The sequence below is a fragment of the Mesocricetus auratus genome, unplaced genomic scaffold, assembly GCF_017639785.1.
Source record: "Mesocricetus auratus isolate SY011 unplaced genomic scaffold, BCM_Maur_2.0 Super-Scaffold_100004, whole genome shotgun sequence".
Lineage (NCBI taxonomy): Eukaryota > Metazoa > Chordata > Mammalia > Rodentia > Cricetidae > Mesocricetus > Mesocricetus auratus.
The window spans coordinates 104,722,366-104,794,454 of record NW_024429189.1 but is presented as its reverse complement, the minus strand read 5'-3'; the positions used below and the strand labels follow the sequence as shown (position 1 = coordinate 104,794,454).

At 41.0% G+C, this 72,089-nt stretch overlaps 1 protein-coding gene across 3 annotated transcripts; it reads right to left on the bottom strand.

Annotated features, from left to right (window-relative positions):
• Window positions 1-37,110: 37,110 nt before the first annotated feature.
• On the bottom strand, window positions 37,111-66,007 carry Btbd3 (BTB domain containing 3). Of its 3 annotated transcripts, XM_021226383.2 has the most exons (5): window positions 65,850-66,007; window positions 45,179-45,479; window positions 44,592-44,682; window positions 43,936-44,054; window positions 37,111-41,073 (listed from the first exon to the last, which is right to left on the bottom strand). In XM_021226383.2, exons 2-5 carry the CDS (start codon window positions 45,319-45,321, stop codon window positions 40,041-40,043), a joined length of 1,386 nt encoding a protein of 461 aa, XP_021082042.1. In that variant the 5' UTR covers window positions 45,322-45,479; window positions 65,850-66,007; the 3' UTR covers window positions 37,111-40,040. The 3 variants fall into 3 exon arrangements, with proteins under 3 accessions (XP_021082042.1, XP_005068747.1, XP_012967837.1); XM_005068690.4 differs by lacking the exon at window positions 65,850-66,007 and having other exon boundaries at window positions 45,179-46,001; XM_013112383.3 differs by lacking the exons at window positions 44,592-44,682; window positions 65,850-66,007 and having other exon boundaries at window positions 45,179-45,318.
• Window positions 66,008-72,089: the final 6,082 nt, after the last annotated feature.

The window sequence follows — 72,089 nt, the reverse complement described above, 5'->3', positions numbered from 1 at the left end:
CCAACTGGGGAATTAGAGAAAGAATGTCTCCCTCAGATGATCTATTGCCACATGGGGTCTTGATCAGCAAATATATTGGACATTCCAATTACCCAGGGCCTTTAAAACACAATGTCAGGCCCTAATTGATTCAATTTCATCATTTAAAAAATACATGAAAGTAGGAGGAATGCTTATTGCAAAAAGAGAATTAAAGGAAGTAAGTGGGCAAGGTTAAGCAAGGGTACTGAGGGGGAATTGTGATCAAAATATACTTTATACATGTATGAAACTATCAAAGAATAAATTCTAGAAATCAAAAGTTACAGTGCCCCTCTTTGACCCAAACCAACTATATCTCTATGGATGGGGAAGGAAGCCAGGAATGAGGGTTTCTGTTTTTTTGCAAAGACTACTGGAAACCCACAAGGCAGTGTTTGCTGATCATTGGCAAAATGCTTATGAACATGATTTTTCACATCAGACTTGAGTAGGTATCCTAGCTCCACCTCTTGTGTGACCTTGGACAATCTACTTACCATGTTTTGTGCCTCAGCTTTCTCATTTAAAAACTGTAGTGTGAACAAAAACAATAATGTATACCTCCCACAGTTTTTACTAGGATTCAATGAAGCAGTTTTGCCAAGTATCCACATCAGCTCCTGGCACCTGAGAAGTGCTACCAAAGTTTGTTGCAAAGAAAAATAAACAAACCAAATTCATTCCTTCCTTGGGGTCTTTGCTCTTGTAGGTCTTTCTTTTCAGACTTCACTGTCCCTGGCTGTCATGGACAATGAGAAATACATATGTTCTATGTATGCTTCACTTTAGCATCCCATTTAGTCCCATGTGTTCAGGTATATTAAATGCAATCACTTATTTTAGTTGTCTTCTCGCAGGTAAGTCATGTGAGTACAAGGTTTGCCATACTCTAGATCAGCAGCCAGAAATGGAAGAAAATAAAGGAATGTAAAGTGGGGAGGTGAATTTCATTCCTGGGGAACACTCTGTGGTGCATTAAAGGAGAGGGACTCAAGCTTCTGACAGGGACCCCTTCATGAGCTCCCAAAGTTCATGGCACACATTACAGTCCTGGTGTTTGTTGTGGGTGCAACGTCATGGCTGGGAAGAAATGCATGTGTTGGCATCCTCAATTAAACCTTGAGCAATATGAACCTCACATGTAAACAAGCAAAGTAGCCTCTCCCTAAAAATTTAGACTTGTTGAGAGTCCATACAAGATAATTGCCTTATTTCAGTTCCCTCATTTCATTTAATTAAATAGTTCATATCTATCATATTTAGTTTAAAGCTCAATTAGCTCTTTTAATTTTTCCAAATTATAACCCAGCCCATATCAGGGTCCCAGTTTTCATGCACTATATGGGTATAATAGAATGATCTTCAAAATTTTTAAGATAATGACATACATGAGGACTATTATCAGAGGTGGGGAAGAGATTTATACCCTATATGGATAACAATAATTCCATAGGAACAAGATCAAGCTCTGTGCATCACAACGGGATTTGAGTTTCAGTTTCTACTGATCATTGGTAAGCTATCAAACTTCAGTGTTTCAATTGATAAAAGATAATATACCCTACTCTGGAATCCAAAGTTATTCTGAGTGTGATTTGAATTGTACTGTCATTCCCCTTCCAAAAGATCTGCTATGGATTCCAGTAGATGAGAGCTGTCCTTTATGAGCATTTCAGGTTACATATAAGAAAAGTATCATATTGGTGCTGGCTGAATATCTAAATATATTCTGAAAAGATGCCACCATGACTGAGAATTTGGGAAAGTGTGATAGTGGAAATTTTCTGCTGACTGTGGAAGAATGCCTAGCAGATGACAGCCAGGCAAGGCCATTCTTGTTTTGTTATTGTCCACCGTGAGTCTGAAATTCTCACCCATGGTCAGGCAACAGCCTTGTTCTTGAAGTACATTCTGCTCTGCGTGCACATTAGAGTCTGTCCTTGCATTGCCAGAATATCTTTTTCCCTTCCTTGACATGGGGGCTTGGCAGCTCCAGTTCAGACTCAGACATCAAGTAGATTAGTGCTTCTCAAACTTTAATATACACATAGGTCCACTGGGAATGTTCTAGCATGCAGATTCAGAGGTAGTCAGTCAGAGACACACCCTGAACAGCAAATATCCAGCACTTCCACATTTCTTCTCTCCAAACCCATCAAAATCTAGGAATGGAAAAGTGACCGTTTGGCGTTTGGCCACAGTGATTCAAATGAGAGTGGAGGCATTTTTTTTTAACTCGAGGTTATTTGCCATTTTACAAAACTAAGAATGCTTTGCCAATGGAGATCTAGTATTCTGATATCCAGAAATTCCGGTGCTGGAAGCAGTTTCAATTGGGTCCAGGGGATATCTTCCTCAAATTATATGACACCCTCACCATTGTTCATATCCTAAGGGCACGCTTGCTTTGAGAAATGCCCAAGCATGGGGCCAAGTTTACAGACATACAGCCCTGTGGCTGAGACAAAGGAAAAGGGGAAATAAATACCCGAGGGTGGAACCCAGGGTCTTTTTCCCTTTCTCCACACAACACAGTATTTGAATATGTGCTGTTGGTTCTGTGTTAGAAGCACAGAGCAAGTAAATATAAGTAATCAACCTTGTTAAGGCTTACCTGACCATAACCTGTCGCCTGTTACAGACACCAGCTGCTAGAAAGGCCTCCTTGCTAGGGTAGGTGGTGATTAAGACCAATCCTACCCCTGACTCTTTTATTCAAAACCACTGATGGAACACACCCTGTGAGGTTCCCCTCCCTTCACCAAACTGTATTTTCTCTCTTGTTGTTCTTAAGGATCTTTTTATTTATTTATAGCTAGGAACAAATAATTACCTACAGCTGTGTTGCTCAACGGCAGGCAACTTAAGGCAGTTCTTCCTCCTACCCAGTCCCCAGACTGTTTCCTCATCCCCGGACCTCCTGGCATAGTTCAGTTGTAAGAGGGCTTAGTTTATCAGCCAATGTCCAGAGAAGCCCTCTGCAGGATTTTTCAAACAGCAGATTGATTTCATTATTGGATCACACTACCTCCTGGATGAACAGAAGAGACATAAGACTCCCCCTCGACTCTTTCTTGTGATGATGGAGGCTCAAGAAGGATTAGTTTAACAAGAGTACTCAGTGGCTAGAGCTGGAATCCAAGTCTGCAGGTTTCTTCATCTCTCAGTTTCCTTTTGTGTTCAGTGTGGATGAGAACGGTGCTAACCAAACTGTCAGAAAAATTAAACAGATGCAGGCAAAGAATGTACTTCCATGTTAAAGCTGAAGAGGTATTCAATGGCTGAGAGCAATTACTGAGAAAGGGTGGCTAACTCAGAACTACAGAATTAACGGGGGACTCCTTGAGGATCAACCAGACCAGAGAGAGATTCATTGCAAAGGTCAGAGAACATGAGATTCAGTGCAAAGATCAGGTTTTTCAGCTCTTCCCCAAGATGACAGGAAGAAGCAGATCATAGGTACAGTCATGAACCTAAATCTTTAATAAGCTCCCTATGTGGTATTCTTAGTACAAACTGGCCACATCACCTCTTTTCCTGATATGGCAATCATTTTAACCCTTTCATTCTGTGAGATCACTGGGAAGCACTAGTGGGAAGCTGCTAAGATGAGGAAGGAAGGGAATGATTCTTTGCTAGTGACCCATAGTGAGTCAGATGTAAACTTACTGATGTTACTTCATCCTCACAACAACTTGTGAGGTCACTGGCAGTTGTTCCTGGTGTGGATATGTTGTTTGTTTGGTTTAAGATGGTGAAACTGAACCCAAAGGCCACATAGATACTATCACAGAACAATGTTGAAGGACTCAGGTTTGATCCTGATCTGAGGCCCATGATCTAAGACTCGAGATGTTATCATTGAGGTAACTGGGAGCCCCTACTATATGCCACTTTTGATTGTTGGTTAATTCTAAAAAGTTAAAATAGGAATTTATATTTATGCTCAAGTACAGTCTATACTGTATCCACAAATTCACTGGCATTAGTGATGTCTTCTAAAATTTGATTAGAGTAATAATGTACTTTCTTCTAAGACTGTACATAATGGTTATGCAAGTTCAGTCGAGACTGTGTGTGTAGTTATAGGACTTTGAGCAGGTTTCTAACTTCACCGTGCTTTTATTTTTGTAACCTGTAATGAGGGCTAGCATTATACCTTTAGCGGGAGAAAACATGTTAGTGCATGTACAGAATGACACAGCAACTTTAGCTTGGTCACAGGATCTCCATAAAATCCTTTGTAACTACAGGTCTAAACAACCAAACCAGTCCCCCCCCCCAATGATATCAGACAGTGCAACCAACAATTTCTTTGTTTTTCCAAAAGGGTCTTTTCTAACATCATTACTGATGATTTAGAGGAGATGGGTGAAAGGAATATCAAGGGCATCTATGAAAAATGTTAATGCAAGATGCCTTAGAGTTTCTTTGTTTGCTTGCCAAGGTGATTATACTTTGATTATTTTAAGGTAGAAACATGGAGTTATTCAAGGTTCTGAATCTGTCCTTGCATGTCCTAGCCTGTGTTCTCCTAAAACTCCAGAAGAGTCAAAAGATGAGGAGATAAGAATTAGCTCATCATGAAAGGGCAGGTGGCTTTTTATTATTTGTCAAAAAAACACCTTCAGGGGCTGGGGTAGAGTTCAATAGTAGAGTGCATGCTTAATAAGCCAACTTCAGCACACGCTTGGTCACATCACTGAAAATAAGAGAAATGTTTCCAAACTTAAAGAACTAATGCAAATAGTGGGACTAGGGAATACAAAATGAAGTATATACTTCTTGCTTTAGCTTGTGTTACAAGAGAAAAGGCTTCATTTCTCCTCTGCTCCTGTATCTTTATTCTTGGCAATGTGACATTTCAGCCCTCCATATCAAGAATGGAGTGTTTTCTTAGCTCTTGGATTTGGGGTTCCCTGTGTGACTTGCTTTAGCCAATATTGGGTGTGAGGCTGAGAGACTCACATTCTCCTTGGAATTTTGCCATGACCTCATGAATAAGCTCAGTTCTTTTGCTGTAAAGCAGAACACACACTTTAAGACAAGCCACAGAGGCATCCAATGGCATCAAGCCTCTGTGCAGTTTACTAGATCAATATAGACTCAAGACCTGTATCCAAACAATGGAACTAGGTAGCTGGCCCATAGTCTCAAGTTAATTCTTTTGTTTTGTTTTGTTTTGTTTTTGTCTATGAGGCTGGAGGATGTTTCACAGCAGGAATTAACTGATATACCCACACAGTTGATAAAAATAAAACAGTAATAACATTAAAAAATAAGTAAGAGCCAGCTATATAGTACATACTTGTGGATCCATCACTAAGGAAGCTGTAACAAAAGGATAACACATTCAAGACCAATCTGGGTAGCACAGAAAGACACTGTGTCAGAAAAAATTGGACACTAAAAAAAGGTAACATTTGGACATCTATTATGATTTGCCAAAGTTGAAGTTTCATGTAACTAACCAAATATTATTAAGCATTTCCCAAACACTGGCACTATATTTAATGTAAGCATTTCATTTAATTTCTTACAACTCTACTAGGTATATTAGAATATATATTACAATATATATATGCATACACACATATAGGTATGTATATACTATCCCCATTTTACAAGTGATCAGATACTTAGTGAATAAACATCTATTGAAGGAATGAACAAAAGGAAAAGGCAGCATGGTATTTAGATTAGATTGGATTGATCATTCTGGTAAGGACAAGTGAGAGAGGCCATCCAAATGTAGCCTTCCCCTGTTTAGTCCCTGCACTCATTGACTAGAGTAAGATAATAATGACAATGACCAACATTGGACAAACATTCACTGGGTATCATGCTGCTTAAGGACCTTAACATACCTTATATCAGTGGATGAACTGACCCCTATAAGCCTATGAAGAAGGTATGATTTATATACTCAGAAGCCAAAGCCCTCCAAAGCTCAGGAAACAGAGTACAGTATCACAGAAATCCAATTGCTAGGTCAGAATTTGAATTACATTCAACTACACATGTGTCTTAGGGAAAGGAAAAAGGGACAACAGAAAAAGAAAATGGAATTTTACTAAGCATAACTCCAGTGAACTTCTTGCATCCTTTACCATCTTTTTAAACATTTTTCTGATGCAATTGTTCCGATATATGTGTACCAGTGCTTTGCCTGGATATATGTATATACACCATGTGCATGCCTAGTGCCTATAGAGCTCAGAATAGACTGCTGAATCCACTAAAACCGCAGTTAGGGACATTTTTGATCCATCAGGTGGATGCTGTGATCTGAACCTCAAAATGCTCCTAACCATTGAGTTATCTCTCCAGCCCCTCTTTTAACATCTCCACAGACTGCTCTAGGTTGCTAAACTAAAAGGTCCTAGTTTTATGAGACCTCTTTACTACCAAAAGGATACTTACCAGCTTTTGTTAACTATTTTCACATTATCATATCACCTTTTGAGAAGCAAAGTTAAATTCCTCATGGAGACTTAGCAGATGTCCTTCTGTGTGGTCTCGAGAATCTCTATCATTCTCTACAGAGGCTGCCACTAAGACTTGCATTTTCTACTGTCAGTATCACATGTCTGAATTAAGACATAATCTCTGTAAAGCTTAATGTTAATTAAATCACACTAACAAATTAGGGGACAGCAGACACCTTGAGGAAGCAATGGGTGTGACTTAACAGAGTACAGATGGTGTGGGAGAAATTGGCAGACTAAGTGCATGACCTCTTTAAATATGGGTGCTACTGCTAACCACTACACAACCTGTGCCATAGCTGTGACAGGTGTTTTATTATACCAATGAAGACAAACACCTAGACACTTGTGGGCAAGGAAAGAAACTATTGGGCAGGCTAGAACTGGATACAGGAAGCAGGTTTGGAGTCCTGAATCCTTTGTCATTTTCTTGGTGTAGGATTACAACAAGGGAGGCCCCTACCTTATGGAATCATCATCACCAGGGAGCTGGCCAGGTAGCAGGATCTGAGTCACTGGGAGTGTGAGCCAGGTATCTGGATTATCAAGCCCTTCAGGTGATTCTTATCCATACCAAGATAAGGACTTCCCCAAAAGGAAAAAGGAGTAGATGCACAAAGTCCAAAAATGAGGATCTGGAATGTGGCTGTGGCTAATAGACAGGAAGTTCACTCTCTAGTCCTTAGGGTTAGGAAGAAGGTAGGTAAAGGTATAGATACAATATGGGAAGACCTTTGGGAGCAATGCATTCTGAGGATCCTGGTCATCATATTTGCCCCTGTCCTAATGCCAAGACACCAGACTCTCCAGCCTGTGGCCTCCTCCCATCCCAGCCCTCTACAGAGTAACACTGTGTCCCTGTATTTGCAGAGCATTGTCACAGCTAAGTCTGTTCGGAAGAATATCTCCAAGTTGTCACCATTCACAGATAATTAGTCGTCAAAGACCTCCATCTGCCTAGAGGTTCACCATATTTTTCATACCAAATTTTTATGCAAATATGGTGATTCTGGGAAGGAATGATGTCAAGTAAGGGGGTAGGCAACTCAAGTCAGCATAGAATGCATCCTTAACGGGCCATCTATAAAATCTCCAGAAAGATCACATTGAACTGAGTCTTTGTGTGTGTGCTCCCAGAAGCTTAAAAATAACTTCACTCAAAATCATGAGCTATATCATATTTGTGTGTATGTGTGTGTGTCTGTGTGTGTGTGTGTGTGTGTGTGTGTGCGCGCGCGCGCACGCACGCGCCCTACTGTTGTCTAAGTTAGATAAGAAACTGCCCAGAAAGCCCATCTCCAAAGTACAGTTAGATTAATTTAATCACTCTTTCTTCTAATATTCCTTCTCAGGTTTCCCTTATTTAACTCTAATTTTATCATTTCCCATTTTAGGATATTTACTGCCTTGTTTAGAAAGAAGCAAGTTATCTTCCAGGAACAAATCCCATTGAAGCAGAGACCTCAAGGACAAAAGATAGAAGATTAAAGCCTAGAAGCAGCTTGAAATACTGATTATGACTTGAAAGCAGGGTCGATTGCCCAGTATTAATTCAGTAATAACTGAAAAGACATTATTCTTGTTGTTTCTTTCCAAGCAGAAATATCTGGAATCTCATGAAGATCATTGCCATGACAAGGGAAAATAAAATAAAATTTGAAGGAAGCCATTCCTTAGGCCAGTGACAAACCTGCACTGAGACTATGCCTGGAGATATTTTTAGACTAAAATTAGACCCAGGGTTCATATAACCTCCGTTCTACTGTATGAAATAACTACTGCTGTGCACAGAGCACCCGGCACACAGTGATTGCCACCACTGCTAACAATGGGCTCTACTGTGTGTCTGTTGTGAGGTGCACATGCTATCCTGTGAATGGCTAGTCTTTAACCAGTCTGGAATGACTTCTCTTTCTGTGGGCCAGTTATCTACCTAGACCCTAAGTTTAAGAGTTCCCTGTTAAAGTGTGGTAGGCACTGTCTGCACCCCAGACTATTTAACTTCCCTTCTGCTGCCCTCCAATTTTAGGGGATTTGCTTTCCAGTATTTAGAGGTAGAAATGTGACTTACCTCTAGGCAAGATTATGTAAAGCTAGGTCTTTTACTTTTGTGGCTATAATTTTGGGTGTATAATTAATGCCCCAGATTTTCTCAAATTGGTGTCATGCTTACCCTTAAGCTCTCAGCATCCTGTCTTCCCCACTCCTTCCCAGAGTTTGTTTCTAATAGACCATTTGCTCACAAGCCCTCATCTCAGAACCTGATTTCAGCCATTCTAAGTTAAGGAAGATTGTCTGTCCAAGATGTTTCAAATACTACAGATCAGATTTGATAATCTGTGATAAACATAGTGTTTTGTTTAAGAACAAAAATTTATGCAAAGCTGGGCATATAAACAAACACCAGTAATCCCAGCTCCTAGGAGGCAAGAGTTTCATGAGTTCCAGATCAGCCTGGATGCTGTAGCAAGAAGTCTCAAAAACAAAAACAAAGCAAGAAATCACATAAAGAAGAACTTCCTATCAACAAAAGGTGCACCTTAAGAATGAGCAACGGTTTTGTATTTTGAAAAGACAAATAAATATGCAGAGATGTGCAGTCTCCTGGGTCAGCAGTTTCAGCTTAGGAGGCCAGAACAAATGCAAGAATTCTTCCATTTGACTCCCATTCAGTTCAGTTACTAAAAGCAGCTGAGCTTCTTTCCCTAAGAATCCACTGTCAGGAAAGCTCCTGCGGAGGAAAGAGGAGTGACCAGAGTTCACAAAGACTGGCTGTGTACTGAGTCTGACTCCCACAGATCTTCTTTTCCCCATCATTCACTCTGTCTCTCCTACCCCCTGCCACCACTCGCTTTTGCTCCTCTCCATGCCCTTCCTCCCTGTCTCACCCACTCCACTTGCCTGTAGCCCTTCTCTTCTCCTTCCCTCCCCATCCTAGTTCCCTCCCTTTGCTCTCTCTTGGGCTTCTACTATCGTCTGCCATTCTCCTTCCCTCCCCTGCTTTCTCCTTCCTCTTCTCATCTTTATCATCATTTCATGAGTATCACCCACAGCCTCTTTCTCCTGGATCTTTTCTCCTTGTACTCATTTCTGTTTATTTCACAAGTGAAGACTTGTGAGCCAGCAATTTGGCAAAATACAGAAATCTGAACTGACAGTCATGAGTTGGCTGCTCGAAGGCGTTTCCATCAGCAAGAACTCCATCCCGGAGATTCATGGCCTGTGAAACGGGAAACAGAAACAGCAGCCCTCTTTTAGCAGAGGAATTTTATTGGCAATGCTGCTCACAGATCTGCAAGGGTTGATTTAGCGGATGGGAGATCAATGTGAAAATACTGTCAAGCTTCTGAGCCTGGGAGGATATTTAGATTACTCCATTCATGGACATCATAGTTATGAAAGGAAAAGGAAGTGGTTACATTATAAATTAGAAAAGCCTACAAGAAAAACTCCATCCTTTCCAAATTCAATCTTTTACGAACCTTCTTCCAAAAAGCTGAGTACTACTGTAAAGACTTGCCATCTTTTTTTATTTTCTTCCTTTCTTTTTTTTTCCTTTGAGTAATTTCTTCTGGTATTTCAAGAGCCCTTAGCCAAAGAGGCAGCTTTCAGGTACTTGACAGGGCTCACAGAGATATGTCCACCATTTCTCCTTTGCTGATTCCCTATCTGAGAATAGCCAAGAAGTGCAACATTAAACACCAACTGGGAGCTGGTGGAAGAAGAGGAAGTTACTTCATCCTTGCCCTTCTGTAGATTAGGAAACTGAGGATTAAGAAAGCTTATTTTATACAGAGAATCCAGGAAACAACCCAAAAGCCAGGATTCCAGGATGGGGGTTGGGTTGTCTTAAAAGTTTGTTCATTTTCCTCAGGTAAAAAAGAGTTTATTTACACTCTTGACACTCAGAGTTACTGAGGATAAGAAATGTTCACAATTGTTCATGCCTCCCTGTATCCACACTCTGCAGTGAACTCTACTGCCTGCCCCATCAAAAGTTGGGCTCTGTTTTCTGTCACTGTCCTCTTAGCCAGTCATTTAACTTGCTCTGATCAACAGCAGGTAGTAAACGCAACAGTGCCTGTCCTTGAAGATGGCCTGTGGGGCTTGTACAGGTGAGATGCCTTCGTTGAAACCTGCTTAGTCATCCTGGGCTGGGCTAGTCTTTCAGAGGTAGGTTCCACATACTGGGAGGATAAATCATGGTCCTGAGATTACCCTATGCTAGCCAGTCTCAACTGACCAGGATCTGCCCACAAATGCACAGATTTAGAACAGAGAAGCAAAGCTGTCCGGCTACACCCACCCTAAATTTGTTAGCCACAGTATCATGGGCTAAGTAAATCACAGTTATTTCAAGTCAGTGTCATGGGGTGGTTTGTTATGGAGCCAAATTTAGCTGACATACTTGATTTCTTCATCTATTTGAAAGACGTTGGAACATAGGTTTCTGATCTTAAGGACTATGTGAAAGAACCTCATTCACAGAAGGTTAAAAGCTTTCTGAGTGTCTATTGGGCAGCCACTCGTGGCATATGGCTGCTGGAATATAAATTAATAAAATAATGTAAAGCCAGAGTTGAGTTCTTGGGGCTGGGGAAATAAGAGGTCCTGAGTTGGATCCCAGCAATTATGTAAAAATGTTCACTGTGGGAGTGCATGTCTGTATCCCCTGTACTGGGAAGGCAGAAATGGGCAAATATCTGGGGTGTACTAGCCAGGCAGCCTAGCTGAACCAGTGAGCTCAAGGTTCAGTGAGAGATTCGGTTTCAAAAACTAAGCTGAAAAGAATTTAAAGAAAAAACTTAAAATCTGACTTCTATCATCCACCCACCTGCATATACACATGGACACACTCATACAAACACATATATAAACATACATCAAACATGTACACACATATATAAATACACACACACACACATACACACACAGGCAAAATATGAACTTTAGTCAGACTAATGATGATTCAAGTCCACCACCTGTCACACATGACCACTGGCAACTGCAAGGACTAGCACAGTCACAAGGGCAATCAATCCTTGTGCAGACAAAGTCGTTGTCCTACAGCCACTATGAGAACCATCCTCAGAGGCTGCAGTCCAAACCTGCAGACTTATTACCTCATCATGCTTCCTCCTTGGAAACTTTCAAATCTATATGGAATCTTCTATTTTACCTAAAATAGCTAAATCACTCAGGAGTGTTTGGACTGGCTGTAAACTCTATTAGTGTTGCAGGGAGATAGTAGAAGTGTGACTTTTAACGAGTTGGGCAAGTCTTCTTCATGCTGAAGATTTCCCCCCTTCAGGGGTTTGCCCTACATTTTATTTTAAGCATTTTTATGTCGATAAAGTTGATAACTAATTTTATTTGAATTCAACCCTCTAAAAGGACCAGTGGAATTTTTTAAGTATGTAGGCTGCTTCTTCCCAATTCTCTTTCCACTATTTCCCCTCTCCCACTCCAGTGTGTCCTTTGACTTCAAAGAACTAGAAAAGACTCAGAGGAAAATGGGTATCTGACCTAATTAAGCACACGGATTGAAATTATCTCTTAGCTGATGAAATATTCCCTTTTCTTCCCCAACCTCATTCTGATTTCCTGAAACAGGGGACCTAGAATACTGTCCCCTTGCTGTGCCATAAAAACTTACAGTCCTTGGAAAGAGCAATCGGGCAAGCAGACAGCAAGCAGGGAACAGCCCATGAGCCAGTAGAAGGGGAACTACAGTGTCCAGATCCCAGCCCAGCCCAGCCACCTCACTGCTTGGTCTAATGACTTCACTTTCCTGTGGCCATGCCTTGGAGTTTGCATTTATTGCATGATAAATTTCAATGCCAAAAAGGGTTTGATGAGTGGAAACAAGGGAAGCATCAGAAACACTGCCTGCACAGGGTAGAACAAGCATTCTACTGTGTGAAGAGTTCCAAACGGCAAGCTAATGCCTCATCCAGGCCTATAGGGTCCAATTTTTTACATTCATCCTCAGTTCCTCTGACCTGTTGGTAAAAGATGTATCTACAGCCTCCAAGCTTCTCCCATTTCACCTACAGGAACAGGGGTCCAGGATGTTATCCATGCATCTAGCTACTGATAGTACAAAAGCCCAAAATCCTGGCATTCCTACAGTCAGGAAGTTTAAGAAGGAAATCAACACACTCTAGAGGGCTCTGTGTATAAGGCTCAGGATGAGTTTGCCACTGCTCCCTTGCATAGTCTCTTCTTTTCATCTCACAGCTTTCCCCATCTAATTCACTTCATGCTAATTCACTCCTGGTTTTGCCTTTCTTGGCATTGCTTATGCATTTGGCTGCATGTTGTTCAAAGCAAAGACCACAAAACCTTCTTTGTCTTCTCTCCAACTCAACATAGGCACATTGCTGACAAACACCCATACACTGATTGAGAAAGTTATTACACTTGATCTTAATCAAAAGACTTGAGAAGTGATACGGATGTTATTGGACGAGCGCTAGGTTTTCAGGTAGCTTGCGGTACCCACTATATGATACACTGACTACAAAACCATGCCTCTGTTCTCTCTTGCTATGCAATATGCTTTTCAGATTCTCACACGAAGAGGCACAATCTCTTTCCACTGTCTCTCGACTCTGGGTCCAGCTTATGACTTGTTTCTGTTAATAGAACATTGCAGAAGTGATGTCTAGCCATTAGCCTCAAAGGCCAAGCATGCTTCCTATCCCTGTCTCCATCATCCAGTCGACATTTGGCAAACCCTGAGCTAGCTAGTTTCCTGGAGGAGGAGCCTCCACATAGAGCAGTATGAGCCTCCACCCAAGCTACCTCTAGAGCAGGCAGCTCCCACACAGCCTTTAAGATGACCACCAGTACTGCTGGGAGGCCAAGACAGACATATGAGACATAACATACTTATTTTTCTAAACAGCTATATTTTGAGGTGATTTATTAGACACAAGAGATAGCAGATTACCTGAGTAAAGGGAGGACTGGGCAGCAGGTGACCTTATACCAGGTTTTGATTTATGTTATGTCATTGTCTTTGGGTCAGATAGATCAGGAGCTCTGTTATTCAACATGGGGGTGGGTTGCATGGAAGGAGAAAGACAGAGAGAGTGGGCAGGTCATGGGAGGAGAGACTCACTTGCTTCTAGGTATGACCATATGATCAAGTTTCTCCTGTAGAAAGTTATTGTTAGAATAGGTGGCTCTTGTCTTCTGGGTCTGCAGTGCAGAAACAATTGCTGTTGCTGTTGATATACAAAGATACCAGGGTCCTAGGAGTGCTGGCTAGACAGAGCCTGATTAGAGAAATTGCTATGTAGTGGAGGAAAGCCATCTGCTTGCAGGAAGACCCAAATGTGAATCCTAGGTGGTAAATCAATAGTATCCTATTTGAAAAAGTTGCTGAAATATATTTGGTTTTACTGGTAGCTTTACAGTGATTAATAGGCTTTCACCCTATGGTTATTCATCCATCCATGCATTTGATAAATATTTATGAAGTTCTCATCTGAAAGGCACTGTGCCAGATTTCTGCCTTCAAGGATCGTACCCGATGGCTTAAATATAAGGACAGACAAGTAAGGTTTATTTGCCTACTTATGTGGCAAGCCATGTGTAAGTTACTTCGCATAGAGCATATCAGTTATCCAACAATTCTACAGTATAGATGGTACAGCCTGTATGACAAATGAGAAACCTGAAGCTTGTGATAACTATGAGACAAAGACTTAAGCATCTTTGACTTTTCAACACATTATAATGCTTCCTACAGAGGAGGTTACATAAATACACAAGAACTCTCAAACTAGTGAAGAATACATAAGGCAAGAGAGAAATCTTTCCTTGTTGAGAAAGATGGTTATTTCGATATGACTTTCACACTTTACCCAGGCCATTGTCTGCACAGAATCATCTGTTTTTGTGTGTGGTCTGATGGACCTCATCTTCCCCTTCTTCTGCATTAAACAAATCATCATCATTTGTGTGTTTGTGGTATATGACAGAGGGGGGCACTGTGCATGCCATGACATGCATGTATAGGTAAGAAAGCCACTTTGTGGATTGGTTCTGTCCTTCCGTCTAACTTACATGGATTCTGGGAAGCTAACCTAGGTCACTGGGCTTACTCGGCAAATGTTTCCACCCACTGAACCATCTTACCAGTCCCAACTTTACTTCTCTGCTGGTGATGTTTGGGGGCTCAGAAAGGTCCAAAGTTCACTGTTGCATAAAGCATTATAAATAAGGAACTGCATATACTTGCTTCTCTATTCTATTTGTTGCTTTTTAAAACTCAGTTTCTCACTCTACAAAGAAACACTGGCAGAGCTACCTAACTGCCCCCACCTCACCCCAGAGAATGGGGGCAGGGAGAGAATGTGTTCAAAATTCGTAACACCTTAAAGAGCACGCATCAATCTCTTAGTTGTTCTCATTCATTTAATAAACACTAATGCAATGTATCCTGTTTCCTTGATCATACACATAAACTTTCTATCTTAATTAATATCAGACACACTCTATATAAGAACATTCTCAGCATCCTAACTTGGCTGTAAAACCCAAGGCTTTTCATTTGCCTGAGATGTAAATGCCAGGGGAAAAATCACATGCAGTTAACAGCCCACAAAATCTTCAGATCTGACATGTTTCTCAGCAATTGGATGGGAGTCTGAGGGAAGTGGATGACCCATAGACTTCAAGGCTTCCTGTCTTAGTTAAAAGAGATACAAATTGCTTCCCCAGTGTACCTTCTCAGGGGAGCGTCAAGGATAAAATGCTGAGATTGCATGGATCCACCTTCAAGCAGAAACCTGAGGGAGATGCCATTATTTTTTCATGTCGTTTCAATGGGCCTGCTTTCGAAAGACAGTGACATGTCGAAAGACACTTTATACTGGGCCCTGTGATGGCTCTTCGTGATTACACAGTAAGCAGACTGGGACACCATGCCTCTTCGCTATTTAATAGGAGCCCTTCCCCGCTTCTGCATAGTTACTTACCCTTCTCATATACTCTTTTGCTTTCTGTCTGACTGAAAAAAAATATTTGCTTGCTTACAGGCCAATACATATTTATGGTGTACCTGTTTATTCTGGGGCTATGAGAAGAACTCTTAAAAAATGAAAATCCATATTATGCAGACATTGTCTCTGTCTCTGCCTTTTAAGGGGCTCACTTCTGTGGCCACATTATACCTATGATGCTCTGTATTTTAGTTATCAGTGCACCTCCCAGACAGGGCTCCTAGTGAGAACTACAGAGGCTGGCTTGTGATGTGGGACAGATGTTTCGTGCATATTTATTGAATGAGCAACTGAATGTTTGACAGGAAAGTTTACACACACATTATTTCACACAAACAGGTCCCAGTTTTGTTGCCCAAGGCCAAAAGATGAAAAGAAAAGAAAGAAACGCTCATCAGAAACTCTTATAAACACCCATTCTATTATGAACACCCATTCTTTCATTCATTCAACAAATACTTATTGACCACCAGGTATGTGCTAGTCCTGTCTTGGTCAATATAGGTAAGTACCTGCGGTAGCAGAGCTTGCCTAATTTTTAACATGGAGAAAAAGATACAAGAAAAATCAATCAATCAATAAGCAAAGCAATTTGGCAGTACTAAGTAACAGAAAAGAGTTAAACAGCATGTCTATTGCTACCTCATCAAAACAAACCATCCCATAATGATATTTAGAAAACACCATTTGTTACAGATTCCATAGCTGAAGAATTTGAATAAGGTACACTAGTGGAAGACTGTCCCCAGAGTAGTATACAGGACATCAGCTTTAGGCTGCAGGGCTTGATTGTCAGGGCTGGAGCCACCTGAAGGCATCCGCTGGTAATGTTTTCCGTTACCTGTGATATACATTGAGTGCTGGCTGGAATACCTCTATGCATCTTCCTCCCAGCATGGTGGCCGCATGCCTCCTACCTTCATGCCTGTCAACTCAAGAGTTCCAGAAGCAAGAGTCCCAACAGGAAATGTGAAAGCTGTATTACTCGAATATCATAGTTTTTCCAAGTGAACCTGGAGGCCGTGAAACTTAAGATCTAGGCACTGGAAAATCCAGAAGACTTCATGCAGCTTTGAAAAAAGGTTCTGGTTGCTGCATTCTCCATAGAGGAGTGATGGCATTTGTTCTCATGGCAGAAGGACAAGAGGGCCAAAGGCTAAGTAATACATCTTTAATGAGAACCAAAATTCTACTAATGAGGAAGGAGCCCTCATGACCTACTAAGTTTTAAATAGGCCCCTTTTAAATATTATCACATTGGAACACAGGAATTTTGAAAGGGACACATTAAAACCATAGCATACAGCCCTTAGCTATGAGCAGGCTCAGTAATGGCATGAGCTCTGTGGGTGGCCTTAGTCAATCTGAAGGTCATATGGTGCCAGTTGCTACATCTGCTTCTCAAAGAACATCTGTGCTGCCATCAGCATGAATCCAAGGGCCACTTGGCAATGGAGGCTTCACTGGCTGTGGTCCAGAAACAAGCACGGTCACTGTACAGGTTATGTGTTGTTATATAACAAACATAGAAGCTTCATGGCTTCAAATAACTGCTTACTGTTTTCTATGAATCTGTGGGCTGAATGAATGGTTCTGTGTTTGGAGTCAGGCCAGCTTCCAGATGTTAATACAACAACTAGAAAGGCCTTAGCTGGGTGATTTGTCTTCTAACTTCATGTCGGTCAGATCCCTCCATCAAGGTGGCCTGGGCTTATTTTCATAACAGGCATTACAGAGCAGAAGTAGAAGTTGACAAGTTCATTTCAAGTTTCAGCTTGTGTTCTGTTAAAGTTTGGATATGAAATGCCCTATGTAAATTCATATTTCAAAGAACTGATCCCCAAGTTGGCACTATTTTAAGAAACTATGGAAACCTTAGGAGGTGGGTTCCATCTGGGAGAAGTCAGTCACCAGTGGTGGGTCACTGGTTCCTTTCACACTCTCTGCTTCCTGGTATTCCATAATGGGACAGACTCTGCCACAAGTCTCCCACCATGATTGCTGCCATGTCTTCCGACCACAGCACACTAATACCTCTAAAACTATAAACTAGAATAAAGCTTTATTCCTCTTTTCAGCTATGTCCATGGATCAGATATTTTGTTTATTGACACAAAAGTAACAAATATATGTGCCATTTGTTACTGCTTTATTTGACAATGTAGATCATGTGGCCAAGTATAGACTCAATATGAACATTTGATGTAATTTAGTTACCATTGCCACTCACTTGTCTTACAGGGTTGTAGGGTTGTGATTTTATTAAATAATGGGCTGGCTGGGTGTTGTGAACTAATTTGAGACAGCCAATAAGAGATAGAGTCACTGCACCACTGGACTCTCTCTCTGTCCTTTCTCTGTAACACAGTCGGCAATCTCCTTTAGTCATTGTAGACTCCACAGTTAAAGAATATGTTATGGAGTAAGACACTGAGAGACTACTCCAATGCTTACATATCCTAATACCCTAGTCCAGAGCTGGCTCTGCTAAAATCCCCTGTGATATAGCTGAGAGGTTTGTTTGTTTGTTTGTTTGTTTTGCGGAAGACAATGTGGCTTAGTTTCTAGTCCAGTTCTGACCTAACACATTCAATGCTTTCAGGTTCAATGTCTTTAACAATGTGGAAGTCAGGGAAGTTATACCTACCTTGAAAAGATACTGAATATAGTAGGGTCTTTAGCAAAGTGTGAAATAGAGAGCAAAATATTAAGTTAAAGTATTATCATTCTATTTATCAGAGAGCAACACAGATGCTCCCGAAGAGTTGACAGTGTGAGGAAAATATCAGTGGAAACTCCATTACAGTGACAGGTATTCGTAGAGCCTCTACATGGACAGTAGAAAGGCTGTTTCTGTGATGAAGAGGGAAGCATTTCTTGGGAAGAAGAAGCATCAAGTTTGACTGACAATAGCTCCTGAGAAACAACTGATTGGCTGATCTGAGCTGATTGCCAGCTCTTTCCTTTCCAGCCCTAGTCATTCCCCTAGGAGAGGGCTTGGTGAAAAGTGAGCAGTGGGACTATTTGTCACTAAGTGAAGCTGGGCCCCACCTTTTTTCTTAGGAGGAAACACTTTGTATTAATGACTTTTCTGTTGCCCTGATTTAAAAGAATGACCAAAAACAATTATTGTGAAAAAAGAGTTTCTTTGGCTCAGTTTTCCAGACAGAGAATCCATATTGAGAAGGGAGGTATGGCAGCAGGAAGCTAGAGCAGGAAGTGGAGAGATCACATCTCCAACCACGAAGACAAAACAGAGAAAAGAGAACAGGAAATGGGGTGAGGCTATGGACTCTCAAAGTCTTCCTCAAAGATGTATGTCTTCCAGTAAGGCCATAAAACCTCCCCAAACAGCACTACCAACAGAGGACCAAGTGTTCAAATATTTGAGCAGATGGGGGACATTTCTCATCCAAACTATCACAAGCTCTGAACAAAGGATTGAAGAGTAAAATACACAGAGAGATTATAAAATTGGACAGCATTTGTAACAAATCATTTAACAAATAACACTAGGGATTTTAATGTACAGCTATCATACAAGGCAGATTGTATATTGTGCCTATACCACTGCAGGGAGATTCGTTTATATCACAGTTTACATGACCAGTGCTTTTGATATTGTGTAGTGTATATACAACACCAATGCACAATACAGGGAGGTACATGGTTGCTCTGCTTAAGCCAAACTTTTTACATCATTGAGCTGAGATGGCAATTCGCAGACATCCATTGATATTAGCCTTTATATTCAAAATATTTACAACTTTCCCTAGACTAGGCTTAATTCAAACTTGATGAAAACTTGTGTATGCTTTTTCCAACTCAGTTTTCTTCCTGATGCTCAGGGGCTGATTTGAATTAGTGTATGACTTTCCACGTTCTGTCATTATATTTCCATCCATGTCTGACTTCTCATTACAGTAGAGTGAGAAGGATTCCCTCATCCTCATACCTGAACCATATGGTATTATTGCTACTACTGACGATATTGTTAGATGGTGAAGCTTGGTACATTATCTTATTGTTAAAATCAGTAGAGTGGCTAACGGAAGTCATGAACACTTCACAAAGATGTGTTTCATTGTTCTTTGTGAATCTACAGCATTTGAAATTTGACTGCCAGAGATGGATATAGTGGCAATTCCAGCACTCAAGAGGCAGATGCAGACAGATCCCAGTGTGTGTGAAGCCAGCTTATTCTACATAGCAAATTCCAAGCTACCCAGGGATGTCTCAAAATAAATGAGAAATCTAACTACTAAAATTATGATGGCTTGTGTGTGAGTTTAATTCTGATTAAAAAGTGTTTTAGAATCTTAAAGGTTCCATACGTTCAAGGAAAGCACACTCAGGATACCAACAACATGGGTGGATGTAAATACATATTCAATAAAATCCTGACTGGTAGACATATGGAGAAAATAAATAAGGGAACATTTCAGAAGCCATAAATTAAAAAGACCTTGAGTAACTGTCTACTAAAACATGTAATTTCTCCCAGAAGAGACAGAAAATTATATCTGAAAATTTAAGTGACCCTTGCAGACTGTTAAATAGTTCATAAATGCAAGACTAGAGGCACAGGCATGAACTTCTTTGGAGTAAGCTCTCCTGCTCTTTAGTCCTGAGGCTGACTGACTCACTGCTCACTGCCTTCTGCAGTTCCCCAGACTCTCTTCACACCTACAGGAGATCCTGGTTTTCTTGGATGAGGAGGCACTACTTTAAAAGGAACTATTACTTCAGTGAATTACAGGTCCATTTGTGGGTCTACGTTGCAAAGGTAAAATGCCAGTCACACAGACTTGGATAATGTTACAATTTACGGGTATATCTGGAAGATCCAAGGAGAAATACTGATTGTTGGCCAACACTCAGGGGTCCATGGTCTACAATATCAGGAGAGCTATGATACTTTCCTCTTGGAATTCTTGTTCTATTCCTCACTGTGTGTTGGCTTGGTCCTTGGGTTGGCTTCCCTCAGAGTAGTAAAGAAGCTGCCAGCATCTCAAAGGGTTCCTATCTACTTTCTTTGTGTCCAGCAGCGAGACAAATAAAGTCAGTCTTCATCCTGACATTTATCTTGACTTTGGTAGACTGTTTACAAAAAAGGCTCCAATTTCCAACCCCTCTATGAAATCATAACCTTTATAATATGAACTTCTGGTTTCTCTCAGAATGAAGTGCAGCATCTTCCCTTGCCTCTTGAAGTTTTGGGGTCTCACAGCTTACTTTAGCCAACAGAATGTGGCAGAAGGGATAAAATGCTTGCTCTGAGCTTAGGCTTCAAGAGAACTTCATAGCCACTGTCTTGAAGTTCAGTCTTACACATGAGGACAACCCTTCGGTACCCTGATGGGAAGTGAGAGATGACATGGAACAGAGGTAAGTCTAATCAACCTGGCCCAACCCAGACCAACCTACAGATAGCCAAGCCTTAAACACAAGAGTCCGTCCTGGACTGATGGCCACATGTGCACAGGCAAGCTGAGCTGAGAAGAGCTGCATACCCCACTATGTAGCTATGATAAACTCTTACTGTTTTAAAACACGTTCGTCACCTGTGGGACATGACCCCTTTGAGGGGCACATACCAGTTATTCTGTATATCAGATATTTACGTTCATAAGTAGTAATGAAATAAGTCTATGGTTAGGGGGGGTTCACCACAACATGAGGAACTGTATTAAAGGATCACAACATTAGGAAGGTTGAGAATCACTGGTTTAAAACATTTGAGGACTACAGTAATTTGTTACAGAGTAACAGGTAACTGATTCATAGATGTCCTTAGGCAGTATTGACTGCATGTTAAATCATGGGCTCTCCTGAAACTTTTACATCAGTGGACCTCATCCATTTAATGTCTACCTGGAGGTATAACATGGAAGCAAAAATGGAAACCTTAAATATTAGCAAGGAACAATAAGCAGGGTATGGGAGTAATGTGGGGAGAGATTATGCATTCTTTGAAGACTTACAATCTGCCCTCCATCATTGCTTCACCAGAGTTTCCAAGGGTATGAGGACTGAATGAGATGAATATGCCTGAAGACCTCCACAGGACTGCGGAATTCTAACCTCAAACAGCACCCAAAAATCTCAGAGGAAATGCTTGCTTCAACAAAAGTGTCAATCACTGGCTGTTCTGAAGGTTCAAGGTACTGAAAATTCTTGGTTAATCTACTGGAATCATTTTGTTAAGTACTGACAGTTTATATAATCCATGTGGAAACAGGCCAAGTCCCATGCCTTTTCAGTTCATAAAGCCTTCAAAGAATGAAGGTTCTGTTTCCTAGACTCTCTGGCAATGGGATTGTAGGCTGGGTACTCCCCTGATTCATGTCTAAAATCCATAAATGAGTGAGTACATACCATGTTTCTCTTTTTGTGACTGGGTTACCTCACTCAGGATGGTTTCTTCTAGTGCCTTCCATTTGCCTGCAAATTTCAAGATTCCATTGTTTTTTTTCCACTGAATAGTACTCCATTGTGTAAATGTCCCACATTTTCTCTATCCACTCTTCAGTTAAGGGGCATCTGCGACTGATGAAAGCAGAGGCTGATACCCACAGACAAACACTGAACTGAACTCCTGAATCCAGTGTTAGAATGAGAGAACTGATGGGCAAAGGAGTTAAGAGTGGGCTGGTTTAACCCACAGAAACAGCTGACCTGAACAAGGGGGAGCTCTTGGACTCCAGATTGATGGCTGTGTGGAAAGCATGGGACTGACCCAGACCCTCCGAATGTGGGTGTCAGTGAGGAGGCCTAGGTAATCTATGGGGCCTTGGGTAGTATTTATCCCTAGTGTACAAATAGACTTTGAGTGCTCATGCCACAATGTGGGAGGCTCTCTCAGCTGGGATTCTTGTGGGAGGGCCTAGGCCCTGCCCTGGATGAAATAAAAGTTGCTGGAGATCCACCATGGAGTGCCTCACCCTCCTTGGGGATCGGACTGGAGATTGGGTGGGGAACTGGGGGACGTGGTAGGGAGGGAGGGGGAGGAGGAGAGGGAGAGAGAGCCGGGATTGACATGTGAAACAAGATTGTTTCTAACCTAAATAAAAAACAAAATAAAAAAAAAGCCTTCAAAGAAGAAAGCTGCCATATTTCCTATGAGTTTACAACAGCACATAAGGCCAGTAACACCCATAGTACTTTGCTCTGGAAGGTTCTGTAGCAGAGAATCCTCCTGAAATGCCTAGCAACACAAAGAAATCTCTAGCCAACTTTAAATGTTGTTTCAGTCTGTTTCCTCACATCTATGCACTATTATTTTTTTTAAATACACTGCAAATGGATTAAAATAGTTTTAAAACAATTAGAAATAAATGGGAAAGACAAGAATATGCATTCAATTCATGCTATCCTAGTGAGTGTAAAGTGTTGTAAAAGCACAACTCAATACAAAATCACTACTGGATGCTCTACTTCAAAGGACAGACATTGACCCGCTGGGAAACAGTGCACCTTCTAGTACAGGGAGAGACAATCATGGGTTTCTGGTAACAAGTAGTTTTCTTTTTTGTTTCTTAGTGCTGCTCTTAGAAGCAAAGCAGCAAGGAATGTGTGTGTTGGAAAAATTGACTACATTCTACAATTTAATGGAATTTTTAAAAAAAATCATGTGGGAAAGATTTTATTGCCAGATAGTCCATCAAGATGTATGGAAAGCTTAGGAAGAAAATAACATCAAGGAATTTTGATATGAACACTGACCTGATACAATGTAAAAAGACTTAACTTTAAAATTATATCTATGTTCACAGACTTATTCATTAAAAATTAAGGAAAAGTGAAGGTGGAAATATGATTCAGCAGTTAAGAGCACTGGTTCCATTTCCAGAGGACCTGAGTTCAATTCCCAGTACCCATATGGTGGTTCACAACTATCTGTAACTCCAGTTCCAAGGGCCCCAATGCCTTCTTCGAGCCTCTGCATGTATAGACATGGATGCAGACAGAGAAAAAACAAATACACATAAAAACAAGTGAATTTTAAAAATTAAAAATAAGAGAATAAGGAGTATTGGATTAAACAGCTGTGGAAATCAAACAAATGTTTTGCCATTCTAAACATTTCTCTATGGCCCCACAGTGTCATAACTATCCACACCATACCCTTGCATGTCTTTACCTTACAAGGCTATGTTTGGTCTATTCCTTCCTTTGGACAATAGAACAATACATTTGATACAAGTAGAGGCTTGAAATGTGTGCACATGTTTTCTCTTTCTGTCTTGGATTCCAGTCTCCATATTTATGTGCATAGGGTAGCCTACTACAGCTACATGAAGCAGAACTCAGTCATCTTAGCCAGTAGGATTTAAACCAATAAAAATATAGAGCCCATAGATGTGGGAAATGAAACATCATATCTGAGTTTATTTTGGGTACAAAAGTTGGTTGTCCCCAAGTGCACAGATTTTCTTAATGCAGACGGGCTTAAAATCTACAAATTTATTAACCCATATAATTTATATGGGTCACAGATCTGGATCAGATTTAAGAGGGAGATTCTTTTGGGGTTTCTCACTGAGATGTACTTGGGGTGTCAGCTGAAGGTATGACTATGGTAGAAGGAACTGTTTCTAAGATGATTCACCTAAAGGCTGGTACCAAACCTTGTGACCTGATAACCAGAAAGTCACCTTGATCCTCCAGTGAGATGCCCTAAGGTTATGGCTACTTCCTCCAGAGCACCTTTTCAGATAAAGAATCACAGATAGAGACTAGAAGAAAGGTTAAGTAGGCTTTCATTAGAGTACAGTAAGAGGTTAGACTACTGTACAGAGGTCAAGGCAGTTTAGAACATGAAACGAAAATAAAGCAAACTGCAACAAGTCTTCATGGCCAGAACCTCTTATTGAAATGGACATAAAGACTGTATACTTCCCTTGAGCCTTGGGCATGGAAACTGCTTCACTCCTCTGGCCATCATGGGAGAAATAGCTGAATTTATCCTATTACTGTTGGCCTAAACTTAACCATCAATTATGAGTTCTATGTGGCTAAAAACTCAAAATGAATGTCTGAAATATATTTATCACCATTAGTTTAGCTTTCAGCTTTATTCAGCTTTGAGTTAGGATGGCACAGCTAGTTTGATTTACTGAAGTTGATTTACTCTTCATCTCTGAGGTTTGTTTAGGAACCTGACTTATTGATTTGGTTTAATTTTAACCAAGAGTAACAAGCAGTTTAAGGATTTTTTGCCAAAATATTAGTATTTCAAAGTTTTACACTGTGTCTTTGAGAATCTGTCTTCTCTCCCAGTTCCTTGATGCCATGCCTGGTTAACACTCTCATGTGGGCAGAGGTCTCAATTCTACACTATTTGCATCTTGTTCCAGGAAAATTACCTTAGTCCTTTTGTGAGGATGGCTGCTGGCTTTCCATAAGTGTGAATGACCCAAAAATGCAAATCACAAGTTATGTATCTTTTCAGACAAATGTTAAAGTAACACACAATTACCATACGATATCCTACTAATTTCACAAGTCAGAACATTCATTGTGCAGGAAATCACATAGCAGTATGAATATAATGACACAGGAATCATCCCCTGCAGACCACCTAGGGAGGGGGCTGCTGAACTGGTAGATTTAGACCTGCAAGTAAAACATAAGAACTCTGTATTTTCTTCGACATCAGTCTCTAACATAACCTGAATATGTGCCAGCCCTTACTAGGTCTTATTTCTCAGGTACTCCCACTTTAATGCCTTGTTCTGAAGTCTCCCAACTCAGTGACTACCACAAGCAGATGACAGGATTCAGACCTTCCTTTTCTCTCATCTCTCTGGTACCCACTAGTTCTGTCAGAGACTAGTGTTTCATTGTTAAGGTCTTGGTAATTTCTCTGTCAGCTACAGCCTCTCTTGCCTCACTGGCTCTCATGGCTATTTCTGGATAGCCCTTCCCTGGGCTATCCAGGGCTATTATTCTTTTTGATAATATTGCTCTGTTGGTAGCTGCACTTCCACACCCAAAAGCCCTCAAATGGCCAAGGGAGGTATTCTGTCAGTGCCCAATTTCTTCTTTGGGCTCTAACACCATCTATGTAGCCAAATGGAAGGAATATTTCCTCGTGTGTGTGTGTGTGTGTGTGTGTGTGTGTGTGTGTGTGTGTGTGTGTTCGTGTGTGCTGTTATGGCTGATTTTGAAGTCCTGAGTGTGTTTGTACCGTTGATAGGAGCTGGCCATGGCAAAACCTTCCTCCAGCCGGAGTGCCAATGCTGAAAATGTTCACGGTTATTTCCTCAACCCCTCGACCCAGCAGATATTTACTGTCTGAAGACTACTCCCCTACAGAGACTGCTTCCACTGAGATTTGCTAAACCTCCCGTGTTGATTCAGCTCTCTACTATAAATTCTTCCTCCTTCTCCAGATTTCTGGAATAACCCCACCTACCTGCTCAACTATATAATACACAGACTGAGTTTCTGGGGGTTTTGTGACGTCTCCACCAGAGAATCCAGTCCACTTGGCCCCAGCTTCTCTGTGTCCATGTTTCTGAATACCTGTACTTTATTCTCTCACTGCCCTGCATCAGGGTTCCAGGACCCTTGCAGTTATGAAAGACTCACCTCAACTAGAGAAGGAACTGGAAGATCCAAGTATTCCATCAAGTTCAACTTGGTAAATACAGGGGCTTCCTGGGCTCCTCACAGAAACATGGGTGACTCCCAAGCATGAATGACAGATCCCAAACTCAGCCAAATTTCACTCTTGTGTGCTCCTACATTTTTAAGACTATGCCTGGCTGACCAGAAAAAAGTGGTAACTAGAATCTCCAGGTGATGGCCTTAGTCTCCCTTCTCTCCATCCACAAGGGAATGCCAATTGTGTCATATCCATTGTCATGTAGAGGTTTACCTGCTATATATTGCTTATTTTGCTGTCATAATTGCAGACCACAATTTCCTGGAAGTCATTACAGCATCAAAATGGCAACATAATATTAAGCCTAGAGGAAACACACATTAAATGAAGTGTATGTGTGTGACATGCATCCATGTATGTGCATTTAAATATCCATGTGCATTTGTGTGCATGTCTGTGTGTGCATGTGTGTCCATGCATGTGTATGTGCACTTGCCTGTGTGTGTTTCCTTTTCCTGGAAATATATATTTTGTATTTGTTCACAGGTTTGCCCTTTTAATTTCTCTAGTTCCATGCATATCATTTGCTACTACTAGAGAACTGGGAGGAATGAAGCAACTACATGCACACCCACTCACTGCACTGTATTGTCCAGACCTGATGGTCCTGGTGTACATTTCTCGGGTGCTGTATGAAAAGCATATCTGAATACGAGGAGAGTTGTTTCAGCTGAGAGATAAATGCAGGGAGGGCTTTCACACAGGGAGGGGAGAGGTGCAGAAATGCACAGATTGCAGATCTATTTTCAATACGGAAACAGAAGGATTTACTAATAGATTAGATATGGGCAGTGATGAAAAACAAAGAATCTTGCAGCTAGATTGGGAGTCATGACATTTACTTTAGAGTCTACACAGAAGCAGATACATTCTGTTATTGCTAGTGGTTTCTTTTGTTTGGTCAGGAGTAGAAGTAATCAGTAATTCCCTTGGAAATAGATTTTAAGATGACCACTTGGACACTCAAACAAAGCACACAACAGGCATCTGAACACACAAACTTGAATGACACAAATTTGAATCACAGGGCTGAGCTCAGCAGAAAAGTAGGGGTTACTACTCACTATGTCAAAAAACTGTCATGAATGGCGATGTCTTCATTCTGCTCACCATTCTGTGAATTAGTTTTGGACAAAGATACGTGATGATTTCTGTTTACTGATATCTGATAACACAGCTTGGAAATAACTTGAATGGCTGGGGAAGGGTCATCTGAGCCTAGACAATCCACTGTCAATCTGTCTTCCTATTCCATGTCATGTTACTACACTAAAGGCTAGATTGACGTTGGTATGCTGACCAGAATACAACATGTGACCACCAGCATATGCAATGTTCTCATGGTAGCTGTCATTATCACTAGTAGCTCTAGGAGTGTCTGAAGTCAAGAGGGATCATGACCTTTTTTATAGCCTTCAAAGTCACACTGTATCACCATCACTTCTGGACACTATAAATCAGCAAAGTTCAAAGGAGTAGACATTGATCCTGCTTCATATTGACAGAGAAGCAAATAATTCAGGATCATGTTTAAAACTGTCAGACCTCATTCATCATCCTCTCTTTCACTGGAAAGTAAGTTCTGTGAAACACAAATTTTGGTTTGTCTTTCCCACTATCGTATCTCCATGTATTAGACACTGTTTTTTAGATAGATAGGACAGGGAGAGGTTAATACTGGAATTGAACCATGTAATATCAGAGGTCAAAAAGTCTTATAATGTCTCCTGGGGAAGCTGAAGAGCAAGAAAGCCATCAGCACAATTGAGTCCAGGTCTTAAGACTGAGAAGATGAGGACTTGATATAAATACCACATATGTACAATGTGAAAGACTGAGGGGCGTGGAGGTGGGGATGACCATGGCTCCAGTATTCAAGAGTAGAATTTGAGCATCTTAGCTCAAGAAGAGAGAGAGATTTTGTCCTTCTTCACCTCTTTTTCCTTTTAGAACTTTCAGTATATTAAATGAGCCACATTAGTGAGGGTGGATGGATAGAGGTTTGCTTTCTTTGTAATACTTTGATCTATTATTTCAATGATAAGACCTCCCAGAAATACTCTCACAGACATACCTAGCAGGTGTCTGGGTGATATGGGAAATCCTTCTGTGTATATGTAAATAAAGCACCGTTGGCCAAGAGGGAAGCAAGATAGATGGGACTAAGAGTCTAGGAGGACTCTAGGAAATGTAGTGAAGAGAGCTGTCATGATGTGATCCCTAGAGAAGAGAACACAAGTTTGGCATTCTCGGAAAGATAAGTCCTTTTAAAAATATATATTAGTAATTATGGGTCAATAATTAAGTCAGAGCTAGGCGATTAAAAATCATAGCAAACGGCCAACAGCTTCATAAATAATATAGTGTCTTATGTGTTATTTGGAGGCTAAAGCTGCAACAGGACCCAGGCGGGATCCCACAACATCTGGGTATTCCTTAGTCTCATCAAATTGATACATGAAATTATCTGTCTTACCTTGGTACCAAGAAAGATGTGTATTTATTGAATGAGAAATACACAAGGACTATAAAACCATGAGAAATGAATAGGCATTATCATAAGGTTACAGGGCTCAATTACAATCTTGATATACACTCCAATATTTAGGGCAGCAGTTCTCAACTTGTGGGTTGTGACACCTTTGGAGGTCACATATATCACATATTTATGTTACAAATCATAAAACTAGCAAAATTACTGTTATAGAGTAACAATGAAATACTTCTATGGATAGGGCTCACAACACAAGAGGCTGTATTGATGGGTCACAACATTAAGAAGGTTGAAAACCACTGATTTAGGATAGCAAAAAGAAGATAACAAAATTTTCCTCGTGGTGCCTCTGAGCCCCTTAATCAGGGGAACATGATCACCTTGAACCCTTCAACCTCTGCATCATGTAGTATGTGGACCAAGCTTTCTTGGTCCTAATGGACCTTCCTTTTAAGCACAGGCCATGTCACCAGGATGTTCTCACATAGATACCAAAGACAATTCTTGGGTATTGGGCTATAGTGGATCAATTTGAATGTATGGGTACTGGAAACCATCCATAAGTAAAGAGACATCTTGTTCTTCTAGATGAAGTCAGGGGTGGAAACTGAAGGTCTGTAAGCTTAGCACATGGGTACACAGTTCTGTAGGGCCAAGAATTTGAAACCTGGACCTGGATTCTATTCTGTCTCACAGAATTATCAAAGCAGAATTGTAGGGCATATTTTGCTCAGCAGTTTTATCAACTTGACTAAGACAGCAGAGCATATCTGATGGAGTAGTTTGTAAGCTTAATTTAGAACTCATAATATTTACACATATAGCATACAGACAGGCATTCATATGGCTGTCGTGAGCACTGTAACTGTGAGGTATGGCTAGACAAAGACTTGCTGAAAGGCACAGAGCACTGCAAACAAAAGCCAGAGCTTCTGAGACTCATCTCCAATGCTCATAAACCCTTGCAGCACTTGCAATTAAAATTTGCTAAAATTAGATTATGTTGCCACCAGGGGAACTGTGTGAATGCCCTAATGAAGTCATGATCTAAACTTCCAGGCTTCTCCAAAATATGATTAACAAGGATCAAAAATTTAGAAAGCTTCTCTACTTAATTAGGAATTTTATGAACTGGGAACCCTCATTTAAGCAGCTGAACATAAGTATGAATCCATGCATTTAGGAGGATATATTATTTAAGCTTTAAAATTCAGGAGCATGAAAACCTAGTCTATGTCACAGTAGAGTTGACTACAGAGGTCCCTTTTTTGCACACAAACCAGCTTCACTTTGCAATTGTGTCTTCAGCTTAGGTGTTTGGAGTGGGTCCTTTTAGAATCACAAATTAAATGTAAGGGTTAAGCTACTTCTGTCCAGGAGCTGCATCTTAATTAGCTCTGAGGTACTATACCTACTCAGTTTTAACTAACCTTTGAATGGAAATTTCCAAACACACAAAGATAGATTTTACAGTGAAGCCCACATCCCCTTCAGGAAGTTCAACCTATAAACCTTTGCTTCCATTTGTTTTGTTTGGTGGTAAATCATCGGGCTTGAGAAGAAGCTCCCTCTGCACTGGAAGAAAACCAGGGAGTGCATTTCTTAGTCTGAATTTGTGCTGCATGTCCTCTGTTTTGCTACCTGGGTGAGATTCGTGGTTCTTTCATCCTGAATGATGGAAATGCGCTCTATTGATGGACATCTCTATGCAATAAAAGGATCCAACCCCTTTATAGGCTTCACAGTTCATGATGGGTTACTCTTGTCCATCAACAACTGCAAAAATGTTTCCATTGTTAACCAGAAAGGAAAGTGCTTGGAGAGAAATGGCAACAGAGACATCAATTTAGCATACACTTTTGGGCTTAGCACAAAATGACAGGTCAGCAGGAAATGGTCAAATGCCTTTCCTTTTCTACATGATTCTGAGAGTTGTTCACAATCAGGCATGATGTTGACAAGACAAGATAACTTCTAGCCAATGAGGGACTGCTCTAGCTGTACACAGTGATAGGTGTGCCTACCCAGGACACAGAGGCAGGAGCCTGGGAAACTACCTGCCCCTCATGTAAATGGAAATCATATGACAAAACCCAAATATTAACCCAATCTATTTATTGATGCTCTGAGAAGCCATTTGGTAGGGATTTGTTGGCATCAGATGCCAAAGAAATTTGCTTATATGGATGATTTGAATATATGGGTATAGTCATTGTTTACCTGGAAAAATGGACATTTCTTCTGAGCTCTTTGGAAGAGCTTAGTTCATTTGTATTGTTCTTGTGTACCCTGCCTCCAAAATGAAACATTAGACATTAAAGAATGGTGAGAAAACCTACTACAAATGGAAAAACAAATAAATCACACTTAAGTAGTTTTCTTGCATATCTAATTAGTTTGAATATTGGAATATTAGAATATCCATTAAAATATACCCATGGTGTAGAGGTACATGTCTCTAATCCCAGCACTGAGGATGCAGAGGCAGGCTAATCTACATAGTTAACTCCAGGATAGCCAGAGTTACATAGTGTGACTGTCTTATAATAAATTAGTAAATAATATCTTTGAGAATAGATGTATGTAGCTTCCTCTGCTTGGTTAGGTATCCCTGGGACATTGTCGTTATAGGGAGATATTTTTTCCTGTGTAGAGTACAAAAAGGGAGAAAAAGAGATGAGAGCTTTAAAATTCTACAACTAGGAAGAGGTTCAATCAGGATGCTGTTCAACTGCAGCCCCAGGTCCTCTGCCACCAGTGAATAACTTTAGGAAGCCATTGGTTATGGAGCCTCATTCAGAGCAAATGCTATCACCAATCTAAATATCACCTATAACCATGGACTTCTAATAAAGAGCAACAGCACTAATTAAATGTGAACAAATCTTAACTACATCATCATTGTTCTATTTTATGTTGAATATGACCCTAAACACCTACCCACTTGGCTTTCCATGTTGCACACCGTGGGTCAGGCAGGGTACCCTGAAGAAATCAAAAAATGAGTACAAGAAACCCGAGAAGTAGCTATCCAAGGTTTCTTGGCAACTAGAATACCTAAGTTCTCCCTCCCCAAGCCAACCTTTACCCAGTTCCTCTTACAGCAATGACTGGGTGGGCTATTAGACTGAAGAGCATGACACCTTTCCTTCTGACTCTGAGTCAGAAAGCAGTGTGTCACCATCAACCTGCACCTGGAGGTCTTCAGGGAACAATGCTATAAATAAAGATGGGCAGAGATCTGGCTTCTTGAATAAGACTGAATGGTGAGGTCAATGGGCCACAGTTGAGAGTGAAGTTGTGACTAGGAAAAAAATACCACTAAGGTGTGCACTGACTCCAGGTAAAACAGGGATCTGCCTGTGATGCCATATTTATATTTGGCAAACTGATGCTATGAGTAGAAAGTTTACCTCTCTTCTATTGGTTCTTTATAATGACTACTGAAAAGTTTAGAGCAAATAATGTCTGTGTAGTTAATTCTATGTGGCTCTTAGTTCTGGGATCAGAAGGACCATAAATTCATTGATAGGCTCCTTTAAGAAGGTTCCATGTTGTGTCCCGGTGACTATCCCCATGGCCCAACAAGTCAGCCTATTCTTAATCTACAACCCTGGTCTGATAACCCTATAAAGGGTAGGGCACTTAATTGAATGGCCTTATGACCAGCTTTGACCAATGGAATACTGTGGAAGTGATGACATACAAGTTATGAGCCCACGTCTTGAGAGATCTGGTATGTTTCTTGCTGTTGTGGGTCATTTTCTTGAACCATTAGAATGAGCCTGGTAGACTGCAGGAGGATGAGAAACAAAACAGTCTCAGCAGAAACAGGCCACATCGGCAGCGATGGGGGTGCGAGGGGCATGGGGGCTCTCAACTTGTCAGGAGCGTCTCTCTGTACCCTATAAATCAGATACCCTCTTTACACCACCTACATGCAAATCTGTGCAGAATGAATTCCTTAGAGAATTTTTCTACAAAAGAGCTGAGAATCTAATCCTCGAGGAACAAAAAGGGGAGAGGGATTCACTTCCAGATGTTAGTAGCCCTAGGAAAGATGTCCTGGCACTGGCTGGAGAGCCAGGTAAGATGTAGAGGGCTGCAGGCACTTCCAGGCAGCGCAGAGATGATTGCCAACAACTGTGAAGCCAGGGCAGATGCACCAGTACTACCAGGACACCAGTCTTGACTGAAATAAATGTATCCCACCCTTCAAACATTCCCCACACAATTCAGATTCACACCACTCACAGTAAAGGTAAAGCTTGCTGCCAACAAACAACTTCAATCTAAAGCTAGTTCTAATCACAAAATATTTGCAAGAGTTAAATCCTAAATCACCTAAGACCACCAGACAATAAGACATCATTTTAACATTGAAATTAATAAAACAGAATGTTTAACACCTTCAAAATAGACTTCTCTTTGAAAAATGTCTGAAGAATCATTTATTGCACCCTCCTCAAGCTTTTACAGTCATCTGAAAAATCCTAGCAGAGAAGGCATCTGATGTGCCAGAAACATCCACACCATAATAAATCATTTCTGCATCTCATTAACATGATAAAATTAAAGCTCTTATTAGAAATCTAATTAAAGTATGAGAATTCTTCAACAATACAGGCCTTTGTAGCTTTTACAAACCTTGTGGCTATTGAGTGTGAGGATTTAAAAGAACAGCACCAAGGTCTTTTCCAACTATCTATGGTGACAACTTGCTAACAGAATGTGTAAACTGAAAGTACATATGCACAGGTGAGGAATGTTTATGGTTTACTTTGTGACTCTCCATCTCTGCTTTCACTTACCACTTAGAGGTGTACTTTCTGTTAACCAAGCACTGTCACAAGTGCTTTGGAATACTAATGGTCATCACCTAATTCTCCCAGAAAGGCATTTTCACCACTTTCCTGCATAGGTTCAGAGGCAGAGCAACTTGCGTCAAGTCACATGCAAACTGAGCTGAGTTATGAGAGCAGATGGTGGTCCAGCTCCAGGCTGAGTCATTAGCCACTGCACCACGTCAAAATTTGATTTTAGCTTATTCTTTACAGAATGTAAGGGGATAATCTTGAAGGGTTTCTATAACACAACTACTTAGTTCAGACAAAAATCCATAGGAACAAACAATAATGTGAGAGATGTCACCATTTTCGGTAAGTCCCTTTACATTGGGATATTTCAAAATGCAACTATACACTAGGGATCTCCTCTCTATATTCCCCAGATCTGCACTGTTTTAAACCATCTCCAAGCTGCTTTAATTTTCATGTACATTATTCTCCCAACCTAATGTTCTCCTGGCCTCTGGCCGGATCCAGTCTATCCTGCCCAGAGTTCAGTGCCTAAAATACAAATTTGTCTTGTCTATTCTGAAACCTCGTAGGTGTTAACTGCCTTATTTTGTGTCTAAAGGTCAGATAAATGAGCCAGATACATGGTATGCTTGCTTTCTATTCCTGCTAAGTCAGTATCCTATTCCAAACCCAGCACACAGGATGTGGCTTCGTTCTACATAGATGGCCACATTGGGATGTCTTAATATAGTTGTTTTGGAATTTTCTTCTGGGCTCCACATTAGTTTGCCATTTATGGCAGCAATCATTTTCTCTTCCATCTTGAAGCTGATCTATGTGTTGCTAATGATCTACCAGAAGCTCCAGTCTTCCTGCCCTACTTCCTTTCAGCTCTGCTGATTGGTACTCGCAAAGCCCGTCTTGCACTCTTTCTGGGTCAGTGATACTTGATGTGATCTGTAGACAGCAACACTGACATCAGGAGGAAGTTCCCGCAGAACTTCTGGGGAATGGGGCTCAGTCACCTATGATTCTTCTGTATTTAACATCAGCGCATCCTTGACTTCCACCACAATCTCCCCACACTATGGCATGCATCTTCCTGGCCTGCCTCCCTACACCTCCGACTGCTTATGATGAAGCAAAGCTCCAATTAAAAAAAAAATCAATGAATGAATAAGCAGTGAGTTAATCCTCTGAATGACTCATTAAACCTTCTATGTCATGTTGAAGCCAGAAAGACATTGATCTCCAGTCCACTACTGTCTATAAATATTCTTAGAAATGAAATTTTTCTTTAAGAGTAAAGATCAATGACAACTTTCAGTTTTGAATTAGTTAAGGATTCATGTAGTTTCAACACTGTAATAAAAGATGCTGAAGTAATTTAAAGTTTACAGTTTGGGAAGCACTAAAATGAGGATTCCCTAAGATGCAGAGAATGTCTCAAAAGAACATTTCTATACATTCTACAGTATAACAGAAGGTGATACTCTCTACTTCAAGCTCTGAAATATTATTCATGTGCTTTTAAATAGTCATTACCATTCTCTTGATAGGAAAGAAAATGCAAATTGTATAGGCCCAGTGATGACTGCCACATACCAAAACATCTTGTCATTCAAGTTTCACAGAAAATGTCTTCATGTTAAAATCAACAAGGTCATTCATAAGACTTTGTTTTTAATCAGATTTTTTTTTCAGGCATGCCATTCTTCCACAGTAACAAATGAAATAATGGGCATAAAAGAAACAGTCTATTAGTTATAAAACTGCTCCCAAAGTAATAAAAACTGAAGTATGTCCTTATTTAAGTAACTTTTTATACCACTATGGCCTTAGTGAAGAAAGACTGCCTCACAGAAACCTTAACATACAACCACTCCGCCTGTTACCAGCAGCTTACGAGGAGTGTAATGAGTAGCTAACTGTCACACAGAGGGACCTATAAGGCAGATGTGGCTTGCAGTGCTGTTTAGCTTATCTTGACGTTAGGGGCTTTTTAGATATTAAGAGTATAAAATAGTATCTACTAGCAAAGATGTTTTCCACTGGATATTACAACACACAGGCAACTAAACAGTAATTATAAGGTCAGAGCATGCATCATGGGAACCACCTCTACTCACCCAGAAAGGGTTAGAAAAGACAACAGAAGGGAAAGGTTGTTGTGAAGAAAACGTGGCCAAACATTCCTCAGAAGCAAGTTGATGACAGCCACGTCATATGCTTAGCAGCACTTCAATATCCTTGGTGGCATCTACCCATTTTTACAAACCTTTTCTTCTCACCCGACGCTGGCAATTCTCAACTGGGACTTTCCACCACCAACCAATATTATGGAAATAAATTCATAAACTCTATTTTGGAAACAAATTCTCCAGAAGTGGTTTTGGTAGAGCATATATTCTAAAAAGTAGACAGCAACGTTTACAACAAGAAAAGCAATTGGTCTGTCAGTGGAAGGCACTTCCTGTGGAAAGAACATTGGAATACATCTCCTGGAAATTCCACTGAAGCTTCTCCAAGGCTCCACAGATGCTTTCAGCTCACTTACTTCTTTGGGTCCCTACATTTTATACCAGTTAGTTTCTACTTTCCAGTTTTCTCTCAAGGATTGGCCTACAGCCTTCCCAGGCAAGCTAGTCAACCAGGAAGGTATAATTTCAGTGACATGTTAATCTTTGGTCCCAACAATGGAGTTGGATCATTCCCAACTGTCTTGGGATAATGAAAACAAACATGTGGATTAACTTTAAATAGAAACAAAGAAGAGATAAAAGCTGAGACTTGGGTGGATTAAAGATCTTTGCAATTCAGGTTGCAACTGTGGTTGAGCTCATGGGGATAGGGGTGGAGGATTTCAGTTTTCATGCTTAGGAGTAATTCCAAAATTCCTTTGAGTAAGTTAAACCGTAGAGTCTGAACCTGGATATGTGAAGTAGTTACACAAATGTAGAGAATTCACAAGAAAGGCCAGTAGAAAAGTACTGGAGAGGTGCACAGAAGAAAATATGTAATATGCATAACTATGTATACATAACTACAAATGAGTGCATGGGTATTTTGTGTGCAATATGTATGTGACACAGAGAGATACACCTTACTGCTATCCAAGAGGCCAAGAAGCAGTCACACTGGGGAGCAGAATGGGAAACGAAATGATTATATAACAACTACACTAAAATTCTTCTTTGACAGTTTATTTCTGGATCCAATTAAGACCTTGGGAAATAGCAATACAGGTCCCATCAGAACCCAGATGCTGTTCAGCACAACACCCCCTTAGCACAGGGAGACCGAGACATTTAAGCAACTATGGCAACTATAGCTTGGAATGCCAGCCAACCACAAATTCCATAACAGGACTATAAATGCATCCATTCGCTCACTCTTATTAAGTGAACAGTCAGGCTTTGAACAATGCAAATGATTAACATATTCATTGTTCTCTTATGCTTTTACCTCAAGTTTCACCTTCTTTAGGAATCAAAGATACTGTATACTTCACAAATAAATGCTCCTGTGAAATCATCATTGTAAAATACAGTGGCACCAATAGGGGACAGAATTAATTTTTTACTATTTCAAGGGAGCAACAAAAATGCTAAGAAAGCAAATCTATGAACCAGTTTTATTTTATTTGCATTTAACATGATTATACACATTCATGTGTCTAACAAGATCTGCACTGTTACATTAAAAATACAGTACAATAACATTCAACATGAGGTACTTCATATTTATGTATTTTCCTTCATAAATAATGCTGTAAGCTGCTAAAGTCAAGCACACTGATGCAGTTGCCTACAGTGTACTGAATTAGCTGAGCTTATTTAAACACCTTGAAAAAAAGACAGTTCAGTGCAATAATTATGCAGAAATGAGACCATTTACTTAAATACTATCTTACGATATGATTAAAGAATGTTGCATTAGAACTGCTAGCCTAGTTACCCTTATCCCCAGTATGAACAATGATAAAGACTGCAAGGTATGCTGGGAAAAGCATCTACAGCATTTTCTGCTTAATAAAGTTGTGTTTATACACTACAGCTGCCAGCCCTGTCAGAACAATGGTTTCTATTCTTACAAACTACAAAGTTCAAAATTATCAAAGAAAACCAAAGCAAGCGCATTATCTTTCATTTTGCTGAAAATGCAGATAAAAGAACAGGTTCAGAACATAAAATTTCTTGTTTTAGGTACAGCTTTCCAATCTTATCCACAGTTCTTGGCAGAGGCCAATCAGTAAGTAGATGTGTCTTTTTTGAAAACATAATAATGATTAATATAAAGTCATGTTCTCCCATCCTCAGTGAACTATACTTGCCTAGCCACAGGGAAGGCAGCTAAGTCACAGTAAGAGTGAGGTTGGGGGTGGATGCTGCCCCTTGAAGGTTATCACACCCAGCCCAACTATCTGACAGGACTCAAACAGTGCTAAACAAAATTCCTTCTCCTCTGGCTTTAAAGTAAGTGCCTTCTGGTCAAGCTTACCAATCTGTATGGTAGCTATGAGTTACTGAAATGTTTAACCATAATTTTAAAACAAAAGCCTTTGTAGAAGTAATTTCAATTGACAATGTACCTTTATTTTATTGATGTTTTGCCAAAACTACAACCTGTCATCTCCTTTATTAGGAAGCTATTAAGAGATCATTTTGTAATGTTGTCCTAGGAATACTCATCTAGTCATGGATAACAGCTTTTGGTCACCTATGCAAACAGAAGTAAGTAATGGCAAAATGATTAAAACATTTCCCATAATCCAGTGCTCTCCTCCACCAGGGATGCAGGCCAAAGGCCGCAAGCCCTTATCTGTAGGGGAAGAAGTGGCCCAGAAGCACAGTGAGTGGAAGCAGTCACTCACTGGGTCTTGCCGGCACCAGCAGGGGGTGGGAGGCATTTCTAGCCAGGCAGGGAGGAGGCAGTTCCTGAGATGGCAAGCACACTTTCATGCGCACATTGCGCAGACAGACACACACCCCAGGACTAGCCCCTGCTCTAGGGAAGCCAGCTTTACTTTGGCTTATAGAGCAGGAGAAGGAGGTGGCCAGGGACCACACTCTGGGTGGCGGGGAGCCATCTCAGGACCACGCTGAGCAGAAAAGCTGCCCAGAAACACATGGATATTTCAGTTTCAAGTGACCACACTGGACACTACCAGGGTCACAGGCACGAGCCATCATGGGAGGAGAAGTTGTCTGTGAGCTTTTCCCTCTTTGCTTATGGTACCATGGAAAAGGAAGAGCCGCATGTGATGCTGATGAGGTGAATACTCGGTATAACCCAGTGTCACTCCGAACCATTTTTCAAAAACCCTGCAGGCATATATTGGCACTTTAAGATGGCCAGAGGCCAGGTTCTAGCAGTCCAGAAACTTGCTCATAATCAACAAATAAGATCGTCTATGGTCACAGAGCAGATAAAGAATGTTTCAATTACAAAGGAAAGTATAAAAGTACTTTATCACATTGACAAGTAGTGCTACCATTACTCCATACCTCCACTATTTGGTCCTCTTCTAACAGGGAAGAAAGGGAGAAACTTGAATCCTATACAGTAAGACTTAAGAACAAGCCAATAGAGACAGAGAGAGGCAGAGGCAGAGAGATACAGAGAGAGACAGACAGAGAGAAAGAGACGGGGGTGTCCAAAATTACCAGGCAAGAGTGGCTTTTCCAAACTGTGTAAGCTTCTCACTGATAAACTGGACTATTCATTTTATAGGACATTTCCAGGCTTCCTTCTTACCTGTTGTAGTATGAATTAACAGGTTTGCAACTTTTTTTTTCTACTGACAATAACATTTTCTAATTTTATCCGTCCCAAAATAAGACTCTTGCTCAGGAACTTGTCTGCTAAACTGATAGAATCTAAGTTTGCTTTGTAGCAGAAGTCTTGGCCTAAGCAAACATCCAATTCCTTACACCAACAGTGTCAACTGTTCAGTATGAAACACATAGATGAACTTAAGATACAAAGAACACAGAAGCAAGGTACAGAAGCAACAGATGGAAATAAACAGAGTCAAACATGACCACTGGCCTACTGTTTACTTTCTAAGTTTACTTGTTACAAAGCAAATATTCCTTCAAAATTGTACACTGAGGGTTACCTGTTTTTTGTTTTTATTTATTCATTTTCAGAGGAAGGGGGGATTCCGTTTAAAAATAACTTGATGATATTACTTTAGAATACATATTTCTATTCAGCAAAGGAAATTCAAGTCGATCTAAAAATCTTCTTCAGAGGTACAAAAGTGGGAGGTTGGTGGGCACTTGAAAAAGCACATGATCTCCCTAGGCATACAGACGCAACTCTAAAACCACGAAGCCTGAGTAAGAACTTGGCTCTTCTAAGCATATAGTTAAAAGCGGAATGTTGCATTTTAGCCTGTACATAATTAAAAGGTTCAAAGACATTAGAAACTGCCTACTGCTTCATTCATTACAAATTACCTGTGCTGACCACATATCTGGAGACGAGCTAAGCGTCAGGCAAGGAGGGCCCATGTGGATGCCTCATGATGTATAAGGAAAGGAAGGTTCAAGCATAGAATATGAGTTCGGGGATCTGCCCCCCCTGTACCCCAGTGCCGTTGGTGCTGTCTGAGGAGCACTGAAACTGGACAGTCACCTTGCCACACTGAACTTCCGTCATGCCTTCCTGTCCAAAGTAGCTGAGTTCATTGCCATCCAGCACGACACTAGCTGTGTAGAAGGTGTCTGGCTCAATCTGCACCGGGTATTCAAACCACACAGGGAAGGTATTGCTGGATCCATCTGAGAAGTACTTGCTCAAGTTCTGGCCCAGGACAACGCCCTGCCGTTTGAGTTCAATCTTGGCGCTGTACTCCGCAGAGCCACAGCTGGAGCCATACAGCCCAAAGCCTGCGATGAATACTCTCTTATCAACTGCAAACTGGATGCTGTCACAGCGACCCCGATAGCGCCACTGGTTGCTCCGATAGGCACATGACTGGAATCGGTGACAACGCTGGGGGACCAGGCCCTTTCGAGCTTTACTCACAAACTGCAGCTCTGGTTTTTTGGATGCAGTGTACCAGAGGAAGATGTCATTGGTCTCGTTGAGAGTTAATACGCCAGACTGTGCAGCACCATTTGCAAAGTCATCCAGAGCCATGGTGGGGATGCGGATCAAGTATAGGGCTTTTCCTAGGACCTTGCGTTTATTTTCAATGCTCAAGGCCAGATCCTGCCGCTGGCATTCTACTTCAGCCCAGTTTAGGGCTGCCTCAAAAACCACTATTTCTTTGGCATTCAGCGTTTCCCTGCGGAGGATACTTTCGAGGGTCTGGAAGTCGATGTCACAGAATCCCTCAGACTTGAGTGCTAACTCAGCTTGAGCATCAATCACCTCCCAGCAACGCTGTGTCAGGTCTGGCTCCTCAAACAGGCAGCTCTGAGACAGGAGTACACAGGCATTCTTGGCGCTCAGGCTCGTCTCCAGGAAATTAACACAGGCTCTGGCAAGGTGAGGAACTATGTACTTTTTGGCAGCATACAGTGTGGCCAGCACTGTGTCCGCAGCCAAGTCAATTTCATCACAATAGATGTATCTGAAAGAAAGCATCCAACATGTAAGCGGATTTCCAAAAAATGAGCATGTGCAGCAAGGAAGGAAGCCACTGCCTTCAAGTTGGTCCAAGATTATAAAGTCATGTGACAGTTACTACAAACACGTTAGAAAAACATCTGAAATACATTCACAAGGCACTGACATTTCGGCTCAGCAGCAAGCTTATATAATTAAAGAGATTAACTTTGTGTTATTATTCATCCTCTATCCTATCTGTTTTTAACAAAACAGGAGATACTGCAATTATCTAAAAGATGACTGTGTATCAGAGATAAGATTATGAAAACACAGCAAAATTCTATTATACTTTGCTAAGTTAAAGCACTGTCATTCCCAATTCCACAGTTTAAAAGAATATTTATTATATACTTATGTGTGTGCATGCGTGTATGTTTGTGAATCTGGATACGCCTGGAGACCAGAAGAGGGCACTGGATTCCCTGGAACTGGAGTTGCAGGCAGTTTTTGAGCTGTCTGATAGGGGTCTAGGACCTGAACTCTGGTACTCTCAACCTCTGTGCTCTCTCTTCAGTTCCACCAAAGTTTAAGGTACAACAATTATTTTCTACACATTCAAACAAAAATAAATGTCTTTTGACACTAAGGTAAAAAATTGTATTTTAATGATTTTGGACTTTTGTAAAATGCAAAATAAAAATAAAACCTGATATTAAATATTTCTGAAGTGGCTCCAAGTTCAATAAATTGTCAAATTCAAACTTCAATATTACCTTTTTAGTTAACGTCAGAGAATCTTTTGAGTTCTAAATTTCTAAACTCATGTGTCCCCCACATATTCCTCCTACTCTCAGCACTGAGGAATACATTATTTCCACATGCATCTATTAAAAGACAAAGCAGAGAGCTTAAATGCACATTGATTCTGTGCTTCAGTGAGTTGTACCTATCTTAAGAGATGAAATACCTCTTGGTGTTTGGGGGCTGCTGGCAATTTCTCAAAACAGTATATAAGGTTGGAAACCACTTGCTATCTTATACTCCAGGACAAAAGAACAGTCAGTAAGAACTCTACCAATGAACAACAAAGAAAATTTACCATGTCAAGTGTTCCAGCTAACTCACAGAATACTTTATCTGTTTTTTTTAAGAGATATTTTGTTTCCTGTTTGTAAGACATTAACTAAGTTAAGAAATCAAGCTTTTTACAAGAAAAATATATACATATACATACATACATACATACATACATACACACACATACACGAATACATACATAAGCCAAAGTTTCCATAGTCACACACAGAAGGGCCTTTTGCTTCCAGGAAACTCTTCTCTAATTGGCAAAGCCAGTTACACTGGCAAGACCACTCAACAACACAGCTGTAGTACAGTTGCACTTTGCCCAGAGGCTAGGGAAGCATCCAGAACATGGGCTGGATTCATAGACTTCCCTGGAACTCATGGGAGCTACCACTCCTTTTCTAAAGGTACAGCTAGTCACCCAGAATGCAGGAGGAGGAAACTCAGTTACTGTCTCAACTACAGCACACCAGCAAGGCGGATGGAACCTCACTGCAGTTCTATTCTTACTATTTCACCTGACTCCATAGATAATTTCTAAAAACTGTACTAGTATGAACTGGACAATACATATCTAAGATACTTGGCAAATGATAAATCAAATGACTTGGGGAAGATGTCACTTTCTGTCATTCTTGCTCATGCTTACTGACTGTGTACACATCTAGGATACAACAGCTCACTTGACTTCAGCAAGGCCCAAATGCTAGCCAGGGGGGCATTCCACTCAACAACAGATGGCACCGTCACATCCAAAGCTGACTTCACATGCAGTGATGAAGGAAGGGTAAGCATCCAAGCAGGTGAAAGTGGTTTCTGGATGATTGTGTCTAATGGACTCTGAAGGCTAAAAAGTAAGGAAGCAGTTAACATTATGATGCTTCACAAGCTCACTTGCCTTTAATCTCCCTGCTTTCCACTGTCAGGGTTCTAGTTCAATCAGATTTCAAGGCTATAACAGGAACAAGGAGATAAATACTTACAAACTGTATACCTAACTATAGCTTCTTTTTCAGTAAGCAGTGAATAGTAAATAATAATCATTTTTAACAGTTTGCGAGAATAGTGTCGAACTGGTTGACCCACTGGGCAATTTTTTTTCAAACTTTTTCTAAAAATGTATTCCAGGGAACTTAAATCCCCAGAGCAGCAGATAACCTTGAACTCATATATGTAAGCATGCAACTAGCCTAATGTCTTTTACACGTCTATACTGCTAAGTGAAGAATGCTTGCACAAATCTGTAGGAAACTACTTTACCATTCAAAAATCTCTTCATCACCATAAATAAGCATGTCCAATTTTGTATGTGAAAAATGTGTGGGCAAAGATCAGATAATGAGCTCCACTTCTGGCAGCATGAGGCAACTCAGAAAACACGTGTCTCCCCAGTGTTGCTAACAACAAAGTACATAATTTCTACAATTGAGAAGTGAAGGTGTATTTCCCTGAAGCCTTAACACACACTGCTCTCAGGAGGAGAACACGCCTATATTGAAGGACATCTACAGCAGAGAGCTATTTCTCTTCTAAAATGTGGGTAAAAAGCAGCTCACTGCATAAGCTGTATGCCCGTAGGCTCTAGGCTAAGACAAGACTCTAAGTCCCTGCAACATTCCATATGACTTCCACGGAAAGATGTAGAGCAGTTTCCTCCAAAGCCATTTACAAGGCAAGCAGCACCCTCTCTCTTTAGAATCTCCTCTTACACAGAACTCACACCCGACTCGGAAGCCAGCAGAGCACAAACGCAGTCAGCACAGGCAAAGTCTTTCCAAACAAACGCACAAATAATGCTTACTTCAGCATGGCGAGGAAAGCAGCAGGTTCGACGTCTGGTATTCGGATTTCATCTTTGTCCTCAGCAAGTTCTCCATAAAACATTGCATGGAACACTGAGCTCCCAACAGCTAACACATACTGCGGAGAAAGGGAAATCTCATTTCACGCACTAAACTGAAAGCATTTCAGCAAGTCAATCCCGAAAAACAACTAGCAAGTCAGGGGTAGGGGAATGCAAAGGACCTAGCCTGTGTCTTTGAAACAACCAGGGTACAGTGTATCCTGACAGGGAAGCATAAGACTGTCACACAAGACATGATCTCTATCAGTGTCTGAAGCTTTGACATTAATGTACACTGCCATGTGAAATAAGTAAAACCAGAGTTTATTTATTTGATTTCTATAGGAACAGAGGACCTTCCAAACCTGTTAAAACAACATCTGCAATCATTGGAGAGTGAAGAGGGCATGTTTGTGTGTAATATATACAAGTGTGTAGACGGGAACAAAGACAAAATTACGTGTGGCCAAAGCCCTTGGAAAGGGTCTGCTTTCTCTGCAATCTGGTGAAACATGCACTGCCTGCCATCGGCAAGCTGGCCACACCAAGCTCTGGGCTGAGAGGGTCCCTCTGCATAAATCTCAAGGCTAACCGGTAATGCAGCTGTTGCTTACTTTGTGTCCTGGCAACCGCTGAGTCCCACCTGGCGGCCCAACCACAAAATGTACATCTGCCATCAAGTCATTATTGAACATCACCGCATTTCTACAAACAGAGGCAATTCATTAATTCACAGCAGCCTGCATTCTTACCATCCCTTTCCCCAGCATGCAAAACTTAAAGAAGCTACTCAAGCTAAGCAGCAACAGTTCAGTGACTTCACAGCAAAAGAGCAAATAAAGGGTCCAACTGCACAACTGCAGTCTGAAATCACTGCAGACACATGGGAAGAAACTGAAGTTTTAAAAGTTATCCAAACTTTCACACAGCTTAGGACAAATAAAGGGTTTCTCTTCTGTGCTCCACAGACACAACCCTGCTGGTAAACGTTACAGCTTGCAAAAATATTTTTGTTTTAATCTGAGAGGAAAACAGCTGTACTGTTTTGGAAAAGATACAAGGTGGCTTTCCATTACCAGTAAAGCTTCTGGGAAAAGGGGAGGCGGAGATTCATGCTGAAATGCAGTACAGGTCATGCAAAAGCAGAAAGTTCAGCACTGGCAAACTTTGAAAGTAAATATGCTGGCCGGCACTCTCTTACCTTTCTCTGATGGTGGGATAAAGACCCTGCCAGTTGGGGGCCGGAATGAGGTTGTTGTTACACAGATTGTGCTGGTGGTGCTGCTGGACAGTGGTGCTGCTGGAGCTGGCTGGTTTCTTCCGGGGGAATATATCAGCAGCCATCTTCTTCTTCTTTTTAGTCTTCAAGGTAATTATTTCATAACAAACTGGGGACAACTTGCTGCCGCTGCTGCCACCACTGCTGCTACTGCCACCGCCGCTGCCGCTGCTGCTGCTGCTTGCTTTCTTTGAACCTTTCTTGGACCTGTTCTTTACTGTCTCTGGAAGCATCAAGAAGAAGGTGAGACATTTCATGTTCTTTTCTTTATCATCTACCATGAGTACAGGATGTCTCTCTTTAGAGCTAGATATCCCAAATTTGCTGGAACATCTAGGCAAAGAGGCTAGCCAGAGCTAGCATGTTAACCAAAAACGACAAGCTGGTATTTTGCTGCTTTTCTCAGCCAGGCAAGGTGACCTTTTCACTATGTTGAAGAGGAACTGGCTTTAAGTTTTATCCAGGACCGGATCTGTTAAATACATTCCCATCATGATTCCTGCTTTTCTTATTTGCTCATAAAAATAGCCGTTTTCTGGATCACCTGAAAAGGCTATGCTGAGCAAAGACGGCAGGCAGAGAGCTGTGGCGCTTGCTTTCTGAATTAGGTTAGCAGGATGTGCCGAGCGAGCCCAGCGAGGAGTCTGTTCGGCTACGAAGTTGTGTGGTGAATGGATCGGAGAGAGGAGAGTAGGTATTACAGCCCTGCAGCCGGAGTCAGACAGCGCTCTGAGCCAATAGCTGAAGCCACCAATCAGGATTGGACCAAGCCAAACAGTGACACCTATTGTAGCATGCACAGCTCTGATATTAAAGGAACAGCAGTTACATTCTCTTTTCTACTGTATATTTAAATTAAGATAAACAGCAAATGAAATACATTTGCAAACAGGAAGGACAGGGTTTATTTCTCTTTAGCACAGGAGCATTTTCATTTCAACCCAAACAAGCAAAACCCATTAACAAAGCATGGGAACGCATATGTCTAATCTCTCTTTCTGGCAAAATCTTCCTCCTATCCGCATTTACTTGCAACTATTTTGAGCAGAATCCTGTAGTCTCTGAAGCCAAAGGGAATCAATGTACTAAAAGCAAACCAAACACATTACAGTTTCATAGGCGAGGGGAGGTTGTTTCCCAGTCTTTCTGAATGTTTTACTAAGGTCATGCATTCAGCTTACTTTTCAAGGTTTTCTAGCTCTGCAATGATCTTGGTCATGAGTCCCAGGTCACAAAACACTGTTAATTATATTAATTATACCAGCACGCTTAGCTGAGCTGAAACATAGGACAAATTCTAGACATGAAAATAGCATTCAAATGAGACAAATCTGGTAATCAGTGTTTAGACACTGTAATTCACTAAAAATATGTCAGAGTAGGCCCTGCTCAGATCTCAAAAACCACTCAACTCTTACAGCTAAACTTAATCTTATCATACACATTTTAAGTAAAATAATCCATAAGCTCTAACGCAGCACCAGTAACAGGTCTATTTAAATGATCAAAGTCTGTATTACCTAGTTAAAGGCAAAAGGGCTCTTTCTTTAGATGGGAATAAAGCTGCCCTAGCAGCTACCCATGCTTTCTTATTTGTAGAGAAGGACTAGTGACTTGAGTGACTCTCACTCCTAGCTACAGAATTACCCTCATTTTCTCAGAGCACGGAGGCTATCTGCTGCCCCTCAATAAAGTGCGCTTCGGGGTCACAGCTCTGCACACCATGGAACGTTCACCTGCATAGTGACTACTAAGCAAATGAGAACTAGTTGTTACTGTTACCAATAGTATTATATACCAGGAATTGGCCTTTCAGTCCCCAGCATCCTAATCACTAAGTCAGCCCAAAGACACCCTCCTCATTGTCATTATTATTGAACCTCATTTGCAAATGCACGGCAGGCACAGCGTATAAGACAAAGTACCTATCTCCATTCTAGGTGGAGTCTAAGCGCTGCTTATTCATTACAACTGTTATCAATTGCAGGGTTAAGACAACATGCATCCGTACCTTATAGAAAGCCTTCATCTGTACTTTGAGCACAATGTTAGAGATATAATAATCTGTTGTAGAAGTATCTAGAAGAGCTGGTGAAGATGGCTTGGTGAGTAAAGTACTTGCCATGCAAAAACAGACCTGAGTTTGGATCCCCAGCACAGAGGAGGAAGTGTGGGGGAGAAATGCAAAGCTATGCACAACAGCATGCACCTGGAACACTAACTCAAGCAGTGAGTGAGGGGTTAAGTACAGCCTCACCAGCCAGGAGCCCGGTCAACTGATGAGCTACAGCTAAATGAATAGACTCTCTCTCAAAACAGAAAAAAAGAAAAGGCAGAGAGAGATGGGAGACACGCTGTGTCAACCTCTGGACTATATACACTTAAAACACACAAACAATGCACCCGCCACACCACACACACACACACACACACATATCATTGGACACACAAGCATACACCATACACAGGCACACAAACACCCACACCCACTATACATACACACAAACACCCACATCCACTACACAATTACATCACACCACACACAAACACCTTATATATCATACCTACCACAACACAACAGACACACAAAACACCTCATACATTATACACATTCACAGCCCACATACCACAAAACATACATACACATACCACACAAACAGCACACACACAAATACCCTTCCCCACCACACATACACTACACCAGACACACAAACATCCCACACCATACACACTCACACACACATTCACAGACAGACGCACTCACACTCACAGACACCAAGGAAAAGGCACAAAGCAAACAAACAAGCAGCTCCTGTGGGAGCCGCCTATCAGGAGAGGGCTGGAACAGAGGGTCTCTCCACTGGCGGCTTCTCGTCTGCCTGAAAGCCCTCTGAGGGGCAGGTCCTTCTGAGCATAAACCCTCATCATATTTCTAACAAACCCAGTATCTGGCTTCTCAGGTCAGAACTAATCAATTAAAATGGAAAGGGAAACCACTGCTGTGAGACAGTCCTTATCATCGGTCAACTGAAAATGACAAAACAGAAGAAATGTAAGACCAACACGGGAGGCTTTGTGGTCATTACAACTAGTTCAATACCACCCCAAAGAAAGCCTCCAAGGCTATAGCTTCTCCCTCAAGGAGGAGAGGAAAAGTGCATAACAGCCGTAGTTTAAGAAAGCGAATTATGTAATGCTTTAGAAAATACTCATTCTGAAACTAAAGATCACAGGTATTTGCGAAATCAAGCTCTGTAAGAAAGCTCGAAAAGTGCAAGTAAAACTGAGTGAAGGAGGCCCGAGTGAGTGCTGACTTGCTGCAGAAGGCCACTCTGTCACTCAGGCCCAGAGGGCAGAGAGGTGGCAGTTAGAAGGCAGACAATGGGAAAGGCACACACAGCTGCCTTTCCTGCTCTGGTGACAAACAAAGCAGGCCAACACTGCGGCTAAACCTGAAGCCCCAGGGCCAGCAGCAGAATGAGGAATGAGCCAGGAGCCTTTAGGGAAAGCAGAATCTTAACTGGATCAAACCAGAATTATTTTAACAAGGGCTTTCCGTGTGTGTGTGTGTGTGTGTGTGTGTGTGTGTGTGTGTGTGTGTGTGTGTGTGTGTGTGTGATTGAAGTTTGAGAAAGACTTCCCCAAAGATCCAGATTCTGTGACACCCAGCACCCAGCAGCACATTTTGCCTTCAATTCAAATGAATCAGCAAACAACTCAAGACAATTTAACTTAGTTTGGGCTAAGAACTTAACTCTTCTATCTTATTCTGCAATTCTTCTCTGGTTAAGGGCGTGATTCTAGGATAAAGGTGAGGAGCCAGGCAAATGAGCATGCCTGAGATGTGTTGTTCTCCGGAAAAGCAGCTCTAGGCCTGATTCTTGGAGGTCAACCAACAGACACGATTCAAAAATACCAAGCAGAAGAACCTTAACCAATCAACTCCACAACTCTGTCTCAGAAAGCAACCCAGCACCCTTTCAGCTAAGCCACCTAACTAGATAGGGGTGGGGGTGGGGTGGGGGTAGGGCTCTGAAATCAAGTTAGTCTTTAAGGAACTCACTTTTCTCAGCACAGCAGTGAGGTTGTTTGGAAGGGCATTTCTCCAACCGAGGCTTAATGCAGTTACCTCATATTTTACAGTCTGACTTTGAACAGAGAACATATTTCTGAAGAGCTCAAGTAGTATAAAGCTCAAGCCAATTTTTTCTATGTTATTCTTTATATTTTGATGTAGTTCTTGATACAGTCAATCTTACTAATGACTAGTTTAAGGACAACTGATTATTCTGTGAGGCACCTAAACGTTAACATTCAAGGCTCTTTTCTATCAACAACTTTGACTAGGGACAATCAGGAGAAAGCAAAAGTAAGACCCCCACAGAGTACATTTGAAACCCCTCAAACTGCACATACAACTTGCAGTGTGCAACAATATTTCTGGAAACAGTAACAGTGGCTTTCATCTGTCTTTGAGTAAGACATGATCCAGAACACAGTAAGGCAGTGATTCTCAAATTCCTAATGCTGCTACTCTAGCACAGTTCTTCATGCTGTGGTGACCCCCAGTCATAAATGGTTTTTGTTGCTACTTAATAATTGTCATTTTGCTACTGCTAAGAATTGTAATGTAAATATCTGTGTTTTCTCATGGTCTTAGGTGAGTGACCCTTGTGAAAAGGTCATTTGACCCCCAAAGGGTTCTTGCCCCACAGATTGAAAACTGCTACTGTTAAATATTATGGAAAGCAAACAAACCTAGTATTAATTTGAGTATCTTTATTCTCTGTTTTTGTTGCTACTGTAGCACATTAAATATGGTATGTGCCTCCCCTTATTTAAATATAAACAGAGTCTCATCTACTCTCTTCAATCATGACACAGCACCTGTTAGGAAGGAATCATCTAGAACCTCCTCCCAAATAGAATTTTCCCACTTTAGACTTCCTCAATTTCAGAGCTTTTTGAGACAATGTTAATCTGCCTTAATGAGGCAACTGGGCCAGGATGCCCTTCAACCTTTAAAGAAAGCATTCTCCAAATACAAGGAGCAGAGCAGACCCTGCAGTGCATTAGGCACTCAACAGGGAGGAGCAGAAACCAGGTCCAAAGGTTAGCTAATAACAGTGGGTTTCTATTGATTATTGTCAGAAAGTTGGATCACAACTTGCATAGGCAGTTTGGGGAAGGGAATCTTAGAAGCCTGAAAAACAGCAGTCTCACTGAGAAGCCTCCTGCTGGAAGTGTGAGGGATTTGTAAAGAAAAGTCCACAGTAGAAGAGAGTAGGGCAACCCATGAACTGGGAGGCAGGTCTGCTTGCCATGCTCTGTTTGCCCCACTCAGTCTGGTGTATCACTCACACATGCCTCTATTTATACACCTATTCTGCTGTAAAAGAAAAATATATGTGCAGAGTTCACAAAGACAAAAGCTACAGACGTACTGGACCACACCCCTGCTGGGGCAGTTCAGGAAGGAGTGCTCAAAGGACAGGATCCAGAAAGTCCTCCACTGGGCAGGAACAGCCATGGAGAGCTAGCTGAAACCCAAGAGGCTATCAATAAGTCTAAAGTCAGAAAACCAGCTATTCCTGGTTAACATGGAGTTCTGTGACTGCAACAACAATGCTGGCAACTCTGGTTTAGCTTGTTCTAACTCTAGTCTCCTTGTCTAGACTTGTATATGGCTTACTATAAGACACCTAAAACCCAAGATGGACTGGAAGAGTCACTTTCAACCCAAGTCACAGGAAAACCGTTCAGCCTGATGACTTGTGATACAATGCTGTTTGGGTTTTGCTTATTTTTTCCTTTCAGCACCAAGCAAATGTTATGCTTGTGATCTGGGAGGTAGAGAGATAAGTGACAAAACTCTGGCAGTCCCTAAAGATAGCAGCAGCTGCTGGAAAACATGCTACATGCTTTCTAAATTTGGAGATAAATGAAGAGGCAAACACCACAGCATGTATAGTGAAAAAGGCAAGAGCCAGTAAAGTTGGTTTCTTAGCATCTGAGAGTCTCATTTTCCTCATCTGCCAAATAGAATAATTGCACACAGCTCAGCCCTCTCACGTTTAACGTGATGTCAAAATTATATGTTTGTGAAAGCACTCTGATAAATGTTTAAAGTGGTCTACAAAGGTAAGTTCGCACTACCAGCAGCAATTGGACTCAAGCAGAAAACATCATTTATGATGAACACAAAGGCAACCGGCATTCTGCCTTCCCAACCCTGCACCGTCTCCAAGCAGCACAGCTACTGACGCAGCATCTCTCCAGGCATGTTCTGGTCCCACCTGTGGACCACACAAGACCCAAGTTCCTTGTAGCCTGCTCAGATTCTTCAAGTCTCTGAACTATGTATGCATTTTGAGCAGAGCCACAGCAATGTCAGAATCCTGCACTGTTATTGCCAAATCTACACCTGGAACCAACACTGCAGGCTGCATGTCTGCTGGACTTAAGCAATCAGGAGGCAAGTGTGGGATACTGCCCCACTGAACCTGTAACAAAACCGGAAGCTGCAAGCAGCCATCCAGCCACCTGACAATGCTCACACTAACCAACTCAAACTGGACACTCTCAATGAGCCACTTTGAACTCTAGCACCAAGGGCGACCATACCTAATACAAGCCTTTAGGGAAAGCATGCCTTAGTTGTCTACAAGGGTGAAGCAGGCATATGGTCAGTTTACTAAGTCACATCCTTTACCAGGAAGAACTCTAGTTAACCTTGAAATCTGAGGGGGAAGCATACAAAGTCAGAATGCATCAATTCTCAAAAAACAATTCTTTTAAAAATCCTATACATCATTTAACATACCTGAATCCTAAACAGCATTTAACATACCTGATAATTACAGCCCTGAAACACACTGTATCTCAGGACATACACTGTATAGATTAAACAATTCATTTAAATCTGAAATTATTCAATCATATATTAAATGAAATAATCTTGAAAATGAGTATCTAAGATGTATCATGTGACACTCTCGAGACGTCTATTTAAAGGAATATATCATATATTATTTTGTAAAGGATGGTATTTTGATAGAAAGGTAACTCAATCACAAAGGTTTACATAGTGTAAATGACCTTATAGATAATTTTCTCAAATCTACTTATTGGCTTAGTGGCTAAGAGAACTTGCTACTCTTGAAGAGGACGACAATTTGCTTCCTAATCCACACTTCAAGTGGTTACAGGGGATCTGATGCCACTTTCTGGCATCTACAGGCACCTACAAAGACATGAATATATATATATATATATAGATAGATAGATAGATAGATACATATGCAAAAATAAGTAAAAAGTTTATACATAACCAAAATAATTACTCATTAAATATAGCTTCTTATTTATTTATTACAATAAAATTTTTTGTAAATGCACATGCAATGTTTTATTAAGTTTTCCTACACACATATACTTTAATCTGGATTCTAATGCTTATAAGACAGCATCTAATGAATGTAACCACTATACCTTTTTTCCTATACTATATCAAAAATAACATATCTTATAGTTCATGGCACCCTAAAGTCAGTGAAATAATGTCACATTCACATAACTCAACAGAACGAAGTAATCTTTTCTCTAGGTTGCTTAACTATGCCCTTAAGCAGACAAGATGAATGCTGAGAATTCTGGCTGACCTGCATTAGAATAATTGAATTTGCATCATGCAGGCATTTGATAAGTATATAATCACAATTCTCAATTGAGACTGCTACTATGACAACCGTTGATATGGTGGAAAATGTAGATGGAATTCTGAAGTGAGAACTTCCATTACAAGGCATGGTCAAACATCTCTGAATGTAAGTAAAAGAAGTTAGCAGAAACCAACAACTCACTGGGTAATAGTTACAAGAGATATTTATCAATCAAAGAGTAACAAGTGAATAAAGTAAGCAATGGGGGTGAAATGAGTCCTAAAAGATGCTGTATATATTCAAATAAATACTCTGTATTAACATGTCAGTTTACAAGTGAGAAACACAACTATAAAGACCATACACCCCTCCCCCAGATGACTCTTATTATGCACTTGAAAACAATTTATCCAAAGAAATTGCAGGGCATGAGAGCTCTTTGAAAGTCTCTGATCCAATAGGAAACTCTAACTCTACTGCAAATGGCCACAATGGAACAACTCCACACAATCATTGCTGTCATCTTTTCCAGGTCATCTGTTTGTTTTACATGACAGAGAAGGAAAACAATGTGTTTCAGTCAATTAAAAAAAGAAAGTATATCACAAAGATGGTCATTTACTTTAGGGTGACTTAGACTCCACCCTGTATTCGGAGGAGAATCACCAAGAACATTACAATCAGATCAGATCATGACTGAAGCCTGTGTCACTCACAAACTAAAGAAAGAACATTTGATTCAATTGGGAAAGTCATCCTGCTCCAATGAGCACACTGAATGGTAAAAAAAAAAAATCCAGACAATTTCCAATCACCTTAATATTTATTTTCGACAGTCTTGATTAATAGTGGGATCCCAAATCTGTCATAGGCAAATTTCACTCTTAGTGAAAAATCCTAAAACATGAGAATTCTAAGTACAAAGCAACACAAATGTGTGCTGTTCCCCTACTCACTCAAGCACAGGTACTATAAACGTTTATGTAACCTTAATGACATCAACACCAAGAAACATTCAAAGACCCTCCCATTTGCCACTGGAAATAAGGTAGCACTGGTAAAGCATCCATCTGTTGTTCATCTCACTTGTTGTTATAAAATGAGTAGATGCTGAGGAGTTTCTATACTTAACTTGATTCTCTATACTGGAACAACAAAATAAGGTATTTGAAACCAAAGTTCAATTCCAATAACATACTCAGTGAGTTTTGCTTTTTGTGATAAGGATACTATCTAAGCAGGTCAGTGCTTGTACTACCCAGAGCTAAAGATAAAATAATCTAATTGCTCTTAAAATATGTCTCACTTTCAAAAGTCATCAACTTGTTCTTAAGTCTGGGTTTCCCCAATCTATATCACACAACCCCCAGGCAGAAGCATGTATTATAGACCCTAACTGCCACTAAAGTTAACGTATATCTTCAAAGAGGGTTAATCTTCATTTTTATTAATAATATACTAAGAACTATTTTACCACAGTTTACAGCAGCACTGTCTCATAGGAGATCCACATCAGTGTGGTGACAACTAGAATCAGGCCAAAGTCACCCTTAGGCTCTAAAGAGAATACAAAATTTATATCTACGCCAGCTAGCTCTTTGCTCAGGCAGCTGTGGGCATGTCATGGAACTACTGAAGATTCGCTATCTGCTTATATTAATATTCTCTAGTAAAACTGAAAATAGCATCAACATGGAGGAAAAAAAGAGCTATTTCTTAAATGGTAGGTGGCCAAATCTCAGCTGCACTGAAATGGTCTTCATAAAAAGACTATCCTAACACAGTGAGAATGGACTGGCCTGCATACCAGGAGAACACAGCAAGCACCTACGCAGGCAAAAGAAACAAAATCAACAATATCTTACTTCTCACAATCAGGAAAAATCCACAGCACTTGCAATGTGTTCTGAATCTATGTCTACCACCCCACTCTAACTCACTCACTATAGCTCTTCTGACTTGTTTTTTGTTTCTACACAGCACACAACTCTGCAGCATCCAGGCGTCCTCAGAGCCCTACTTTTCTATAAATGGATCAGAAGCTTACCCCATCCTTCACCCTGCAGTCCAGAGGCTACCTCAAGTCCAGGCACCCTTGGCATTTGCACCCTCCACAGCCAACTGTTCTACCTCACCCCAGGTCACCAGATTAAAGAATTCATTCTCTGGAGCTGCATCTGACATCTCTATCTAGAGCTAACAGGCCACACCCACACACCTGGCATTCTCTGGTTACATAAGAGCAAAGTTCAGGCCCAACATGTCCAAGTCCAATTAGCACTCCATACTAAATTAGTGCAATGCAACTGATCTTGTGGTAGAATGGCCTGAGACTGAGGTCTAAGTGTTTCCAACTGTCTGTGTTGCAAGCTTAAACTAGGCACAGTGGCAAAGAACATAGAGAGCTACTGAATGTATCCCGAGGCTCTCCCAGACATGTCCAAGCACACATGAGTTTATAATACTACATTCAGCTTGTAGCTAATGAAACTGAAGATAATAAAGCTCAACCTAAAGCAAGCCCTTACATGCACTTAAAGTAAGGCTCTGGTTCACTGGAAGCCTAACATTTAAGGCAGTGCAGACATTCACAGAGAAGTGTGGGTTAACCACAACAAGATCACTTACAGGGACAAGCTGCTTTCCACCAAACCCAATTCATGGTCAAGCATATTTATTTATAGAGTAGCAGCAGAGGATCTTAGTGATTTAATGAACTGGAAAGGATGATAAATTCTGTGATTCACATGAAAGGAGGGAAGTAGTCATATGAATAATCCAAAAAATGATAATTAGAAAGACTTTCTGTGGCTCTGAAATGTGTTTCATCTGTACTTAACACTGAATGGATGAATTTCCACTACATTAGACACACCCAATCTTCAAACAAATCTTCAAACAAAGCAATAAAATAGGCTTGTGTGAATAGGGCAGCCCAAAAACTCATGTTTCCTAGCAAACCACCACCCTCGCAATGTCTCCTCTCAAATTATCTCCTAACACAAGCAGAAAAGTATAGTGCTTACATGGGTGTCTTGCCGTTGGGAGTACAAGAGGAAGGGAAGGAAGGTGGTCAAGCAGTCGGGTGTACAAAAGGAAGGGAGGCGGCCATGCAGCTCAGCAACAGTCTACATATTCCCTCACAACACTGAGGTAATATCAACTTTATTCTGGAGAGGGAGGGAGGGAGGGAGGAAGGGAGGGAGGGAGGGAGGGAGGAAGGGAGGGAGGGAGGGAGGGAGGGGAAGGGGAGAAAGAGAGGAAGGGGAGAAAGAGAGGAAGGGAGAGAGAGAGAGAGAGAGAGAGAGAGAGAGAGAGAGAGAGAGAGAGAGAGAGAGAGAGAGAGAGAGAGAGAGAGAGAATAATATTTGAATTTTCCAGAAGAGTTCTCCTGGCTTTAAAACTATATTTCTGGGAGCCGGCATAAGGTAAATACATTCTGTGTGCATCTGTTTTATTAAAAGTATCGAGTATCTTTTGTGAACTGCACTGCTTATGGAAGTATTGGGGAAGTGTTAGAAGTAGGTACCAGCAAGAGTCCCAGAGCAACATCAGGCAGTAGTGATGCGGAGCTGGTCTCCAGAGAAGAGCTATCTGACACAGACAGAAAGGACAGAGAACTCCCAAGAGGTCACGCACAGCCTATGGGAGGTCACCCCAGTGTACCCTAAAAAGCAGAAAGGAAAATATTTTGAATATAGTAAATGATAGAGTAAGTCACTTTGCCTTCCCCATTCTTCCCAGCCACACCAATCATGGAGTATTTAGGCAATTGGTGAATAGTCTGGGTAAATGAAGATTAGCACAACTGTACATTCCTTAGCTAAGATCAAAGTAACATTTCATGGGGAAACATGTAAGAGAAGCCACAGTTAGAGCAGCCCATGCAGTAAATTCAGCACTTGAGTATACACCTTTTTAAAGCTTGCACAAGGAGGTTCTGATAAAGCTAAAATATCAGTTAACTTGAGTGAAGCATTTGTGAAACTTGTGTGAGTCAAATCAGCAGCATTTGCTAGCCCTTATTAGTTGAGAGTGAGCAAGGTATGCTTATCAAGACTCTGGCACACAATTTCCCAAAAGAAGTAAGCCTGGCATTTCAAGTAAAAAAAAAAAAAACACAAAAAACAGAAAATATCTATTGCTGATGGTAAAATTCAAGCCTCTGGGCAAAATCCTGAATTTTGGGAATCGTGATTACAACATCAAGAGTCTGCAAACTTCCCAACACTTAAAATGTTACAATGAAAGCAGCTGTAATATTAAATGATTTCTTGAAACTATATAATGCAAAGTGCCAACATCTGAAAAATTTACATAGGTCAGTGAATCAGTGTTTTCTAACCACAATGCACAGATTAAAACTGGGATATCTATCAACAAAACCACACACTGATAAAAAAAATGATCCATCCAAAGTACAAGATCTAATAGCTTAGCATAACAGAGGTACAAAAAGTTTACCAACACTTCTTGGAACTCTACAAAGCCATTATAAACAAAAATAACCCTTCCGCATTGTCAGGTACATCCTGCCTGGTGAGGACATGCCAGAGACACTTGCTAACAGGAACTCAGGACTGATGCAAGCTGTGCGGAGGGAGATTTTCCTGACACTGGTAAAAGAAAGCAGCTAAAAACTTCAGGGATACATGACTGGATCCCACAGAAATACTTATTGTATAGTATGTAGCAAATGAACTAGAAATAATCAAATAAAGGAGCTATCCGTGCTTATTAAATCTGTTGATGTCATCTGAGAAAATGTGGGGATGCCCTAACTGCATACTCTTCTCTCCATTGCTGGCCACGTTCAGAATAGTCCACCTTTAAACAGACACTCTGCAGCTTCAGACACTCATGGATCTTATGCCCCTAAACTACCAAAGAGGGTGAGTTAAAGAGGAGGCACTGTGCACACATCCCTGTCTACAGAGACAGAACAGGAAATGGGGGGAGGGGGTAAATGAGAACTGGCTGGCTGCCAGCAGCTCCCTGAAGCCTGAACCCTCCACTTTAAAAGGTGTTTCTGGGAACCTTGCTAGCATTTCCACTGTTGCTAGTAAGATTTGGGGAGAGCTGCCCACTGGGTTCCCAATTAAGAACTTAATGGATTTCTAGGTTATTTGGGCATGTAGATCATCCCAAGTCATATTAAATGTGTTTTGACTTTGACTAACTGCTTATATTTTCCACTAACAAGCATGAAAAATAGGTACTGGTTGGCATCAGAAGCCCTTTTCTATGAAGAGATTTAAAAAATAAGAGATAGTCCAAGGGACCAAAGTTAGTTCCTCACTAATGAGCAGGAATATGACTTGAAAAAACAAAAACAGCAGATACAGAGAAATGAGGTGGCAATTCAAAATGAACAGACAAAATAATAAAATAAATAAGCAGTTTAAAAAAAAACAGTAACACCAAAACTTTGCACAGGGCCGGAAAAAGTGCTTGGTAGCAGAGTGTGTGCATGGCAAGCAGGAGAAATCCTGTTTGAACATATGAATAAATACAACCTTTCACCAGGGCAGCAATTACCTGCAGGAGACCCTTAACAAAGTATAGACCTGGAACAACAAAGAATATTTCCAACTAGACTGCCCATTAATGGCTGAGCCTATAGGAAACATGATTCATCATCAGAGAAATCTTTCCTTTCAGTTTTGGACAATAGTACTGACTATGAGAACTCAATATAAAATGTTTGTACCATGTTATTAAGTTTTCCTAATAACAAATGTTGGTCCAGCCAGTTTCAAAGATAAGCAGATCAATGCTGCTCTATCATACTCTTTCTGTATCTAAAAACTATGCCTAAAATATTTACACTTCTGAACATGCAGATTACTCTTACTCATAAAAGCCATACAAAAAAGTGAGCCTTAATGCATGTAAGAAACTAAATACATCTTGAGTAAAACAAGAATAGAAAAAAAATCTTTAAATTTGGATTTACATAACAGCTACTGGGTTTGTGTATGTCTAGAGTGTACCACACCATGATTTAAAATCTGTATGACATTTAATTTAGTGTGTGTGTGTGTGTGTGTGTGTGTGTGTGTGTGTGTGTGTGTGTGTGTTTCACAGTACGAACGTGAAGGTCAGACACACTGTCTTGCCATATAAAAAGGAAAGAGGCCGAGTTTTTAGTTTGAGTTCTTAGATTTGAAGAACTCAAATTGAGGCTACAATGTAAGCAAACTGAAATGACAACTACAGTGACTAAAGCAGGGAGGACAGCAATGCCCCAGTCTCTGGAAAATTCTGGACGAGGGGTGTGCATAATATGACAGGCAGAGGGAAAGTACAGCCTACTGTGTTCAAGGGTCAGCAAAGGGTGACCAGCTGGAGTGCAGAGTGGGAGAGGAGGAATGGGAGAAGAGGTCAGAGTCAGTGGGAACCCAAGTGTGTAAGCAGTGTCAATCCTAAAGAATCTGGCCTATGTGACACACAGGGCTCTGGAGATTTTTCTGTCCAGGATGATTCAAATTTGCAAAAGATCATTGGGGGTGGAGGATGAGGATCAGTGCTAGAGCAGTTCCCTAGCATGTGCAAAACTCCAGGTCCAACCTTCAGTCCAAGGAGGAAAAGCAGAGGGGTGAGGGCAGAGGAGAAGAAAGAAATCATTCTGGTAGTTATATTAATAAAGACAAGCTAACAAAAGGGAACTAGGTCTTACCTTGGGAGGCCACTGCAGTAGTACCAGCAAGAGTTGATAGGAAAGAGAGAAACATGCTGATAGGAGAGATGAGAAAAGGAACTACATTCTGGTTTTGGTTGAAGGCAGAATTCTGAACACAGTCTGGGAGACAGTAGCAATAGATATCCTAGAACAATGTAGGAAAGAAAACTCAAGACAACATCAATGGTTTTAGAATGAATAGGCCAGGAAAGGAAGTGGGATGCAGATAGACCAGCTTAATAGAGAAAGAACTTTCAATATTGGGCTTGCTAAGACTGTCTTATTTAAGGCAATTTAGGTCAAAAAAAGAACTTGAAGCTGTCTGAGCAGGTAACAACATACATTTGTTGTTGTGCATAGAGGTGCACTGTAATGTATTAAAGTACTGTGAGTATTTGCACTGAGGTTAGTAGGAAGTGAGCTTTGGCCCATTCCAAGTAGTAAGTTAGGGAAAAAATTAGCATACATTAAAAAATCTGTACAAGAAAACCAAAAAAGCAATGCTTTAGGAGGAAATGAAGATGTGCAGTCAATGCAAGAATCAACTGCAGAAGTGTCTCATGAAGAGATGGTGCATTATTTCAAAAGTTGTCAATAGATAAGGTCAGAATTTACTAACCAGGAATATTTTCTTCCAAATCACCCCTGTGACTGACTCATATCCAACATCAAAGAAAACATGGTTGAGATTGAGTGTGTTATATTTCAGTCTTCCGGTGAATTTAACTTTCTGAAGAATCATCAACAGAGACAGGCTTGATTCACACTGGTAATTGAGACTCAACTCAGTTTGATACTTTAAGAAAGACCAGTGATACATGACAGATGCCAATGGCTGCATGCTAGCAACATTCAAATATCATGCTTTAGAATATGAAAAAGTCTTATATATGAATGAAAGGATAAATTTCCCTTGTCCTGACATGGGACCATGACAAACCAAAAGTTAAATTTGCACTTCTCTTTTGTCTATCAAAATAAAACACAAGTTTGTACAGTAACACTGTTCCAGAAGCATTTTATATGATTGCAAATGCTAATTCTAGTGCAACTTGCCATAAAGCCAAAATTTAAAATGTAATTACTACAAGGATGTAAATATGTCATTATCTGCAAATGTGTTTGTAAGTAGGAAAACAAAGACAATAAGTCTCAATACTCTCAGAGTAAGAGGCAGTCATAAAATAAATACACAAAACCCCCATCCCTCTGACTGGCAAGTCAATTTGATAAACAAAGTACAAAAGCAACAAAAACATAAATCCCTAAGAAGAACCCTAGCAAAGAAAGTTAGGGCCTTGCTGAAGAAAGTGAATTCTGCTGAGCTGGATGGGAGGTCTGAAGAACATCTCCTCTCTCCCCACAGTAACAATGACCACCCTACAAGACAATAGTGCATGCCATCTGCAGCCATCAGTGATTTCTCATTCTAAAGATTCATGTCCAGTATTTAGTGTCCTTTCCATGTATTCCACTAAAGTAACAGAAGAGAGATCTTTCCACGAGGCACAGAGACCCACAGACTTAAAATGGCTGCAGCGGAGACCAAAAAGAAATAAACACAGAGGAAGGCAGGTGGAGAGGGCAACTGTCTTAGACAATGGGAGAGGGAACAGCAATGAGGAACACCACAACACGGAGTGCACTGATTCACTCTGACAAAGAGTTGAAGACTGATTAGGAAACCCTCAACTCTCTAGATGCCATCATTGTATGTCATTGTATGACAATGACAGTTCCAGATCACCGGAAGACTGAAGCCGTGCTCTTAGACAAGTCAGTGAAGCATGTAAGTTTAAGTAACTACACCCAAAGAGGATGATGACATCCAGTCAAATTCTTCCAGGAATCCTGGACCCTCCTTCAAGGAGAACACTAAAAGACCACTCTTGTCAATCCAAGAAAAAAACTGGACAAGTAGAGCCAGTGAAATCCACAGGAGAAAAACAGCAACCCACTGGTTACTGTGAGGTCTCAAAGAGACGTGGGATAAGTCTCACTGAGGACTGTGGCAATCGGCAGCACATCTCACAGGGCCCCCTACCCCAAACCTCTCCAGCACAGGGACGGGACTTCCCTTCCCCCACTCCCTGATCCTTATGTACCTTCAGCCCTTTTGGCCACATGGTTGGTTTCTCTGCACTCTCTGTTCCCAGGAGTTTCCTGGTCCTTTCTCTCCTCTTCCCACCCACTCCTCTCAGGGCCCAGCACAGTCTGGACCTTTCCACAAGACTCTGCCTGTGTTCTCCCTCATATCTACAATAATACTTCTTCTCAACTAGTCATAACCATTTTCATCCAGGTACCATGTAAGAGACAGACTAGGAGACTGGAAAAGGGGACCACTTATATTTAAAACTTCACAGATTAATTTAAATCTAGCACCTTTATCTGAAAGGACAGGTAAATAAAAGGCTGTCTTAAATCACGTGATTTGATCTACCACAATCCTATGTATTCTAAATCTAAGGCTTTGCATTAAGATTTGAGAATGATGTGTGGATGAGGAAGGGCTAAAAGATTCAAATCTTCAATGTTTTTGTTCTATTTACGTCACCCCTGGACCTGTCAAGCATAACTGGCCTTAAAAAGATGGAAATATAAAATTGTGATAATAATGTGCAGTACATTATGATATATAATAAAATGGGAAGTCTTTTATGTTCGTTCGGGGAAACACGGTAACACAAATTACCAATGAGCAATGAAGTAACACTTCTGTGAGGAGCCCACATTGACATTTCTGAGAAAGCCTTTCGTCTTGAGCACCTCTCCTCCTCTTAAACCCCATTCTTAAAATCTATATGCAACTTGTAATAAATCCCAACTCTGCTTCAAAGAATCCAAATTTAAAACCCTCTCTCTTTCTCTCTCTGTGTATATATATATATATATATATGAAACAGTCTCAGTATTTTTTATATAAAACATGTATTTAACTCATTTAAAACACACACACACACTATTTAAAAGTAAAGTAGGAATGGTACACATACAATTTCCAAAGCACTAAATTACTAATTTTAGTATTAACACTAAATGAATCTTTACAGAAACCCAGGGAGGATTAAGCACTCACGTGCTGGAACACCTGGTCACAGAAAGGGTACAGAAGGAACAAGTCACTGCAAAAACAAGTTAATGAGCCTCAGGAACCATAAAGAGTCCACCTGTTTCTTGTGCTGTAAATCTAGACCAAGCAAATCACAGACGCCAAGACTTGCACAAAGGGCATTGACCTTGACCATGTCTGTTTTTCTAGGACTGCACTGAGCTCACATCCTCTGCCACCATGCTGGCCTTCTCTGTTTGGTTCATTCCATCTCCCTGCAGTTCTACAGAACAGTTATCCTTATCCCAAGAAAGGGGATTTAAACTGGCAGCAATTAAGGCCACTTAACAAGTAGACAATCTGGGCTTTGCAACCTGAGAACATTCTCAATGCTGAAAATGGAGTTTGGTATTTAAAACAAAACAAAACAAAACAAAAAAACCTGAATAAACGAAACTCATGCAAATAGACATATCCATCATAAAAATCTTAGTTTCAAATTATTTAAAAAGTAGAGGAGACATTTGAGTTATAATGCTAAGAGTTCTGTTTAAAAGTACGTAAGCCAGGTATGATGGCACATACCTATAATCTCAGTTCTCTGGAAGCTGAGACAGGAGGATGGTTGGAATATACACTGAGATCTATGCAAGCCTGGGCTATGTAGTTAAACCATTTCCATAAATAAACAGAAACATTCAAATGCCAACTTTGAGTCTCTGTAGGAAAACACAAAAAGTCAAATGGACGGTAGAAGAAATTAACAGATGGTGACTGCCAGGGCACATGACTATGATCTTCATTTCCTTACATTTGGTGCGGTACTCTCCCAAAGTCTGAAAATACAGGTAAATGGTGTTTGCTTTAAAATGCGTAAAAACCTTAGAAACAACAGAAATTCTCAGCTATAGCTGCAACTAACTTTTCAAAAGGATCTATCGATGACAGCACACAAATATCCACCCTCAAGGATCTTTTGCTGGACGACTGGACTGAGGGTGGTCGTTTTCACTGTGTGGTAAAAACCGTGTGATGGGCTTAAAAAGAAAACAAATTATTTCAGCACCATGAGGTTACAGGTCCAGACCACAGAGTCCCTTCATCATTCCTTCTCAACTCCTCCCGGTTCAATGGTGAATTTGCAGAATTTGGTTGACAGCACTGAATTAGCACACAAAAACAACTGAAGATGCCCAATACATGTTCAGAATGAATGCAACCCTAATGACACACTCAGAACCACAACACTCGTTACTTCCAGCAAAGCACGAAAGGTTTCAAAAACTGAAGTCCGAAAAGCATAAGCGACATTTTTCTGTCCTGCTGTATATAAGGTTTCTTTTAATTGACCTTTGAATGTTGGAGAAGGAAGGAGTTCCTCGCCTCTGCCTTTGTCGTTTTTTAAAGGATAACATTACACAAGTTATGGGAAAAACAACTTCTAGGAATCAAACAACTTAAAACACTGGCCGAGACATTTTTTTTCTCACAAAATGTTGATTTCTTTTTCCTTTTCCTATTTGCTTTCTGTTTCCTTTTTGCTTTGCATGGCTGTAGGATATTTCATGTTTACAAACCGGTAAACATAAAGTGTCTTGGCGCATTAAAAAACATTGTTCACAACTCTCAAGTTTGTGTGTGTGGAAGGAAAGATGTCAGGAACATGAAACTTTTGCTAAACAAATCAAGTGTAGGCAGATAAGTACTTGGGGAAGGGGTGAGGGCTACTGTACCCAGCAAGGAAAAAGCAGCCCTGAGAGGTATCCTTCCTCGCCAACCTGTAATTATCCTAGAAGGGAAATATAGACTAGGAATAACCTCCTTACCCTCACTGAGATCAAAGAACTGCCAAATGTGAATCAAAATACTCAGAAGAGTCCTCTTTAGAAACCCAATGGGAAGAGGCCCCGCCCACTTCCCCTGGAGGACCCACTGCTATAGGAACCCACAGTAACCCTTCAGATTCAAAACCAGAAGGTTAAGGGACATTCTCCAAGGGACTGGGGTACATTAACTATGGGACCCTGGAGGAGGATTGGAAGGAACGGTTAAAACGAGATAGCCTCATAGCTGTAACAAGGAAATTCAAAACACCAGTCATATAGTCTAGCTCAAATTTGACCCTTAGGGACACTTTGTTCCCTGGCTGGTGGGAAAGAAACCACTGTTGTACGTTTCGGACAAGGAAGAATAAACTAGAGTTTCACCCCAGCATTTTTAAACTGAATGAATGCTACGTGCTACTTTGTAAAGCTAGCCTTGACTTTCTCTTATCAAACGAGTGTCTCTGAGCTCTACAGCTCTCAGAATTACATACGGACCTTTTACAAATAAATGTCTTGTGTCTGAATTAGTCTAGGGTGCAATGGGGAGCCCGGTAAATTTTAAAACTCGCCAGCCAATCTCCCGCACAGACAAGTTTGGGAACTATCCTAGGGCAGGATTTAGAGGTGGCGGGAGTATTTCAAAAAGAAAAAGCCTAATTATATCCATTGATCTTCTTCAAAAAATAAATATAGAAGTAGCTAGTCTTCTGCACCAGTAAATGGGACAATAGACTGACTGCTTGACACACAGAATATGCAGCACGCCCTAACAATACTTTCTTTGAGATAAAGGCAGTACGAATCTTTTCTTCCCAACACAGCAAACGACCAAGCCACCAAACTTCAACATCTATGCTAGAGCGAGCAGGCCCTGCAAGGCACTCGGAACTTGGAAAGACGCACAGTAGCAGCAACAGGACCCCTGGAGGACGCACCTGCGGAGACCAGGGCGAAAAGGCAAGGCGTGGGTCCCCAGAATCCCTAGCCCGGGACCGTCGGGCACGCCCCAATAAAGTTTCTTGGGGTAAGTTTGCTCGGGCCCCTCGGTGCTCTCGGTACGCTCAGGGAGGACTCCGCCATGCACTGTGCAGGTAGCCGCCACCCTGTCCCGGACCTCCGCCCCCACCGAGGTCGTTTGGCCCACGGCGTCCGCCTGGTCACCGCCCGGCTCGCCTCGCCCTCGGTGGGGTCGCAGCCAACGCCCTGGTCCTGGCCCTCCGCCCTGCACCCCGCCCAAAGCCCCGGGAGCTCGCGCCCCCCGCGCCCGCCGTCGCCCGCACCCCCAGCTCGGCCACTCCCGCCTCCGGGCGCGAGCTCCAGTCTGGGCCCACGCCGCGCACGCGCGCAGCTGCCGCCACTCGCCAGCACTCACCGTCCGCGATCTGCGAGGCTTCGGACGCTACCGCCGCTCGCGGCTACGACCAGGTGCCCGCTCCGCAGGCCCGGCCGGGGCACTCGGGGATCCAGAGCCCGGCGGGGCTAGGCGGGCACCCGCACGCAGGGCACGCTCCCCGGGACCGTGAATGCACGCCCGAGCGCCAGGAGGGGCCGGGAGGCGCTCCCGGAGGCTGCCCTGGATACGGGGCATGCGCAGAGACCTCCCCTTCCCAAGGCCCAAGAGGAGTGGGCGGGGATTCTGGAGGATTGGGTAGGAAGACCGAAGAGGAACTCCAGAGCTAGGTAGGGTCTCACGGTGAGATCTCTATGTCCTTTCCGAGAAACTGCAGCTTCCTTCTCTAGTCCACTCGTTACATCAGATACTAAACATTTATGAAGCATCTACAGAGGAAGTGTGCTGGAGGAGTATACATTTTGCCTTTGATTTTGGAACTCCCTTTGGACTGATAAGAGGAATACATAAATAAGAGATCATTCTGCATTTGAAAGAGCAAACATTAGTTACACTCTTCCGTGATAGACAGGAGAGAATGGCAGAAATGCTAATGAAAATTTATCTGAAGAATGGAAACACTGGCATAGCTGATGTCAGAAGACAAACTCACCTGTTGGGGAAGACAAAACAAGGGCAAAGCTTTGAAGTAGTCTATGAACTCCTGAATGCTCAGAGGCAAGAATAACTTGACTGCTGTTTGGAGGGTTAAAAAACGGCAGCTGGAAATACAGTTGAAATTCATCTGGAAATAATCTGTAATGTTTTCCCCAAGATTCCAACTCTATTTAGTGAATAAATGGGAAGCTCTTGAAATGGGAGAAAGGAATCCTGCCTTGGCCTTTTGAGGTACAACGTGTGAAATGCTTAGCTATCTTCTATGTAAGAAGTACTGGAGTCCCAAGTTCAGAAATATTAAGACAGAGTTTGGAATGAGCCAACTCCCACGGGATACTGATCAGAGAGGTTCCTGTGGCCCACAAAATAATACAAACGTGTGATTATATTATTTATGATTTATTAAAGCTTGCCACAGAGAGAATTCAGAAAACAAAAGTAGCCTCAAGCTGTAGAGATCGGGCAGTGGTGGTACACACCTTCAATCCCAGGACTCGGGATTAAGAGGTAGATGGATCTGTTAGTTCAAGGTCACACTAAACACACGAAATTGATCCAGTCTTAAAAGAATCAACTCACAAAGGTGATCTCAGCACGTGAGATCACTGTGCCCTTAATTCCAACACTAGGGAGGTGGAGACAGGAGGATATGGCTGGGTGAAGAAAGGAATATAAGGAGGAGGAGACAAGAATCCAGAGCCTTTTGTCTCTAAGGATTACCATTTCATCTAGGTAGCAGTAAGATCTACTGATTGGCCGCTTTGCTTTTCTGATCTTCAGTTTGAAGCTTGAACCCCACTATCAGTCTCTGGGTCTTGTATTTATCCTGCTACACAAACTATAACACAGAAATCAAGCTGAGCAATATCAGAAGGTGCTGTATAGACTGCCAGGGGAGAAATATTATCAACAGTCTTACTTAGTTGTGGACCCTGGATGCTACATTACTAATTGTCCTGGCAAGAAGAGCTCACTGGTCCAATAATGGCAAACCTGTTTGGGTTATAACCAACCCTTTTTTTAAATTTTTATTTGAGGATTGCTTCCTAGGAAGAAATCTCCATCGGGTACTATAGACTTGGTCAAAAAGCTGTGGCTAGAAGGTCATGGGAAATAGTGAAATAGCTGCAGCTGCCATTTTGCCAACTGGATGTTATGTACCTGGGAAGTTGCTTTTTGAATTTTTTTGTTTGTGTCCAGAGTTAAGTGCTGTTGTCAACTTTGATCAAAGGTGGTCATTTTGTTCAGTGAGTAGCAGTTACCGTAGAGACTCATCTGCACAAAGTACTGAGACTAACTGTTGAAAGCTGGGCTCTAAGTGGAGCATATATCATCCCCTACAAGGCTCAGGGAATGATATGAAGTAAATCCAGAAAGAATATAAAAGGGAGAGGAAGGAGTAAATTATTGTCCAACCCTTCCTTCGGCATGTGCCATGGTCTTGCATTCTTGATTTGCTAACTGCTATGATTATCAGCACAAGACCTGCTCAAGATTAGGGCCATCAACTTTCAGTCATAGAGCAGGAAAGGGCTCAACAACACTTACTCCTCCCTGACATTATGAATGCAGTTATGGTTGCTACGAAATGGAGAGATCTTCCCTTTAACAATACAGTCACAGGTACAAGTTTGTTTGACTAAATGATCCCTCACCAAACATTTCAATATAGCTTGCATGTATCTCTGAGTTTTCTCTTTGAGGGGGTGAAACAACAATTCTCATGCCCCCTTCATAAGCTCAGTCTCTTCTCTAGGACCTTCGTCCCTTGAAAATACAGTATAAGTAGCTCAATAAAGCATGGCACCTAGACTTACCAACCACAGAATGTTGTGAACAACTTTAACTAAGCTTCAGAGATCACAAGAAAAAGGAAAAGAGAAAAGGAAAGGGCATGCAATGGAAAACAGGGCAAAAAAGAAGAGTGTGTCAGTGGGAACAATTAGCCAAGAAAGGGTTCTCATTGCAAATATGATCGAAATACATCATATATGTGTATAAAATACCATGCCTATTACTATGTATAATGAATAATAAATAGAAAGAATGTAAAGAATGAATGAAGAAATTCCAGAGACTGTAAGAGGAAGAATGTCTCCCAGCTTTGCTCAATACTCCTTTGGAGCAGAAAGATGTTTATCATGGCAGGAATCCTCCTCCATGGCATTGTATCATTGTACCATCAACTGGACAAAGACGCTGATAATGCATACATCCATAGTCACTAATTACTTATTTTAGTGTAGGTTTGGCCCTGTATTTCTGTGTATTTGAAAAAAATTAATGTGAAAAATGATGTATATGAGAAAAACAGGCTTTCCAAATCAAAACCCCTTAGATAGAATGCACATGTCCCATGATAAACAACCTGATAGTGTCCCACTTACTGTCTCTGAGCCTTACCATGACCATCTGTGATATGGAATAATAATATCTACCTAATCTACCTAGACCGTGGTTAGTTTTATGATGGAATTTCTTGACATAATTTCTGTGATTGTTATTCTAGATGGCTCAGTTAAGGCATATTTGCCATATCATTAACACATCTGTAGCTCTGAAAAATGTACAGAGTCTCATCCAATCAGCTGGAAACCTCAATACAAAAAGTCTTAAGTTCCCATAAGCAAAAAGAAATTTTCCATCAGTATGCCTTAGCTCTTCCCAGGTTCTCCAGGCTTCCAACCCTGCTTAGTGTCTCCCTGTCTCTCTGTGTGATTGTCTCTGTCTCTCTCTCTTTCTTCTCTTGCTCTGTATCATACTCTTGAGTACACACACACACATTTATGTGTATATATATATTTATATTATTTAGCATGCACACATATATGCGGCATAGTAACATTGATTAATACATGTAAATTAACAGGAAACTAGAAGTAGAATCATTCATAGAAAATTCCACATCACTAAATCAAAAGTAGATAGAATTCTCTAAATGGAAGATCACATCTTTTGGGAAACAGAAGTAGAAATGATAGCCAAATCCTATTAAACTAACAAAACTGTGTTATAATGTCATATGTTGTCTTAGGATTTTATTGCTTTGAAGAGACACCATGACCACAGCAACTCTTATAAATGAAAGCATTTAATTGAGCTGGCCACTTATAGTTTCAGAGGTTTAGTCCATTATCATCATGGTAGGGAATGTTGGTGTACAGGCAGACACGGTGCTGGAGAAGTAGCTGCTACATGTTGATATGCAGGCAATAGGAAGCAGAGTGAGATACTGGGAGTGACTTGAGAATTTATGAGATCTCAAAGTCCATCTCCACAGTGACACACTTCCTCCAACAAGGTCACACCTCCTAATAGTGTGACTCCCTTTGAAGCGCATTTTCTTTCAAACCACCACATGTATGTTATAATGAAAGTAACCTTGAAACAACCAAGCCTATATTTGTTCCTTGGCCCCTTTTCCTCGATTTCTTCTGTCTGTAAAACTTACCCTCTCTGTTTAACTCATAGAAGCAAAGTTCTGTTTCATAGACTAGCTACTGCTTGTTCATGGACCACTAACAAAGCCAATGGAATCTTGGAGATTCACTTAAAGTTTTGTGCTTTGACTTATATATGTAATTTTTATTTATATATAAAATATTCACCTGTGGTAATATGTTGTTTATGATCTAAGAAATAAAGCTTGCCTGAACATCAGAGTGCAAAGCTAGCCACATCCATAGAGGCCAATCAGTGGTGGTACACACCTTTATCCCAGCACTCGGGAGACAGAGGCAGACAGATCTGTTAGTCCAAGGCCACCATGAGCCACAAGAAATTGATCCAGTATAAAAGAGAAACAGAGATCACATAAAGGTGATCTCAGCACTTGGGATCACCTTTAATCATGTCTTTAATCCAACCCCAGAGAGGAATATAAGACAGGAAGAGACAGGAGGAGCTCAGGGCAGTCTGAGTAAGTCTGAAGAATAGTGCTTTCAGGAGATGTCTGAGGTTTGGTGGAGACAAGCAGTCTGAGGAGCAGTGCAGTCTAGAGATGCAGTCTGAGGACAGGATTGCCCTTTTGATTTGAGCATTGGTAAAGGTGAGAACTCTCTAGTTCTGGCCACTTTGCTTCTCTGATCTTCAACTTTAACCCCAATGTCTGTCTCTAGGTTTTTATTATTAAAACCAATTAGTATTCATGCTACATTCAGTATATTGGTTCTGTTCCTAGGAACAACTATGGCTAATACAATTTTTAATTTTATGAAGAATATAATATCAATTAATTTTCAGTTGGAAAACAAAAACAAACAAACAAACAAACAAAAAAAGCTGGGTGTTGGTGGTTCACGCCTTTAATCCCAGCACTCAGCAGGCAGAGACAGCTGGAGGCCAGCCTGGTCTACAGAACAAGTTCCAGGACAATCTCCAAAGCAATACAGAGAAAACCTGTCTCAAAATAGACAAAAGAAAGAAAGAAAGAAAGAAAGAAAGAAAGAAAGAAAGAAAGAAAGACGGACGGACGGACGGACGGACGGACGGAAGGAAGGAAGGAAGGAAGGAAGGAAGGAAGGAAAAAAGGAAGGAAGGAAGGAAGGAAAGAAGGAAGGAAGAAAGGAAGGAAAAAGAAAAAGAAAAACCAAACAATCTTTAACTTGCTACGTTTAAAAAATATAATTCAAGTATGAAAAACTCCAGTACATAGTAGAAACAGGATAAATAACAAATAGTATCACCTGTACATGAGTACTAAAGGCAAAATAAAAGATGGAGGAGTGATATTTTCTCCTTGAAAACACTTTTCTCAGTTCACTGGGTAATAAATATGCAAAAACCATATTTATGAGATAAAAGGAAAAATTGATGTTCATAGCTACAACACAGAAAAGGGGGCACATGCATATATTTTACTTTTATAAATAAATGTCCTAAGTTGAAACTAATTAGGAATACATAGTACATGTATGCTAACACACCAGAGTTACAAAGGCAGGCATGTAAGACCATATCTGCACATTTTCTTCTAATTTCTGTTCTGGTTCTGCTCATTCTGTTTGCTGCCAGAAGGGAGAAACCTAGGAGCTTGCTTCTGACAAAATCCCTAACCTCCCAGAGTGTCTGCATGTTGCAGCAATCAGTCTGTATTAGCGATTTTTATTGATTCCTTTCTGGAGAACTCAGTTGCTGAGGGGAGTATGCAAAAATGATTAAAATATTCCAATTATTCTACAAATATCACAATATGTTATTCTGGGCAATGCCTCTGTCTTGAGGGGATTTATTAAATCGTCCAAGAAAAAGAATTCTGACTGTAATTTAGAAGAATGTGACAGGTACCTTAAGAGGAAATGAATGATTTGGCCAATTATACTTCATCAGATAGTTAATGCCAGAGGCTTTCTTTCCTTATGATGGCCTCACCATGGTTCCTAGCTTTCCATTTTGGCTTGGTAAAAGCCAACAAGGTATGACAGAACATTTAGATAGTTTTCATTTGATGTTAGTAAGTATTAGATAACCTAACATTCTCATTCCACTGATTCTGGGCCTATATAGTACAGTTCATTTAGACCTCAAACTCTTTTTTTTTTTTTTTTTTTTTGGTTTTTCGAGACAGGGTTTCTCTGTATTGGTTTTGGAGGTTGTCCCAGAACT

What these genes read in the sequence shown, in the direction of transcription:
- Btbd3 (XM_005068690.4), bottom strand. Translation starts at nt 45,537, where the DNA reads ATGGTAGATGATAAAGAAAAGAACATGAAATGTCTCACCTTCTTCTTG. An exon ending in TATCCCACCATCAGAGAAAG is followed by an intron (nt 44,683 to 45,178) that starts GTAAGAGAGTGC and finishes CTCTGTTTGTAG; the next exon opens with AAATGCGGTGATGTTCAATA. An exon ending in AGCGGTTGCCAGGACACAAA is followed by an intron (nt 44,055 to 44,591) that starts GTAAGCAACAGC and finishes CTTTCTCCGCAG; the next exon opens with TATGTGTTAGCTGTTGGGAG.